Raw genomic sequence first — 72,089 nt, 5'->3', positions numbered from 1 at the left:
AACACAAACATTACACTAAACACTCAAACGCGAAACTAACTAAATGGGTCCCATCGAGTACGATGGAGGTAAGGGGTGCTAATACCTTCCCCTTGCTTAACCGACTCCCGAACCCTAATTTGGTTGCGATGACCATCTTATCCGTTTTCTTTTTATTCGTGGGTTTTATCGATATTTTCCCTTTCCTCTTTGGAATAAATAAAGTTCGGTGGCGACTCTGTTGTACTTCGAGCGCGCGAAAACGCGTCGAGTCACATTTTTACCGCTACAGCCGGCACCGAGTTTAATGGCACAACATCCAGCACAACATCCTGATCACCTACCATATTTGGTGCCCTAGAGTCAGATGCTGTTTCAGAGCGTGAAGTAGTCTTCTTTGAAGGAGAAATCTGAGACATGCTGAGAGTGAATGAAATGATGGAGAAGGGTTTGTGAATGTAGCGAATCAGAGAGGTAGAGTGAATGCCGAAAATAGGTTTTGTGGGAATGGGAACCGTTTGGAAGGAGTGAAAAGGAGGGGGAAAATACACTTTAATATGTAATGATAACAAATATTTGGAGAGTAGAATACTGTTGGCCCCACACCCAGTTAATTGCTATAATCCCTCATAAAGACAAATGCCTAGCTTACTTCTCAAATTTTCAAATTGATTAGCATCCAAAGCTTTTGTGAAAATATCAGCCAGTTGAAGGTTAGTAGCAACATGTTCCAAGGCAATTACTTTATCTTCAACAAGATCTCTTATGAAGTGATGCCTAATATCAATGTGCTTGGTCCTGCTATGCTGGATAGGACTCTTTGAGATATTAATGGCACTTAGGTTGTCACAATATAATGTCATGACATCTTGTGTGTCATTATATTCTGTTAACATTTGTTTCATCCAAACAAGCTGAGAACAACTACTTCCTGCTGCAATGTATTCTGCCTCTGCAGTAGATAGGGATACACAATTTTGTTTCTTGCTGAACCATGAGATGAGGTTATTCCCCAAGAAGAAACATCCTCCTTAAGTACTTTTTCTATCATCAGCACTTCCATCCCAGTCTACATCACAATATCCAGTGAGAATTGGTTCACACCCATGAGAGTAGAGCTTACCATACTCACAAGTACCATTCACATATTTTAGAATCCTCTTGACTTGATTTATGTGACTGATCTTGGGTTCTGCTTGATATCTAGCACACACCCCAACAGCAAAAGCAATATCAGGCCTACTAGCTGTGAGATACAGCAGGCTTCCTATCATGCTTCTATACAAGCTTTGATCAACATTTGTGCCCTTTTCATCTTTGGACAATTTTAAATGAGTAGGTGCAGGTGTTCTTTTGTGACTAGCATTCTCCATCCCAAATTTTTTGACAATGTTTTTGGCATACTTGCTCTGAGAGAGAAAAATTGAGTCTTCCATCTGTTTAACTTGCAGTCCAAGAAAGTAAGTTAATTCTCCAACTAGACTCATTTCAAATTCTGATTGCATCTGGTCAACAAAATGTTTAATCATCGTGTCTGACATCCCACCAAACACAATATCATCCACATAGATTTGAGCAATCAGGATCTTTCCTCCTTCATCTTTAACAAAGAGAGTTTTATCTATCCCTCCTTTCCTGTAACCATTACTAGTAAGAAACTCAGTTAGTCTCTCATACCAAGCTCTAGGGGCTTGTTTCAGCCCATAAAGAGCTTTTCTTAGTTTGTACACATGATCAGGATGGTTTGGATCAGCAAAGCCTTTAGGTTGTTCCACATAGACTTCCTCACTCAAGTAACCATTTAGGAAAGCACTCTTCACATCCATCTGGTATAGTTTGAATTTCAGAATACAAGCAACTCCTAACAACAATCTAATTGACTCAAGTCTAGCAACAGGAGCAAAAGTTTCATCAAAGTCAATTCCTTCAACTTGAGTGTATCCTTGAGCAACTAGCCTTGCTTTGTTTCTGATTATAGTTCCCAGTTCATCTGACTTACTCTTGTAAACCCATTTAGTTCCAATGACATTTGTATCTTTAGGTCTTGGAACCAGCTCCCATACTTCATTCCTTTCAAACTGGCCTAATTCTTCTTGCATAGCATTAATCCAAAACTCATCTGTCAGAGCTTCCTTAACATTCTTGGTTCAATTTTTGATACAAAACAGGAGTTTGAGACCTGTTCTCTTGACCTTGTAACTACTCCACTGTTGGGATCTCCTATAATAAGTTCACTAGGATGATCTTTTTGAACTCTTATAGATGGTCTTTTGTTAGAGGGTTCAGCTTCAGCTTTTGTAATAGTGGGACTGCAATCATCTTCTTTCTTAGATTCTTCAGCTGCGTGTTCCCAGAATGTTCCAACATCATATGTGACATCTGCTTGTTTGTGTTCGTCATCAACCACCACATTTATGGATTCCATGATTATCCTCGTTCTTGAGTTGAAAACTCTATAGGCTCTGCTGTTTGTAGAGTAGCCAAGAAAAATCCCTTCATCACTCTTGGAATCCATCTTCCTTCTGTGATCTCTATCAGCAAGGATGTAACACTTACTACCAAACACATGGAAGTATTTGACAGTGGGTTTTCTTCCCTTCCAGTTCTCATACAGAGTGGTAGAGGTTCCTTTCCTTAAGGTAACTCTATTATGAACATAACAGGCAGTATTCATGGCTTCAGCTCAGAAATAAATAGGGAGTTTCTTAGCATGAATCATAGCTCTGGCTGATTCTTGAATGGTTCTGTTTTTCCTTTGAACAACCCCATTTTGCTGTGGAGTAATAGGGGATGAAAACTCATGGTGTATACCTTCAGAGGAGCAAAAATCAGCAAATTTTTGATTCTCAAATTCCTTTCCATGATCACTTCTGATTCTTACAACATCATTTTCCTTTTCCCTTTGAATTCTTTGACACAGGTCTTTGAAAACATCAAACACATCTGACTTTTCTCTAATGAAGTTTATCCAAGTGTATCTGGAGTAATCGTCCACAACTACATAAGCATATTTCTTTCCTCCAAGACTTTCCATTTGCATAGGTCCCATCAAGTCCATGTGAAGCAGTTCTAGAACCCTGGAAGTAGTCAGATGTCTAACCTTTGGATGTGACATCCTGGTTTGTTTTCCTACCTGACATTCACCACAAATTCTTCCTTCATCAATTTGTAACTTGGGAATTCCTCTCACAGCTTCCATAGAAATAATCTTTTTCATACCTCTTAGATGAAGGTGACCAAGTTTTTTATGCCACAACTTTGCTTCTTCTTCTTTAGAACATACAGTTGAGTAGTTAGATTTATGAGAGACCCACAAGTAATAGTTATCTTTGGATCTGACTCCCCTCATTACTACATTCTTTCCTTTATCAGTGACCACACACTCAGTTTTAGTGAAGTTAACTTGGTATCCTTGGTCACAAAGTTGACTAATACTTATGAGATTAGCCGTCAAGCCTTTGACCAACAAGACACCTTCCAGATTTGGAACTCCTGAGCAGTCTAGTTTTCCAACCCCTTTGATTTCTCCTTTAGCTCCATCACCAAAGGTTACATAGCTAGTAGAATGGTTTTTGATATCTACTAATAGATTCTTGATTCCAGTCATGTGTCTGGAACATCCACTATCAAAATACCAATCTTCTTTGGCTGATACTCTGAGAGATGTATGAGCTATTAAGGCCATATTTTTAGGTGTCCACTGTTGCTTCTTGATGGGTATGATCTGCTTGGGTCTGTAGTATGGAGCTTGATCTGGGTGTCCATATAATCTGAAACAGAAGGGCTTAATGTGTCCAAATCTACCACAGTAATGACATCTCCATCTTTGAAATTTCTTCTTCATTCTACTTTTGTCATGATGTTGAGTCACATGTTTTGACATCGGGTTCAACATCTTGGATTCTGGTTTAGTATTACTGCTAGCTTGAGGATGTTTCATAGCACCAACAAATCCTATACCAGACATATCTCCTGAGCTCTTTCCAATCTGTAGAATCTCTTCCAACATATCAGAACTACTGTTTAACATTTTGACAGATTTTGACATATGATCAAGTTTGGATGTTAGCATGGTAACTTCACTGTTTAGACCAGATATAGTTTCACGAAGCCCTGTGTTGTCTGCCTCCAACTGAACTATGTATTTCTTCTGCTTTTCACCTTGTTGACAGACTTCAGCACTTCTGATGCATAGCTTTCTGTATGATGCTGCCAATTCTTCAAAGGTTAACTCATCTTCGCTAGAATCTTCATCAGAGACACAAACACCAGTAAGGGCTGTGACATGTTTGGCAGATTCTTCTTCACAATCACTCTCAGAGTCTTCATCAGACCAGGAGACTGACAGTCCTTTCTTTTGTTTCTTGAGATAAGTGGGACATTCAGCTCTAATATGTCCATATCCTTCACATCCATGACACTGAATTCCTTTGCTTTGATTGTACTTTTCTTCAGGTTTAACCTTTCTGCTAGAATCATAGGATCTGTTAGTGTCAAAAGGGATGTTCTTGACATTTGGTCTTGACTTCTGATCCATTCTTCGTATAATCTTGTTAAATTGTCTTCCAAGCATGGCTATAGATTCAGTTAGATTTTCTACTCTACCTTCCTCTTCTTCTTCTTGAGAGTTGGACACAAAAGCTAGGCTCTTATTTTTCTTTTCAGTATTGTCACTAATCCCTATCTCAAAGGTTTGAAGGGATCCAATTAATTCTTCTACCTTCATCTTGCTGATATCCTGTGCTTCTTCTATAGCTGTGACTTTCATATCAAATCTCCTAGGCAAGGATCTAAGGATCTTTCTCACCAGCTTTTCATCAGACATTTTTTCTCCTAAAGCTCCTGAGGTATTAGCAATTTCAAGTATATTCATGTGAAACTCTTGAATACTTTCATCATCTTTCATCCTTAGATTCTCAAACTTTGTAGTTAGCAACTGAAGTCTTGACATTTTAACTTTGGAGGTGCCTTCATGAGTAGTTCTGAGGGTATCCCAAACATCTTTGGCTAGTTCACAATGGTGTACTAGTCTGAATATATTCCTATCAATTCCATTGAATAGAGCATTTAAAGCTTTAGAGTTGCCAAGAGCCAGCTCCTCCTCATCTTTGCTCCAATTTTCCTCAGGTGTGAGGGATGACTTGCCATCCTTATCAATAGTGACAGGATGTTCCCATCCTTTGTTTGCAGCTCTCCATGCTTTACTATCCAAGGATTTCAGAAAAGCCACCATACGAGGTTTCCAATAATCATAATTAGATCCATCCAGAATGGGTGGTCTGTTCACAAATCCACCACCTTCCTTGTCCATAGTACCAGAAAATGCTGTCCCTAGATCTCACCCAGTAAGAAAAACAGGAAGGGTGCCTGCTCTGATGCCAATTGAAATTCTGGACTCAGACACGCGATGTCGAACAGGATGTCACGACATTACTATCTGAATATTCTTAAACAAACGAACAAGAAGTAAACAAGCATATAACAACACAAGAAAGTTGTTAACCCAGTTCCATGCAAACACACCTACATCTGGGGGCTACCAAGCCAGGGAGGAAGTCCACTATAAGTAATATTAATTTAGAGTAATACAGTTCAAGATTACACCTTTCACTTAATATCTACCCAATGCAACTTCAACCTAATATTACTTAGATCAGAGATTCCACTCACTCCCCCTCAATCACAACAGTGATGAATAACGCTCAATGAATATGGATAGAAGACACACTTCAAGGACACAGCTTGATCTTGCTTAAAAGCTTCAATCAAGTACAATGGTACTCTTGCTTAAAAGCTTCAAGTACTTCTTACAACTCAAACAAAAACACCTAGACCAAGACAATCATCATGATGATTGTTTGGCTTACAAGAAAGCTAGAACGTCAAAAAACTTAAACACGAAAAACTCTTAAAGCTTCTCAATTAATGTAGATGTTGTTGATTGGCTGTAGTTTTTGGTAAAACTAATTGTGGTTCTATCATGTCAAAAACAGTGTCATGACATGCTTTATGTTGTTGTGAAGTCCTTCAGTATGCAGGCCTTTACCTGATGTCAGGGCCGATGTCATGACATTCACAGCTGTTCGTTATTTTCTTTTACTACTTATGGCTGTATGATCTGATAAGACCTTATGTGCTATATTTGGTAATAATGGATTCTGATCTGTTTCAAGGACGTCTTGGATGATTACTATTATGAGTTCCTTGTGTAATGGAGATTTGTTTTAATTAGGGCAAAAACTATTTTGTGGATCTAAGGCCCAGTTGCTGTATTGTCTGAAGGCTATTTAATCCATGCAGGTGCTGCTGTTGCCGTCAGGGGTTTTTGTTGGAGAAACTGTTAGAGCTCTTTTTGATTTGGTTTTCTCGTTGTAGTTTTCTTGTAAGCCAAACAATCATCATGATGATTGTCTTGGTCTAGGTGTTTTTGTTTTGAGTTGTAAGAAGTGTTCGAAGCTTTTAAGCAAGAGTACTATTGTACTTGATCAAAGCTTTTAAGCAAGATCAAGTTGTGTTTTTGAAGAGTGCCTTCTTTTTCATTGGTTAGTTTATCATCACTGCTGTGATTGAGGGGGAGTGAGTAGGATCTCTGGTCTAAGTTGTTTAGATTGAAGTTGCATTGGGTAGATATTAAGTGAGAGGCGTAATATTGAGTTGTATTACCTTGAATTGATATTACTTATAGTGGACTTCCTCCCTGGCTTGGTAGCCCCCAGATGTAGGTGTGTTTGCACCGAACTGGGTTAACAATTTTCCTGTGTTGTTTTCTGTTTACACTTTGTTCATTTGTTTAAAAACATTCAGATAGTGATGTCGTGACATCCTGTAAGACATCGCGTGTCTGAGTCCAGAATTTCAATTGGCATCAGAGCAGGCACCCTGCCTGTTTTTACTGGGTGAGATCTAGGGAAAGTATTTTCTGGTTCGATGGACAAAGAAGGTGGTGGATTTATAATGAGACCACCCATTCTGGATGGCTCTAATTATGATTATTGGAAACCTCTCATGGTGGCTTTTCTGAAATCCGTGAACAGCAAAGCATGGAGAGCTGTGAACAAAGGATGGGAACATCCTGTTAATACTGATAAAGATGGCAACAAAACTCTTAAACCAGAGGAAGATTGGGACAAAGATGAAGAGGCATTGGCGCTTGGCAACTCTAAAGCTCTAAATGCTTTATTCAATGGAATTGACAAAAATATATTCAGACTGGTTCACCAGTGTGAACTAGCCAAAGATGTCTGGGATATCCTAAAGACTGCTCATGAGGGCACCTCCAAAGTGAAGATGTCAAGACTTCAACTGCTAACTACAAAATTTGAAAATCTAAGGATGAGGGATGATGAAAGTATTAAGGATTTTCATATGAATTTACTCGATATTGCTAATACCTCAGGAGCTTTGGGAGAAAAAATGTCTGATGAAAAGTTGGTGAGAAAAATCCTTAGATCCCTACCTAAGAGATTTGATATGAAAGTTACAGCTATAGAAGAGGCACAGGACATCAGCAAAATGAAGGTAGAAGAGTTAATTGGATCTCTTCAAACCTTTGAGATGGGAATCAGTGAAAATTCTGAAAAGAAGAACAAGAGCATAGCCTTTGTGTCCAACTCTCAAGAGGAAGTAGAGGAAAGTAGAGAAGAGAATCTATCTGAATCTATAGCTATGCTTGGCAAACAATTCAGCAAAATTATAAGAAGAATGGATCAGAAGCCAAGACCTAATGTCAAGAACATCTCATCTGACATCAGTAGATCTTATGACTCTGGCAGAGGAGTTAAACCAGAAGAAAAGTACAACCACAACAAAGGGATTCAATGTCATGGATGTGAAGGGTATGGACATATTAGAGCTGAATGCCCTACTTATCTCAAGAAACAAAAGAAAGGATTGTCAGTCTCCTGGTCTGATGAAGATTCTGAGAGTGATTTTGAAGAAGAATCAGCCAAACATGTCACAGCCCTTACTGGAGTTTGCAATTCTGATGAAGATGCTAGTGAAGATGAGCTAACCTTTGAAGAACTGGCATCCTCCTACAGAAAGCTCTGTATCAGAAGTGCTGAAGTATGTCAACAAGGTGAAAAGCAGAAGAAATACATAGCCCAGTTGGAGACTGATAACAAAGAGCTTAATGAAACTATATCTGAACTGAATGGTGAAATTATCCTGTTACAATCCAAACTTGATCATATGTCAAAATCAGTAAAAATGTTGAACAGTGGCACGGATATGTTGGAGGAGATCTTGCAGGTTGGAAAAAGTTCAAGAGATATGTCTGGTATAGGATTTGTTGGTGCAAAGAGATATGTCCAAGATAGTAGCAGAACTAAACCTGAAGCTGAGATGTCGAAGCCGATGTCAAAACATGTGACTCAACATCACGAGAAAGGTGAAATGAAGAGAAAGTTTCAAAGATGGAGATGTCATTACTGTGGAAGATTTGGACACATTAAGCCTTTCTGCTTCAGACTATATGGATATCCAGATCAAGCTCCTTCTTACAAACCTAAGCAGATCATGCCTATCCAGAAGCAAAAATGGAAACCTAAAAGTATGGCTTTAATAGCCCATACATCTCTTAGAGTTTCAACCAAAGAAGACTGGTATTTTGATAGTGGATGTTCCAGACACATGACTGGAATCAAAAATCTGCTTGTTGATATCAAGAGACATTCTACTAGTTATGTAACCTTTGGTGATGGAGCTAAAGGAGAAATCAAAGGAGTTGGAAAACTAGATTGTTCAGGAGTGCCAAACTTAGAAGGTGTTTTGTTAGTCAAAGGCCTGACTGCCAATCTCATAAGCATCAGTCAACTCTGTGACCAAGGATACCAAGTCAACTTCACTAAAGCTGAGTGTGTGGTTACTAATGAAGAAAAGGAAGTAGTAATGAGGGGTGTCAGATCCAAAAATAACTGCTACTTGTGGGTGCCTCATGAATCCAGCTATTCTACTATATGCTCTAAAGAAGAAGAAACAAAGCTATGGCACCAAAAACTTGGTCACCTTTATCTAAGAGACTGGGAAGGCAGTGCTGATGACAGAAAAAGTACTTCAGGAGGATGTTCCTTCTTGGGAAGTAGCTGTTCTCAACTTGTTTGGATGAAACAAATGTTAACAGAGTACAATGTCACACAAGATGTCATGACATTATATTGTAACAACTTAAGTGTCATCAACATTTCAAAGAATCCCATTCAGCACAGCAGGACCAAGCATATTGATATTAGACACCTCTACATTAGAGATCTTGTTGAGGACAAAATAACTGACTTGGAACATGTTGCTACAGACCTTCAACCTACTGACATTTCTACAAAAGCCTTAGAGACAAATCAATTTGGAATTCTAAGAAACAAATTAGGCACTTGTCTTTGTGAAGGATTATAGCAATTAATTGGGGGTGGGGCCAGCATTATTTCTCTCTCCAAATCTTGGATATCATTACACATTAAAGTGCATTTCCCCCCCTTTTGCAAGTTACCCAAACGGTTTTCATTCCTCCAAAACCTCTCTTCCACACTCACGCTATCTCTTTGTGTCTCTGCATTCATCACTCTTTACCCAGCCTCTCATTTTCTCTCACCATGTCTCAGAATTCTTCCTCAAAGAAATCTTCTCCTATCTCTGAAACAGCATCAGGTTCTAGGGCACCAAATGTTGTGAGCGATCAAGATGTCGTGCTGGATGTTGTGCCTTTGAACTCTGTTCCTGCCTCCGATTCTGTTCGCAGTCAACCAAGAAAGATGCATGCAAGAAAATCAACCGGAGGATCTGTTCCAGAAACTTTTTCTGTCCAGGGTAGAGAGGGCTCTTCCTATGTTCATAATGCGATTGCAAATATGGTCACCAGAATCTTGAATGAAGGGCATAAAGTTGAAGGAATTTCTGTTCCTCTAGCCCAAATGCCTGCTTCCGATGTTGATCAAGGTGTGCAAGATGATGAGACCCCTGTTGCTAAAGATGTTGAGACAGCTGTTGATAATGATGAGACATCTGCTGAGAAAAATGATGAGATTCCTGTTACTAAAGATGTTGAGACATCTGTTAATGAGACCCTGTTGCCAAAGATGTTGAAACATCTGAAGCTATCAATGTTGAAGCATCTGATTCCAAAGATGATGAGACTCTTGCTCCTAAGAAAGATGAAGAGGTTCCTGCTGTTCCTGCTAAGAAAGATGAAAACCCTAATGCGCATGATGTGGTGGATCTAGATGAACTTGATGATCTTATTGATATTGCTGATGATGACCTCATCTCCAGCATCTCCAACAGGGTCAAGGCTCGTAAGGGAAAACAAGTCTGTGAGCAACATTCTCTCAAGCAACAGGTTACTCCTCTGAAGACTGTTACTAAAGATAAGATGAAGAAAGTTCCTACTGGACCCTCAAAATCTGGAAGCAAAGTTAGTGTGAAGAAGAGGAAGGAAAGAAGCATTGCTGACTCTGAAGCTGATGTCCCAAGTGATGTCCCTGACATCCCCTCCAAGAAAAAGATTGCTGTTACTAAATCTGCTACAAAGGTTCGTGATGTTCCTTTGGATAACATATATCTGCACTATGCCTCTAATGCAATCCAGTGGAAGTTTGTGTATCAAAGAAGGCTGGCCCTTGAAAGAGAGTTAGCAAATGATGCTCTGGAGAATCAAGAGGTAATGCAGCTCATCAAAACTGCAGGTTTGATTAAGACTGTTTCTCAATTCTCTAAATGTTATGAAATGCTTGTGAAAGAGTTTATTGTCAATTTATCTCAAGACTGTGCTGATGGTAGAACAGATGATTTTCATAAAGTTTATGTTAGAAGAAAATGCATAGAGTTCTCCCCTGCTATTATCAATCACTATCTAGGTAGAAATGCTGAAGCTCAACCTGAGCTTGAAGTAACTGATAATGAGGTCTGCAACACCATCACTGGGGGTAAGGTTAAAAAGTGGCCCATCAAAAGCAAACTGTCTGCTAGTCTCTTGACTGTTAAGTATGCTCTGCTGCATAAAATTGGCTCTGCCAACTGGGTGCCCACAAATCACACCTCTACCATTGCTGTTGGCTTAGGTAGATTCATTTATGCTATAGGGACCAAAACTGTGTTTGACTATGGGACCTATATTTTTGACCAGACTATGAGACATGCAGGTACCTCTGCCACTAAGCTTCCTATTTCCTTTCCATCCCTAATATGTGGAATCATCCTGAAGCAATACCCTGGCATCTTGAAAGCTAAAGATCCTGTCTGCAAAAGGGAAAGTGCTTTGACTTTTCACTACAAGCTGCTTCAAAGGACTGATGCCTCAACATCTGCTGGGACATCTCAAACTAGCAAGTCTGTGGCCAAAGCCTCTCTTATAGCTGAGCTGAAGGAGACCTGCAAAGAGCTGGAAAATAGGAAGATGAAGCTTGAGCAGCTTATACAAAGTCTTGAGCAGTCTGCTGATAGTGATGATGATCATGCTGCTGGTGGTGATGGTGAGAAGATGGATGCTGATATGGATGCTGATAGTGAGGATGAATATAAGTCTAGTAGCTCCAGTGATGAAGAGATGAGTGAGGAGGATGATGATGATACTGCTGGCTCTGAAGATTAAATCTTCATCTGATGATTGGCTCCTTTTGTGGCTAAAAAGGGGGAGTAATATGTGTTTGTTGTTTTGATGCTGTAGGATCTGGGGGTTGATTGTAATGGTTGTATTGATTGTCTTGATTGTTCTGATGATCTTTTGTTTTTTTTCTTGGACAATGTTCTTTTTGGTTCATGTTCTTTTTGGTTCCCTTTATTTGGGTGTTCTCTGGTTCTCCCTGACAATGACAAGTGGTTTCTGCAACAATTGATTAAGTAGTTGGTGATTAATCAAGTTGAATCAAGTTGCTGCTGTTTCTTTTTACAGAATTTATTTTTCTGTTATTGGCTGCTGTATGCTCTGATATCTGTTTGCATCTATTATTGTTTTAGCCAAAAATTCGCCAAAGGGGGAGTTTGTAGATGTTGTTGATTGGCTGTAGTTTTTGGTAAAACTAATTGTGGTTCTATCATGTCAAAAACAGTGTCATGACATGCTTTATGTTGTTGTGAAGTCCTTCAGTATGCAGGCCTTTACCTGATGTCAGGGCCGATGTCATGACATTCACAGCTGTTCGTTATTTTCTTTTACTACTTATGGCTGTATGATCTGATAAGACCTTATGCGCTATATTTGGTAATAATGGATTCTGATCTGTTTCAAGGACGTCTTGGATGATTACTATTATGAGTTCCTTGTGTAATGGAGATTTGTTTTAATTAGGGCAAAAACTATTTTGTGGATCTAAGGCCCAGTTGCTGTATTGTCTGAAGGCTATTTAATCCATGCAGGTGCTGCTGTTGCCGTCAGGGGTTTTTGTTGGAGAAACTGTTAGAGCTCTTTTTGATTTGGTTTTCTCGTTGTAGTTTTCTTGTAAGCCAAACAATCATCATGATGATTGTCTTGGTCTAGGTGTTTTTGTTTTGAGTTGTAAGAAGTGTTCGAAGCTTTTAAGCAAGAGTACTATTGTACTTGATCAAAGCTTTTAAGCAAGATCAAGTTGTGTTTTTGAAGAGTGTCTTCTTTTTCATTGGTTAGTTTATCATCACTGCTGTGATTGAGGGGGAGTGAGTAGGATCTCTGGTCTAAGTTGTTTAGATTGAAGTTGCATTGGGTAGATATTAAGTGAGAGGCGTAATATTGAGTTGTATTACCTTGAATTGATATTACTTATAGTGGACTTCCTCCCTGGCTTGGTAGCCCCCAGATGTAGGTGTGTTTGCACCGAACTGGGTTAACAATTTTCCTGTGTTGTTTTCTGTTTACACTTTGTTCATTTGTTTAAAAACATTCAGATAGTGATGTCGTGACATCCTGTAAGACATCGCGTGTCTGAGTCCAGAATTTCAATTAAAAACCCTAATCCGGTCTGCAGCTTCTTCATAATATATATAGCCTTCAAAAACGCAGCAGCTGGGCCTTGGATCCAAATTAGTTTTAAACCTAATTAAACTAATTTCCACAAATCAAGGAACCTAAAATAAGAGCAATTAAAGACGTCCTTGAACAGATCATGATCCAATATTTCCAAGTAAAGCGCATAGGATATTAACAGATCACATAACCAGAATTAGTAACAGAAAGAGACGTAACAGCTACGGATGTCATGACATCGGCCTTGACATCAGGTAAAGGCCTGCATAAATAAAAACTTCACAACAGTAGAATGCATGTCATGACACCAGTGTTGACATGATAAAATCACAATGAGTTTTACCAAAAATTACAGCCAATCAACAACATCTACAACAACAACCACTTTCTGTTGTTTTTTGTTGGACTTTAGTGTTTGGTTTAATGTCCACAGTGTCCACAATTATTATTTGGTGTTTTTTTGAATATGTTTCATTGAGCATGTTGCACATTAAGCATGTCAATTGGAAAATGAGGACAATATTTTAAATGTTAATAAAGCATTTGGGTATACTACAACATGTGGAACCCACCACATAAAAAATGAAAAAAGAAATTGTGGGTGTAAACTTGAACTTTGTGGTATTGTACAATAACCCATGCATTCACACATGCAATATAGCAGGTTCATAAAATACAAACATAATATGACTATAGGAGCATAACAGACAAAACATGATTGCGAATAATTCCAAACAACTATTAAACACTTAATTGTACCCAAAATGGCAGTTATAAATACTGCATTAAACATGAAAAACACAATATGATTTGAGGAAGTTGCTTACAAAGCAACAACCTCCCAATATCCTTGCATCACATGACAAAAACCAGTCTACTACTGGTGTAAACTATTATACAACATCATGATAACATTTTTCTTCAAAGTTCAGCCACACCGTTCGACACCTTCTTCGGGGATTCACCGACCAGATTGTAAACGCCTCACCGACACCAGAATCTCTTCCTCTGGGGGATACCTAATGCAGAATTTCAAAGTGTCGCCTGCTTGGAGGTTCCTGTCTTTATGGAAGTCGGACCAACCACCGCATAAATACCTTTCAATGCCGTCTTCCCTTTTCTTCATCTCACAGAAGTATGGGACATTGGTGTTGCAGTCGACCAACTTAATCCTTGGAATGTGACCACTTTTGTAGGCACGAATCACCCCTCTGGGAATTTGCTGCATCAGTAAAGCAAATAACAGGGTTACAATACAATAAAATCAGATGCACGGTTATTCTTCCAAAGATTCACCGCTTCGTAACTTACAAAAACATTTGTTCTGAGCTTCTTTGGGTTATCGACCACCCTGGTCCACCTTATGTCACCATCACGAACAAAGTCCAGTTTTGAAGGCCTACAGAATATTAACACGAATTAAACATATATACCCTTCCATTGAGATAAGTTATACAGTCAAAGTACACGAAACAAGTGTTATTCATTGAGATTTGTTATCAATGAGCATATACCTTCCCCTGGGGCCACGGTATTCCCTATGGCGGGAAACCTCTCCTTTGCCCTTGCCTTTGACAGGAATGGTTGGCTTACCTAGACAAACCTCTGTGGCTCTCGCCTTGCCCTTAAGATTGTCTGACACTCTTTCACGTGTGGGATTCCTAAGGCGGTAAAACACATATGAAATGCAAACTGACTTTTTTTGTACATTCAACTAGCGGTAAAGATATATTATATGATGATTAAAAGATATACATTTAACTAAACCTACCATGCCGAAATCTATTGACGACACGTTCTAGGTGCACAACTCTTGCACCTGCCAGCATCGCGTCTCCTTCCAGCCTCATCATTGATGGTAATACCTACTGCCTTTCGGTTTGATTTTCCAACATTGGTATTGCCTCGCACAGGCCTACATGTTACCCAACATCATATATTATGCTTTGTTCCCATTGTAAGCATATGTGATGTTATTCAACATTTTGTAATAAGGATTAGAGAGACAACAACAATACTTGTGAGATGAAGATGAATGGAAAGATTTGCGGTAAACAGCCGCGTGATAACTTTTGTCATTCAAACCACCAGCAACACCGTCTTCATTTCGTTTCCTTGCAGTCCCTTCAGCAATTTCCTCCTCCATCATAACACGTTTTCCTTTAACTGCATTGTCCTGGTGCTCAAGCCCTGGCTCTGTCTTCACCTTTGAAGACTCGATTTCTGTGATTGCTTCTGATCTTTCCTTCTTTACACGACGTATTTCTTCAAGCATTTGTTTCAACACAAAGCTCCTGGTGTGTTTAGGAGTGTGTTTCACTTCACCTGAGGACGTGAAATGCCTGCATGACGAAAACGATAAACTAAAACTTAATATCCTCATCTTTTTATCGTTAAATGATAATATAATATAGGGCGATGTTACATCTTTGTAGTATAAACAAACCCATGGAAGCCTCATTGGATAACACACAAAAAATAACACACATATTATATCTTAAAAGCATCTTTTGAAACAAGAAAGACGACATGCAACTGAAAAACATGGTATAAATGCTTCAAAACAGAAATCTTAGTAACTTCAGATACGATCGAAAACCAAGTAGTATACGGTTAAACCAACCAGAAACTTTAACCCTAATCCCCGTAAACCCTCCGATCACCATCCCAAAACACAAATTAGTAGATATAACCAACAACGGTAACATGTTCTAACCTTGCAGATGACGTCTTCAATGCAGTAGCCGGTTGCTGTGATGAACCTCCTTCCATCGTCTTCCGTCACAGTGAACAGGGTTGGACTGAGTTGTGTTGTACTTCTTGAAACGAGACTAACCTTTCCTCTTCAACAAGCATTTGAATAAATGACACTGATTTGAAAAAATGGGTTTTACACAACTTAGGCCATGAAACAAGTGTAAGTTTAATGAAACGTTTCAGTGATTATTAAAACTTATGTCAATATTATTGTTTACTTTTTTTAATAAAACAAACATTCAACCTAATGGAGTTAAAGAATACCATAGGTTTTATTTTTACAAATGTCAAAATAACATGTCATTATTAATTTAAATGATCAAAAATTAAATATTGAATATTACCTCTAATATTTTAATTAATTCATTGTAACTACTTATTTTGCTAATGGTAATCACTTTATTTTTTTAGACTTTAATTTAAGTGTAATATACATGGTATGTGTTTTACATAGTATTTCTAACATTGTATTTGTATTATGAGATTTTTACGGTTATTTGTTAGAGTATATTAGGTCCCGTGAATTATTACAGTTTTAATTACATGCTTAATATCGGTTAGATTTTTAGTGTATTATATTTTTATTTTTTTATCATCAATTTTTTTTAGAAACTCTATGATATATCGAAATAACTATACAGTTTGTCTTTGTTATTATTTTTTTAAAAATGTCGAAACATATTATATTTTATAGCCTTATGGTCACTTATAAATATAGTCTAAGGTAACTTTTTTTTTCATCTGGCTTTTTTTCCGATCTAATATATATGTACAAGAAAAACTCGGTCCATCCCACAACAGAATCCATGCGGATGCACGGGTTTCCCACTAGTTTTTTTTATAAAATATGATGTTTTTCCACCAACGCAATTATTAGATATAATCGAATAGAAGGAAAAGATTATTTTAACCAAATAAAACAATTAAGCAATATTAAATAAATTAATTTTTGTTTTTTTCGCAGGGGTGTATAATTGAACTAAGGGTGGTAAAACCAGGGCGCAAATAGTAATTGGGTTAGGCCCAGTTAGGGTCTTGGTCCGTGTGATCGTGTGTGACGCAGGTGTATGCTCAGGTGAGGTGTAGGGCTGGGATACGTTTATGATGACATCCAAGTTCGGCATGCGTTTGATCAAGAGGGTGTATGGAATGGATGGCGCACTGAATCATGTTCAGTTGTGCAGACAAGTGGCCATGGGAGGGCCACTTGTCATCATCCGATGATGCGCGTGGGTGATTATAAAAACGATGCCTCTCCGGTCCCCTTTCTTTTTTCTCTCTCTTCCTCTCTTCGGTCTCTCTCTTCTCTCAAGCTTTCCCCCTTCTCTTCAAACAAACCCAGAAACGGCCCTCACCACCACCGTCCTCCGCCCAAATCGCCGCTGCCCAACCCAGTTTCTCGATGAATGTTCATCGAAACATTCATCCCCAACCCAGCAACCTTCAAACTCTACCCAGAATCCCAACCCAGATGAACACTTTTGAAGATCTTCATCTTCTCCGCCCTCGGCCCTTGACGATAAACCCAGAATCCCACCTAACCTTCACCCAAACTTATGAACCCTAACCCTAACCCCTTGAATGAGGAACCCTAAACCTAGATTCGAGGAACCCTAACCCTTATTTTTCCAGAAGAACCAATCCAAAACAAAACACATGCGATCAATTTAACAAACCTAAGCTAAGTTTCGATTTAAGTTACCTTTTGTTCTTGAATTCTGGATCGTGTAAGCTCCTTTTTTCTCTAATCCCTTCTTCTCTCTTTGATCGCAGGTTTTAATTGAGGGCTCGAGTTGGCAGCGACAAGCTTCAAGCCTCTTCTCCAAAAAATTTCGTCTAATCCCCTCCCTTATGATTTCTTCTTAGATTTATACTTAGGGTTTTAATTTAGATTAGGAAAACTTAGATTAGATTTACGTTTTTAGTTTGAGATTTGATTTGATTTTGATTCAATCAGTGTGTAATTGATTTGTTGTAATATTGATTGATTAACGAAAAAGATTTGATTTGATTTCGTTTGTTTTGATTTTGATTCACGTTACATTCTATGGGCTTGGGTTAATCTGGAAATTAGGGTTGTTGGTTGAAGGAGCTGGTTGCACTAGGGTTTGCTGAGGAAGATGGAGAATGAACAGGATCCAGGTCGGTTCTGACCTGGTCCACCACCTGGTACACATGTCCAGCCCAAATCCTGATCCCTGGCCCAATATCCTATTACCAGTCCATCTTGTAATCAATTAAACCAACTAATTAATAATAACTAATAATAAAAATAATTAATAGTTTAATAACCAAACCAATTTTAATAATATATTAACCCCCTAATTGACTTAATAAACAAAAGGTTAATAATAATCCTACTAATATTAATAATAATAATCCAAATAATAATTAATAATAATATTAGTTAGTAAAAATAAAAATGTAAATGATAATAAAAATGAGTAAATAATGAAAACTAAATTGTAGTAGAATATCCAAAAAAATGATAAAAAAAACCCTTAGAATGAGATAAATGGGCCCAAATGTTTGGGCCCCAAAATGTTTGCTATCCACCCCTTTATTTTATTTTTAACCCATTTATAAGAGAATGGGTTTAACAATAGTGATGTTAAACCTCGTGGCTATTATTTATTATTTTTGGAATATCCTTAGGGAATTAATTTTAACCAGGCGTAAAATGATTGGGTAAATTTTGGGGTACGACACTCGGCACATCGTGTTTTCCACTCTCCACACAGAATTCTCCAGTCTTTTATTAATGTTAACAGATATACGCTTTTCCCACAAACATCAATAGTATTACAACATACAGGGACAACATAACACTATAACAACTATATCATCAAGAATAATTATTCACCGATGGATTCGATGATTTTGTTTGTGTAAGTTATGCAAACAACTCATTAACGTTTATATCATAAAAACAAACAATCAACCCAACTACAACGCAACAACACACAAATTCAGAATTAATCATAACACAATAACAGACAAAACAACAATTTTACACAAACCAATTCCTACATACTATTCATCGTAATTCCCATTATAGAGTCAGAATTCCACCCTCACCTTTGATTGGGGACCGCTCTATTCTGCCGATTGAACCTAGTTTTTGCCCTAGCTTTCAACCCTCTTTCTTCTAAATCAGAATCAAAAGTTGAAATTTTCCCAAATATGCAGTTATAGTGCGACATTGATATCTCACAACTCATACCTTATTTTGAAGATCCGAACGGTCAAAATTTAGATACTGTTGTTGTGAACCTAACCTCAAAATATTAATATGATCCAACGGTTAAAAAACTGAGGATCGTCGATTTAGTGAGACTACTGCAAGAAAATAGGAATGAGTTTCTCTCCTCTTTTCTCTCTTCTCTGCAACTTCCCATGACCAATTCCCCAAGAATTTTTCCATTCTAATTAATGTAATCCTTATATAATTAACTTAACCTAATTTCATTAAACCTATTGGACCTAACATTCACACCTCCACTTATACATTTGCAACAGTCCTTATAATTGATTCGACGTACAAGACCAACACGTATAGGCTTCCGCTTCTAGAAATGATTGGTGTCACCTCTATAGACAAGACATTTTATGTTAAATTCGCTTTTCTGGAATCTGATAAAGAAGATAACGTTACATGGGATTTGAGAATATTTTGTTAATTGATCCACAACATATGCCGAATGTCATTGTTAACGATCGAGATAATTCCTTATGAATGCGGTTAGAACCGTGTTTCCAACATCAACCGCATTACTTTGTCAGTATCATATAACAAAAAATGTGAGATCTAAGCTCAAATTTGTAGTTGGCACCAAAGAAAAAAAATAATGAAGATGGAAACATCATCAAACCCTATGTTGTGGTCGAATATCTCGATTTTCTGAAAAACTTTGAGTCTATTATCCTTGAAAATGTGAAAGAGAAAGTTGTATGCGCTTGGACGGACCATGTTAGACATTTAGGTTGCACAACAACCAACAGAGTCAAATTTGCACATGCGGCGTTGAAGAAATGGTTGGGTGATAGCAAAAGGGATCTTTGTGGGGAATGGGACACGGTGAACCAAATTCTTTAAAATCAACATAATAAAATTCAGACAACGATTAGTCAGAGCAAGACTGTGGATGAACACCGGCTTAAGGATAACACTCTCTACTTGCAATTGATTTTCAATATATATCTGGCGGTATTGAATTTTATTTTTCTTCAAGAGAAACAGGCGGATACTACGGGACCGGATAATTCAAAGTGTGGGTGTACAATTAGAAAAACTTACGGGCTTCCATGTGCTTGTCTTATTTCTAAAAAGATAAAGTTGAATTCCCCCATACACATGGATGAAGTCCACGTTCATTAGAAAAGACTCTGATTTGATGACTACGAACTAGCAAAGGAGGGTACATCCAATGTAACCATCACATTCGAGTTGGAAGTGAATCATGAATATATTTTCTAAAGCGGGTGACACCATGAAATTTCACATAAAAGAACAATTGAGAAAATTGCTTTTCTGGAAACAACCAATTTGAAACCTCCTTTGCAACCGGTTAAAACCAAAGGTGTGCCTAAAAACGTGAAAAGTACCCAAGACGACATGTCAACTAAGCGAGCTCCTTCTTACCCTGAATTTGTTGATTCTTTGTTCCCGGATTCACCTACACCAAAATTCAAAAGTAGTGCTAACAAGGGAGCTCGCATTTCCAAACCGCCTCGTACACCTCCGATTAAAACACCATCGATGATTTAGATTGATGGGGTGCCTCTATTTATGCACAAAAACATTGAAAATATGGTTGATATGGGGACTGTAATATCCAGAATTTTTATCCAAGATATTATTGAAATTTTCATATTAAAAATGCAACTATTTTTTTTAAATGGAAAAATATAACAATAAGAGAAAAATATAATTTAGAGAAACATAGATTAAATAAAACTGTGTAATAGTTTAGAAATTCCTAGCAGAAGAAAATCCAAGTTCGCATTTCTAAATAAGTTTAGATGCTGAAATAACTGAAATAAAAATAGTGTACTGCGATGACAAAATATTAAAGAAAGTTCTAATTTTGCAAAAGACCATGTTTCCTTCATACGCGCTTCAAGCAAAACACTCAGTCATACTTTTCTCCTTGAGTACCTAATATGTTAATTGTAAGGGTCAAATTCCATATCCATATTGAATCATACTCACCATAAGAAAGTATCATAAAACAATAGCAAAAATTTCACTAATTAAAATATAATTAATAATTTCTTTTTAAATAATTACTTATAATATATGAGATGCAATGTGACTGACACTAATACATGATACACAAATAATGATCCAGATAAATAAATCCATTTCAATGGGAAACTGCCACAAAGGCCCAAAAAGCGTCAAATTTGCCAGAAAGGCTCCTGCCTCTATTTATGAAAAACACATTGAAAATATGGTTGATGTGGGACCGATGGTAACTGCGGGTATTGGGTCGTTGTCGGTTTACTCGGTAAAGGAGTGGATGTCCTTCCTTGAGATGGGTCATCTTATAGCAAGTGCGTATGAAAGGGTGTGTGTCGATCTGACGAGATTTATATTTTCAAAAACATTTTTCCTCTTCATAGTTGCCCACCTATAGGCCTGTCAGGTTGCATCATTTGTATCGTTTATCTATGATAGCTCTAATTTGTACACGTTTATTTGAAAGCGGAGTGTCCTATTCCGGATACAACATGTCAATGGATGGCACATCATACAAAAGAGGCGGGCACTTGGCTGGATCACTTTTTTGAAAGGATGGTGGAAGTCGGAGAATTTAGTGATTTTAGATTTAACCGGTGAGGATTCGTTCGGTGCATTTTAGAATGTCATCAAATCAATTTTTGTCTGTATTTTCGTGAAGAATGTAAAACCAATACGATTCAAAACATATATAATATGTCAATATTTAATGTAGTCAATGTTTATTCCTATCGATTTTATTCTTTCTATGTTGAATATGTTGATTTGCTGTTGATTCTGCTATAACCGAATGGTCCTCTAGTTCCGCATAATTCGGATATACACATCCGAAGAACCTTCAATTTTTTTTTTAAAAAGCATCAGGCCTTATTTCGGAAGCGTATATCCAAAATATTCAAAGATAGCAAAATAAGATTTCTTGGGTCCATATTACTCCAAAAAGTAACATCACAAGCCACAATAAAAACTGACTCAAACCTATCCTCACCTTGCTTTTGTCTACTTCAGTAGTGGTTACACGATGCCACTTCAATTTAGGTTGTCGCACGACACCTCGTTTGCTGAGCTGATTTCGATACTGATTTCTCTTGTAATATCCTGAAAATCGGAAGGTGGTCAAGCTTGTGTATCGTTCACCTTCACTTGACATCGAAGGAAAATTAAAGTTCACCCCATTTGAACTCAAGAACGACGATGAATTAGAGGTTATGTGGACAATATTCATCAAAAGGTACGATTGAGTTGGATACGAAGCTTCAAAGATCGGGAGAAGATGTTATCAAAATGTTGCGACGTCCTCAACTACCAATTTATAACAATATGTAATGCTAAATTTTTGTTGAACTATCTATGTAATTTCAATTGTTTATGATGACTTTAAGCTTTGTTGCTTTGGTGATAAGGATTCTGTCTCAGACACCTTTTCGGATATGCAGATCAGAAATCACATTTATTTCCAAAAAAAATGTGTCTTCGGAAGTGCAAATGCGAAAGCACTTTCATTGGAAAAAAAGGTTCTTTCAAATGTGCATATGCGAAGTCACTTTTTTTCTGAAAAAAAGGTGACTTCTGACATGCATTTGCGAAGATACCTTTTTTTTAGAAAAAAATGTGCGTTCGAATATCCACATGCGAAGTCTAGGAGTATTTTGAGATTTTCACCAGAAATTCCTAAGAAAATATATGAATGTGTTAAAATATTCCCTTCACTTAGTGGGGCGCACTCCCTTGAATTTACCTAGGCCTTGTACCTCAAAATTTGGGGAGACAGCCCTCTTAAGGCCTATGGCCTCTTCTTAAGTTTTTGTTTCTTTTTTAAATTTATGTTATTATTCAAAAAAACAAGACTAAAAAGTATATTTTAGATGTATGCATAGTTGTTATTTCTTTCTATTAAGATATATAATATTAAAAAGAACAAAAATTTATTTCTTTGGATGTATCTTTAGGATTTCTTTCAAAACATTTAAAAAAACAAAAAGTTTTTTTAGTTACTTATTTTTAAAAATAAAAGGTGCTTTTGTATGAGTTGAGTGTTATCTCGTGTATGCTTTGTGTGTTTTGATCTTATGCTTGATCTTTATTCTCTCTTTCCATTCATCTTTAGACCATACTCTTTTTTAATCAAGATAAAATTAATGCATAACAAAATCAATTTTTCAAGATAAGTTTAAACGATTAATCAACATCAAATTGTTTTTTCATTACACTTCATACTCAAGCCCACCTCTCAAACTATTTCACTTTAAATCTTGGTCGACACCAAACCTCTTTTTCAAACCTGTTTTTCATAGTTAAATCCTTTTCAAATAAACTTCAAATAAGTCAAATGCTTGGTCAACATCAAGCCCCTTTTCAAAACCTAATCAAGACATTTTACAAAATCTTTTTGCAATAAACGCGTGAGTGTGTTGGAGGGCTTAATGCATACTTTGTTTGAACCAAATACTCACTCCCACAAAGAGCGATTCATACATTGTTCATTAAAATCAACCAATACACAATCATTTGATACCCCGAGGTACGAAGTTCTGATTTCTTCATTACACTACGAAGATACGTAAGTACAAGATTTTGAAATCTTGGCGAGTACAATAATAAAAAATTCAAAAACCCTTTTCTTTCTCCTTGTATAATAAGTAAAAGATAGCAAGTAAACCTCACGCTAACACTTGATCCCAAGACTAACTAAATGGGTATCATTGAGTACAATGGATGTGAGGGACGCTAATACATTCCCCTTGCATAACTGACTCCCGAACCCTAATTTGGTTGTGATGACCATCTTATCCTTTTTTTCGTGGGTTTTATCCATATTTTCTCTTTCCTTTTGGAATAAATAAAATTCGGTGGCGACTTTGTTGTATTTCGAGCGTGTGATGTGCTTGAGTATTTTTCGGGCCGTGACACTCAGTTCCTTCTAAATTTGAGGGGTAAACATATTTTACCTCGTTAAAAAAACGAAGGGATAATTTTGGCGTGATTATTGAGGATATTGATCATTGTCCTTAAATAAATTTGTGTCGTCTATTTCATGAGTATCAACACTCAAGACAATATCATTAGTGATTCGCGTGAAACATAAAAAACCGCCATTATAAAAGTATGCTGAATATAAAAAAGTAAGTGAAACATCATGAAGCGCTTGAAACTATCTACATTCACCACTTCAATTTGTAAGAGTATTTGCCATAAAAATATCTCAACGATGGATTGCAAGAGAAGAAAATTATTTGGATTTAAGATTTGTGTTCTTATATATTTATTTGAGCAGAAAATCATTCATTTATCTAACCTCTTTTTCAGAAATAAATGCATACAAAAGCAATTGAAAATATCTTACACCCAATATTTTCTCTCCCCTAAAATTTTATTATTCGTAGATCTAAAATCTAGATATTCAGAAAAATTAATTTTTACTTTAATATTCTATATAAACAATGTAATATTTTGGGTAAATAATATAGTTTGTAAACAAATTAATTTATTAATATTTTGTGTAAAAAATGTAACGAGTTTAAAACAATTTTATCTTATCCCTCGGTTTTATCTATAAACTGAGAGGTATGATGTACTAGTTTTGAAAATAATTAAAATGCAGATGATGAGGTTCGAACCCATGACAGCTTTTCATGACGCTCTTCATTACTCCGTTTCTATAACCGAAATTAAATACATATCGCGTCTGACGTAAAACGTATTATTTATAATAATGAGGTAGGACTGTGACAAATACTAAATGTAACTATGTGTAGTACCCTCACGGATGCACTACACATGCGTCTCCAATCATATGCTCGACAAATCGATGTATGCCTAAATCAATGACTATTAAAGACTTGGTATGAGAGGTTTTAGTAGATGGGGATCCCTCCAAACTACCTCACTCCTCAGTATACACTCTAACAATACATGAAGTGAGTGCTACACCTGATCTATTATGAACACCAACATCAACATGTATCTTTCTACAAGAGTGTATGACGCTGATCAATGGATAGAAAATTGCTGTTTAGCTGGGTGACTTTGCCAGGTGACATACACCTTGCAAATTATTGCAGTTGCGGGGTGCAAACAACCTCTCAACCTAGTTTTTTTTTTTAAAATATATATATAAGTGTATTTCCATCCCGCAACGAAGGGAGAAAAGTTTGAAATTTTGTGAAAAACTTTTGCTGGGTGTTAATCACCTCGCAAATATATTTTTAAAAAATTAATGGAAAATCAAATATTACATTTATTAAAAAGTCAGGGTGGCAGGTGACCGTTTAGGGATTTTACTGACAAAAAAGTTGTGAAGTGTAAAACACCCCGCAAGTCTCAAGGCGTTTATGCTTTGCGGGGTGCCTACCACAACGCAAGTTTTCTAAAAAATTGGGGGGAAAATAAATCTGAAAATTAATGATGGTACAAAATAGTGGGGACATGTGTCAGACACGGAGGTTGCGGGGTGGTTAACACGCCGCAAGGTTCAACGTCAAAAATATTTACAGGGTTAATTTCACCTCGCAAACTTTCTTCAATAATAACTTTTCATTTTTGTTTCTCACACTCAGTGAACACCCAGAAAAACCCTACAGCCATCCTCTTCACCTCAGGGCACCGCGGTCTTCAGCCCAACACCATCCTCTTCACCCCAACGCCACCACCGTCTCAGCCTCTCTCTTTTTTCTGCAAATCAACACATCAAAACAACTTCTATTGGCTTGTTGGATTTGTCTATCGCCGTCTTCGCTCATCTTTCGAAGCAATACACAAATCAATGTAAGCTATTGCACTTAATTTTAGGGTTTTTTTGAAAATAGTTTAACTGTATTTTATTGTCTAATTGAATTTTAGATTTGTATGGTTGTTGCTTTAAAACTTGCTGATGCTACTAACTAATTGAAGAAGATTGTGTTGTTATGTCTATAGTGGAGAGAAACTTAAGCCTTAGGTCTAAGACAAAAATGAGAGAATATAAAGTTCCATGCTGAAAAGGATAGAAACCCAGCGAAAATACACTAATCGATTCATAAAAAGAGGAATATGGAATCTATTAATAAGATGCACATCATGTTGAATATTAAAATGCCAAAAATTTAAAGTCGTTTTAGCTTGAAAGGAAAGTGGTCTTGCATCATTGAGATTCATTGCAAAATGTTCTCCTTCATTTTGTTTTAATTATGTATGTTTGTATTTGCAAGTTGGGAAGATATATTTAATTGATCACATCTAGTGAGGATGATTCAATGTGCCTCTATATATGCCAACAAAACAAATAAATAACTTACTGCACCTATGTTTTCTCCCTTTAATTAAGTGGGGATGCTTTCTAGCTTGCTGCAAGTTTATATGATTTACAATTTCCTATAGCAATAATTACTATAACTAAGAATTTTGGCATATCTAAAGCATTTTATATGATTCATAGCCTTGTTGTATTTATATAGCTGATGAAAAAGTATTTATATTATAGCTGATGAAAACAAGAGTTTTCCTCATCTTGTCATAAATTGATTTATGTCTTCCTGTAGCTTTCCAAAATCCAGCCATGGTAGCTCTGTTAGTTCTTGTACCTGTTGGATACTTGTAGCATCTGTGAAAAGGATTCTAGAAAGACAAGTGAGTTTTTGATATTTGCTCTCTATTTGATTTTGATGATTTGATGCTTCCATCATCTAATTCCTGTGGTCATTGATAAATTGTTCAAGGTGTTTTGCCAATTTTATATGGTTAGGTAGTTGAAACGAGATAAATGGGATAAGGATGCATTATTTTAAGTGTGGATGTTCTCATGAATGATTATTTATTAGCATTGATTTATAAATATCACAAACTGAGGTTTTATAGCAATCAGTGTTTAGTGACTTATAATTCTTACATTTGAATTTGCTTTTCATATGCTTACTCCCTCAAAGGCTGTCATTCTATTTTGAATAAAAAGACTAAATGATTTGAGTTTAGTGTTTAAGTTAATCTAAGTACTTAGTTTATAAACACAGCAGTGTCCACAAACTGTTTGCAAACTTCATGATTTGAGTTTAGTGTATAAGTTAATCTAAGTACAATGTTTAGAAATTTCCTTTACCATATAACATAAGTTAATCAAAGAGTGTTTCTAGAAAGTATAACTCAGTTTTAATCGCAATACCTCAATATAGAGAGGACAAATATGAGAAAAAGATGTGCAACTTTGAAGAGACGTTTCTTTTTCTCAAAATTCAGTTTTAATCGCAAGCCTATATTCATGCATGTTCCAATCAGATTTCTGTCCATTAGGTGCTCTTCCTTTGTAGAAAACAAGAGTTTTCCTCATTCCAATAAGTTTCATCTTGTCATAAACTGAATCAGGTTTTTTTCCAGCATAAGTATTTGATTTATTACTTCAAAATTCATACTGTGATCTATCTTGTATGAGGCTGGAGGTAGCCACTTCTATTTTTCTGCAGGAACTGAGCGAATTTCAAAATGGTTTGAGCACCAAAGTAATGGACCTTACAATTTATTGGTTTTGATTCAATTGTGCATGTATGTTTTAATTTTAAGTCAAAAGAAAAGGATTTAGAAAATTCAATGCCATACTTAAAATTAATCAGATATATATACTTAAAGTCTGCATTGTGGAATCTTGTTGATTTTATCCAATTCCTCTTTGTTCAGTTCCCAATCAAATATTTCAAGGTTTTGTTTCATTCTCTCCTTGTTGAAGCTTTTCACAATTACACTTGTCCCTTGCTCATGGATCCATCTTAGTACTATCTGCATGATATCCAACTTAGAGATTAACTTAGATCATATAAATTGCATGCTTGGTTGCTTAATTAGTTTCTACAAACTAAAATGTCTGGAATTTTGCTGTGTGTGAAAAAATAAGGTGAGGGAAGATAGAATGGAGAGGAAGAGAGAGTGTATTTATAGGAAGGAAAAAACAAGGTTGTAGGAAAAGCATTAGGTGGAGCAGCAAGCAAACATAAAGAGTTGATCAATCTATATTAAAACACTTCACCATGTAACTTTTATGGTTAATGCATTTTAAATAGTATGTATCTGTTCCAAATTCAAATTTTGTCTTGAATATGAAACAATGTCAAATATTTTGAAATATTTTGAAAGAGAGTTTTACAATCTATTGGAGTCTAATGAGCACATTAGTCATTGTCTTCTATATAGTCGGCAGTGAAATGAACAAGTGTTGCTATAATATTATAGTCTAATATCTTTACTATGTTTTAACATAGAATTATATGATTGACCAAAATTCCCGAATTGGTCAATTGATTAAAGTCATTTCTTTTATTATAATGGGTACAATATTGTAAACGTGCAGTATGAAAAATTACAAGCGCTATCATAGTTGGATGTACGATCGTATGTATGCTGGGAGACGTGGACTTATTTCAACAAGTGCAACAACATGTGCAACAACAAATACAACAACAAATGCAACAACAAATGCAACAAATGCAACAATTATTTCAACAACAATATGGTGGTGGTGGATTTAGAGCGGTTGGTAACCAAGGAGTGGTAGACGAGAATGATGAAGAAAACAAAATAACGCAGACGAAACAAATCTCGAGTGAATATTATTTTGAATTTAAATATTTTAGATTAATTATGAATTTCTTTATATTAAATATGAATTTATTTATATTAAATATGAATTTAAATTTTTAGAATTAATTATAAATTTAATATTTTAAAAATTTTTTGAATTTTAATTATTTATTATATTTATATTATTCTAAATATTAATTTTAATATTTAGAATAATATAAATATATATTTTTTTGTTATCCATGCTACTATTTGCGATGTGAAAGTGTAATGGTGTTTCAAAACATTTGCCAGGTGAAGGTTACCTTGCAAGTGTTTGGATATTCAAATATTGCTTGGTAAAAAGCACCCCGCAAGTCAACTGTACCAGTTACTCTAACACAGCTGTGCACATGGAACGAAGTTGTCTGCAACTCTAGGAAAACATGTTTGCGGGGTGAGAATCACATGACAAAGTTGCGGGGTGAGAATCACATGGCAAAGTTGCGGGGTGCAATTCTCCTTGCAAAATGTTGCGACTAACGTTTTTGCAGGGTGAGCGTGTCACCTCGCAAATGTTACGTTGCAGGGTGGTATTTAGCTTTGCGGGGTGATTTGCACCTGGCAAAATTGAGTTTTTTTTGTAGTGAAGAATATAAATGGCTTAACAAGTTTGAAATTTAGTACATAGATAGAAGAATATAAATGGCTTAACAAGTTAACAGCATAATATGACTCTATAAAAAAAATAAAAAACAACATAGCATCATACTCTCTTCACGAGTTCCCTCCGTCTCTTATGGCTACACCAGACTTAGCGGTGTGTCAATAACATGTATATGTTGCCTTTCCAATACAAGCACTCAATAGTCCTTTGCCCCTCTTCAAAGGCACATAGGTCAACTATCAGTTTCTCAATACTAGAATTAAATTATACAAGAAACAAGATAAAAAAACATTAATGCACTTGTTTAGTATAAATATATGGTAGGGTGACGGAGTAGGGAAAAGAGAAAACATCATAGGAAAGTTTATTTCTTTGTATTATTAGAGGAAGCTAGTAGTGATGGGTGTCTCAAAGAGAAATTGCTTAATATTTTTTGTGTTGCTTTCTTTGGCAATGAATATGGAAACAATTGCAGGAGCAGTAACAGACAACCTGAGCTGCAACTTTCTGAGCAGTCCGTGCTTTGGAAAGAAAATAAAATGCCCTATTCAGTGCCCTCTTAAATCACCCTCTGACCCAAATGCCAAAGTTTGCTCTCTTGACTGTGCTTCTCCCATATGCAAAACTCAATGCAAACGTAAGTTCTTTATATTCTATCTTCATATCTATATCTATATATATATATATATATATATATATATATATATATATATATATATATATATATATATATATATATATATATATATATATATATATATATATATCTATATCTATATATATATATATATATATATATATATATATATATATATATATATATATATATATATATATATATATATATATATATATATATATATATATATATATATATATATATATATATATATATAGATATATATATATATATATATATATATATATATATATATATATATATATATATATATATATATTACCATTTTGTGTACAAGTTTTAATTTCTCTGTTTCAAAATTCAATAACAACAGATCGCAAACCAAACTGCAATGGTCGTGGATCAGCATGCTTAGACCCGCGCTTTGTTGGAGCAGATGGAATAGTTTTCTACTTCCATGGAAGATCCAATCAACATTTCGCCTTAGTATCTGATCAAAATCTCCAAATCAATGCACGTTTCATTGGCCTAAGACCCAAAGGTAGAGCAAGAGATTATACATGGATTCAAGCACTTGGAATCCTCTTTGAATCTCACAACTTCATTGTGGAAGCAACCAAACCAACAAAATGGGATCATGAAATTGATCATTTGAAATTCTCTTACAATGGAGAGGAACTTCATGTTCCTCGAGGTTACCTCTCTAAATGGGAGTTTCAAGAAAAGAAAATTAGTGTAGAGAGAACATCAAACACCAACAGTGCTGTTGTTAATGTTCATGGAATTGTGGAGATATATGTGAATGTTGTGCCTGTAACTAAGGAAGATAGTAGAATTCATAACTATCAAATTCCTGATAATGATTGTTTTGCTCATTTGGAGGTTCAGTTTAAATTTTATGATCTGTCTTCCAAAGTTGAAGGTGTTCTTGGGAGGACTTATCAGCCGGATTTTGAAAATCCAGCGGCTAAGTTAGGTGTGGCAATGCCGGTGGTTGGAGGTGAAGATAGATATAGAACTACATCACTTCTTTCTTCTGATTGTGGTGCTTGTTTATTTGTTCCTGGTGATAATTCCAGAAACAACAACAATGTGATTGTGCAAGTGTTGCCAACAGTGGGAATGGTGTAGTTTGCAACAAAAAATTATTGATGTTGTTTGTGATAATATTATTGTTTTCTGTTGTGTTATATAAAAAGACAAGTGTTTGTCATGGATTTACCTTGAATAAAAAGTTCAATGTTTTATTGGCTACTGTGAAAAACTTTAACACCTTGATTTTAATACTGGTGGCATGTAACACACCAATAAAACTGGAAAAATTGATCTCATTGTTACAAAAAAATACTATAATTAAAATTTCTCTCAACGCACACCAATATTTCTTACAATGTCATATTTGATTGGTATCAAAAACAATTTTTTAAAGAGTTTTTATTATGAAAATATTATGGCAACGAAAAAAGGATGGCTATCATTCAGTATCTACACGTGACTCTATGGACGATTCTGTTGGATAAATGTATACTCTTCTTCTTTTTCATTTTCTGGATATTATAGGATTACTGGTATATTCAGTTAAATATTAATTTCCTATTATCAATATGCTAAAAAATGAGCTATTAAATGAATACAAAAACTCTGGAGTGAGCAAAAAAGCCTCATAAATTTGAGGAGTCCCAGCTAGCATAAACAGCATCAATCAATTTTTCATGCAATGTGACACCAGAACATGCAATTATGCCACGGTCAAGACCCTCTAAGTGTGTTCCCTTTGAAAAGTCCAGAGGGCAGCCTCCAGCATCGGTCACCACACCACCTGCCTCTTCAACAATCACAACACCGGCAGCATGATCCCATATCTTCTCCTTGTAACCGGACTTTGCAAATTTCATGAATATCTCGGCATCTCCCCTTGCTATTGCTGCATACTTTACCATGCTGTGGACGCGTAAGGGCTGTTTTCTGTACCAGATTTTGAGATTAGAGCATTTCAATCCCAAAGATCGTGTTAACAGAAGAAAGAAATATAGTAACAATTATCCCTAACTCCCCAATCATGACTCAGGTAGTCACAATTATGACAGAGAGGATATGAAACACAAGTTGCAAATAATGCATTTTCAAAAACAATGAAACGTGTTTTGACAATTTTCAAATTTTCAGGAAATGCTAGGTTTGTTTGCAAACGTTGTAAAAGAAAATGGTGAAAATGAAAACATGAAACATTGAAAGTAAACGGGCCCTAAGGTGTTTGATCTATAATTCCTTTCTTTCATAGCTTTCTTTCTAGGAAATGCTTTCAATCAGAATATGAATATAGTAACTTATTCTCATAGTCAATTAAGAAATTCCGTTATAACTTTCCAATGTTTGGTGAGAAATTAAATAAACCAAAAATCGATTCCTACGTGGTTGTCCAAGATTTTTCATTTGAAGTACCTTATGGTTTCCTTTGAAAATACAAAGAATTAAAATGTCTGGCATTCTATTATACTGTCTTAATCAATTCTTATATATATTCTTAGAATTTGGATTTTGGAGTGAGCTTAATTCAACCTTAGAAAACTAGTTTGTTAGGTAATACTTGTCCAAGCTTTATAAATACTACATAGACCATATCTCTAGTTAATACCAGACTCTCAAAACACCTCTCACACTCAAGACAAGGTATATCAAGAGTGGATCAATGTGGGTGGAATAACATGGATCACAGCACAAACCCTCTAGCATAACTAGAGCCCAATAAGAATACTAGGATGCGCTTTGGTATCATCTTAAAATTTGGGCTTGTCCTAACTTAACCATACTATACTAACTTGTAAGACTCAGATGCCTCTCACTTATTAACACATTTTAAGGTCATATCTCATGTAATGTGGGACTCTCAAAATATATAGTTGCTAGTGACCCTGTTGTTACCTAGTCTAGAAATGATTTCTGTCATGGCACTTAAATCTTTAAATATAATACAGTTTAAATACAGTCTGCATTGCTATTATATGGATGTAATTTCTGCCAATTAAATGTGTGAAATTTGTCAAGATGCAGAGCATTTGAAAGAAAAGTTGAGAAATATTATACCTAAGTCCCACACTGTGAGCAAGGCCAGCTGTGAAGGAATGATTTGAGTTTGCCCTTTCGACTGGTTCACAGAGAGTTGCTAATGCTGGATCATCCACTGAAGAAACTTGAACAAGTCTCGCACAATTTGGCCATTCTAGCGTCTTATCTGTAGGAATCAACGACTGCAACCACGCCTCACCACTGCCTCTCTTAGCATACAACACACATCCTTTTCCCCACGCATCGGTAGTTGTTGGAGATGATTGTGATGTTGTTTCATGATGCTGGTAGTGATAACTTAGCCATTCTGTCTTCACTGGGTAATTGGGGCATCCAAGAACTCCAAGAACAACTTTTCCATTCTCAATCAAAGCTAGAGCAACCGCATACTGATCACCACGTACAAATCCTAATGTGCCGTCAACAGGGTCAAGTACCCAATGCCTTCCACTGGGGCCTCCTGTTGAGCTGCAGCGGCCAATGGCCTCAAGAACTTCTGTTGTCCCAAGAGTTGTCTCTGGACTTTGAAGACCATACATGGCTGCAAAAGATAAAGACTCATTGACTGTATCCACAACAGCTTCCAGTAAGGCTGCTGAATTGTCCTTGGAGAAAATTTCTACGTCTTCTTCCGCAACAATTGACAAATTTTGAACCCCGAATGTTTTTGCTAGGAACCAACTAGTGATTGCTTGAACACTCAAGTCTTCTCATGCAGAGATATGAAACAAAAATGTTGACAGACTGTAAATTACAGTATTTACAGCTTTTAACTGGCAGAAAATAATTCTATCCGTAAATAATTATTTTGTTCCTTTTCTATATAGTTTATTTTAGGTAGTTTCTTATTATGATTTATTCTTTCTTTAATTTAGGATTTCCTTCCTAAACTATAGTCAATCACCTGTTGTAATTCCCTCTATATAAAGGAGGAATCCTTGTACAGTTATCATATAATATTATAAAATATTTCAACTTGGCATCAGAGCAACGATCTCTGCGCCTCTGATTTGCAGCCATGGTTGACAGTTCCTCAACCACCAGCAATTATCAGAATAAAGAGGAGATTGTCGCCCCCAAAGACTTTCAGCGAGTTTTTTTCGGCGAATCTCATTCTGTCCAAATCACCACCTTTCGACTGAGTCGAACTACTTCCGGTGGCACCAATCTGTCCAGTTGTATATTCGTGGCAGAGGAAAAGTCGGATACCTCAATGGTGAGCGACCCAAGCCAGATACTGATGATCCACAGTATGCTGTTTGGGATGCTGAAAACTCCATGGTCATGACTTGGCTGGTAAACTCCATGGAGGAGGACATTAGCAGCAATTACATGTGCTATTCCACAGCCAAAGAGCTATGGGATAGTGTCACAGAAATGTATTCTGACCTTGGAAATAAATCTCAGATTTATGAACTCACCTTGCAAGCCAGAGAAATTCGACAAGGAGGTAATAACGTGACAAAATACTTCCACTCTTTGAAGCGGGTTTGGCAGGACCTTGATCTCTTCAACACTTACAAGTGGAACTCTGCAGAGGATGCCAAACACCATCAACAGACAGTGGAAGAAGGTAGAATATTTCAATTTCTTGCAGGTCTGAATGAGGAACTAGATGAAGTTCGTGGCAGGATCATTGGGAGAGAAACCTTACCTTCATTGGGTGAGGTCTTTGCTGAAGTCAGAAGAGAGGAAACTAGGAGAAGTATGATGATGGGAAAGATCAAAATTGTTCCACCTCCTCCCGAAACCAACACTCTTGCCGCAGAAACTACTGCCCTTAAAAGTTCAACTAACCAGAAGAATTTTTCAAACCTCTGGTGTGACCACTGCAACAAACCACGTCATACACGGGAAACTTGCTGGAAAATTCACGGGAGACCAGCTCATTTAAAGGGCAACAAATCAGGTCCTAAAGTTCACAGACCCTTTCCTACAGCTCATGAGGCAGAAAAGACTTCTTTGAGAAAGGAACAAGTTGAGGAACTCATAAGGTTGTTAAATTCTAATTTTTTATCTGGTACCCCTAGTGGTTCTGTGGCACAAACAGGTAATTCGAGTATCCCTAGCTCCCTTAATTGTACCTCAAATATGTGTGTACCTTGGATCATTGATTCAGGTGCCTCGGATCATATGACCAGTCTTTATTCAAAAATATTGATTGTTCTTCTCTTGAATGTGAAAGTTGTGTTCTTGCTAAAAATCAGAGAGCTCCTTATTACTCTCAACCTTATCATGCATCTAGACCTTTCTATTTAATCCATAGCGATGTTTGGGGTCCTTCAAAAATTACAACACAATTTGGAAAAAGGTGGTTTGTAACATTTATTGATGATCACACCCGATTATGTTGGGTCTACCTTATGCATGAAAAATCTGAAGTTCCTAATATATTTAAACTTTATTCACAAATGGTAGAAACTCAATTTGACACAAAAATCTCCATTTTGAGAAGTGACAATGGAACTGAATATTTTAACAAAAATCTCAATGAGTTTTTGAAAAATAAAGGCATTCAGCATCAATCGACATGTCCAAATACTCCTCAACAAAATGGCACTGCTGAGAGAAAAAATAAACATCTCCTTGAAGTGGCTCGTGCCATCATGTTTGAGAGTAATGTTCCAAAATATTTGTGGGGGGATGCTGTCCTAACAGCAACCTATCTTATAAATAGAATGCCCACTCGTGTGTTAAATTACCGCACACCTTTGGACACTTTCAAAACAATTTTTCCAGCATGTCGATTACATACTGAAATACCTTTAAAAGTGTTTGGTTGTACTGTTTTCATGCATACACCCTCCATATCTCGGTCTAAATTGGACCCAAGGGCAGAAAAGCACATTTTTGTTGGATATTCTCCAAAACAAAAAGGGTACAGGGTATTTAATCCTATTACAAAAAAGCTTTGTGTTAGCATGGATGTTACCTTTCTAGAACATCAACCTTTTTTTCAAAAAAATTCCCTTCAGGGGGAGAATGATAATTTGAGTGAAGACAATTTTTTACATGTGCATGAACCATTGCCTATCCCTGTTGTGCATACTGAAAATACAAATTTTATTGATCAAAGAAATGAACACAACAAGGAAGACCATGTGGAAACAAGTCCTGAATTTTCCAAAGGAAATCCTATGCCAGGCTTAGGTGGAGCCCAAACAGGGAAAGAAATACCACAGTCAAATAAAGAGTGTCGTGTTTATATTCGGAAATATCCTAAAAGGATCAAAGAGCAGTCCATCATCTCAGCAACAAACCAAGCAGAATTTCCGGAGGAGGGCCAAGGAGAAATACCAAGAGAAAGTCGAGGTAACACTGAAATTCCCACTTCTACTATTGAACTGCCCATAGCTATTAGGAAAGGAACCAGAACCTGCACTCAAAACTCAAAAAAGACTACCACAAACCATCCCATTTCTCAATATGTTTCTTATAAAAAATTTTCCCAAAATCACAGAGCCTTTACCTCTAAAATAACAAATCTGTTTGTGCCTAGAAACATTGAGGAAGCACTAGATGATCCAAATTGGAATTTAGCAGTCTTAGAAGAGTTGAATGCACTGAAAAAGACTGGGACTTGGGAACTTGTTGACCTACCACGTGACAAAAAACAGGTGGGCTGTAAGTGGGTCTTTACTATTAAGTGCAAGGCTGATGAGAGTGTAGAAAGGTACAAGGCGAGATTAGTAGCAAAGAGATTCACCCAAACTTACGGAGTAGACTATCAGGAGACTTTTGCTCCAGTCGCTAAACTTCACTCTGTTCGAATTCTTCTATCCCTTGCTGCAAATTCCAACTGCCTTTACATCAATTGGATGTAAAGAATGCTTTCTTGAATGGGGAACTAGAGGAAGAAGTGTTTATGAGCCTTCCCCCGGGCTTTGAAGAAGAACTTGGAAGAAATAAGGTGTGTAGACTAAAGAAGTCATTATATGGCCTAAAACAATCTCCAAGAGCATGGTTCGAAAGGTTTGGAACAGTGGTAAAAGGGCTTGGATATATCCAAAGCCAAGCTGATCACACATTATTCTATAAACATTCAACAAATAATAAGATTGCTATCTTGATTGTTTATGTTGATGATATTATTCTAACAGGTGATGATAGTTTGGAACTCAAAAATTTGAGGGAGAAACTTGCTAAAGTTTTTGAAATCAAGGAACTTGGCCCCTTGAAATACTTCCTTGGAATTGAATTTGCAAGATCAAAGGAAGGTATATTTATGAACCAGCGAAAGTATATTCTGGATCTTTTAAAAGAAACAGGATTACTTGGATGCAAGGTTGCAGAAACACCTATGGAGCCCAACTTAAAACTACAACCAGCTGAAACAGAAAATATGGTGGACAAAGGAAGGTATCAGCGACTAGTGGGAAGGCTAATATATCTATCTCACACGCGTCCAGACATAGCCTTTGCTGTAAGCATGGTAAGTCAGTTTATGCATGCACCAGGTCATGAACACTTGGAGGCAGTTTTGAGAATCCTAAGATATTTGAAGGGATCACCTTGAAGGGGACTTCTTTATAAAAATCATGGACATCTTCAGGTAGAAGGCTACACTGATGCTGACTGGGCTGGGAGTGTGACAGACCGAAGATCAACATCAGGCTATTGCACCTTTGTTGGAGGAAACTTAGTTAGTTGGAGAAGCAAAAAACAGAATGTTGTAGCAAGGAGTAGTGCAGAAGCGGAATTTAGAGCACTTGCTCATGGAATTTGTGAGTCATTATGGGTGAAAAAACTTCTACAAGAGTTAAAGGTTCATAGTTCTCCTCCAATAAAACTATATTGCGACAACAAGTCAGCAATATCTACTGCACATAACCCGGTCCTACATGATAGGACCAAGCATGTCGAAGTTGATAAACACTTCATCAAAGAGAAGATAGAAAGGGGGAAGATCTGTATTACATATATTCCCACTACAGAACAATCAGCAGACATCCTAACCAAAGGATTACCGAAAAAATCATTTGACAACATCACTAGCAAGCTGTCTATAGAGGATATCTTTAAGCCAGCTAGAGGGGGAGTGTTGACAGACTGTAAATTACAGTATTTGCAGCTCTTAACTGGCAGAAAATAATTTTGTCTGTAAATAATTATTTTGTTCCTTTTCTATATAGTTTATTTTAGGTAGTTTCTTATTATGATTTATTCATTCTTTAATTTAGGATTTCCTTCCTAAACTATAGTCAATCACCTGTTGTAATTCCCTCTATATAAAGGAGGAATCCTTGTATAGTTATCATATAATATTATCAAATATTTCAACTAAAAATAACTAGTCAAATAACTTCAAACAATACTACCACCAAAAACAAAAATATTAAGTACCAAAAAAACAAGGTTAAGGGACAAAAATAATATATCTCCATTTCCGATATTAAAACGATTGTTTACAGTGGTATATATAAACAAGCTAGTTTGTTCTGAGTGCAAAATTGTGAAATCTAATAATGTGAACTCCTAGTCCGTAGAAGCAAAAATGTGATGCAAATTGGTGTTTGGATCTTTGGACTGTCACTAAATAACAAAAATAAAAAATGTATCCATCTTTATGAAGTGTCAGAAAAAATGTTACGAAAACTAAGGATAATCACAACTTGAAAATGATATGTTGACATTCAAATATTCATAAGCCGTATACTCGATAGAAATGAAAATATAAAAACTCTACAGGATGATAGAGCCAATTTCATATCGACCTAAAAGATAACAAATTATTGAAAGTCTATAGGAGCACTGTAAACATGATTTAGAAAATATTAACGGATTGCCAAAAAGAGACACTATTACCATAAATGCGATACCAAGATAAGTAAGAAAAGATACGGCAAGACTACCACATCCCAAAATAGAATAAAACCATTGTCATCTAAATAATTTTCCTTTGCGAAACTAACATACCAAATTCTAACGTTAAATGAATTCTCTAACATTTTATATGTCATTAGTACATTGATTGCACCAGTACAACTATCCGTGATAGTTTATGAACTGCAATACCCAAATCCTTATTATATTAAGTAGGGCCTGCTAATCAAATGTGACCATCCTAGTGTCTCATCATGAATCATGTCTAACAATAAACTGTTTATTAAATCAAAATAATACTCAATGGTCTGGTTTATAGACTATCCTCTATCTGGTCAATCATCCCCACAGGTGTGTATAAGTCTTCTCCACAATGTGACCTTCCATGTTTTCTACTACAGGTGTTAACTTGAATCATTCATCATCCTACCTCGTCTAGGAAGTATTGGGTGTAGTTTCTTGATGACTCTTTACCATATATCAATTAATCCTATACAATTTTGTAGATGTTATAGTTGTGCTGTAGTTTTTTTATACCTCTATCTCAAATAACACAAGAAAGTATTCTTCCATTTCTATTTGATCCTGTTTGAATGAATTCTTTGATTGACTTCTCTTTCTATCTCCTTGTTATTTATCATGATGAATCTGATATACTTAAACCCAAATGACAGTTTTTGTACTATAATATAAAAATTCAAAGTACTTCAATAAGCCAGCCATCTAGAAACATTCAGCTACTGGTTGAACAACTTCTACAATTTATTGCATCATGAATTCAATGTTTTGTAAGCCTATAGACTAGGTGCATGTTTTTATTACGATCAAGGAAATCTAATCCCGGAATGCAAGAATTCCATCATACAACTAGGTGCAAGATTATATTAGATGTATAAAACTTGAACATCATTTTGATTTTCAACCACCATTCCACAATCACAGATGAATAACTTGTGAGTTCATCTGCAGATATGCTACATTTATATCTCAAGCAAATGAAATCACAGCTTAAGAATCATCTTATGAAACCCATTCATACATATTTGCCTAATAGCATGAGCTTTTAAGATTATTATTTGTTGACATTGTATCATAACCTCTACAATGAAGTAGTCAGGAGTAAGACTCGTTCTACCCTAATTGTTTGAATTGGATCACATCATCACAAGGAATGTGAGCCCGCGCACAGGTCTCTCTTCAAGCCGAAAGAGATCCTGTGTGAAGGGATGTGTTAAGCATAAAACCGTTTTGATCCTTCCCCGAATAGCTTAACACGGCTAAATAAGGTTCACAAACGCTTTGAGGTAAAGGAATGAATACTCCAGTTCCAATGAACATATTACTTTCATCTAACAAATTATAGTTCCTAACCATGGCACATGAGCATCTACACAGTTTTATAGAATAACCCATAAGAGAATTAAGTGGGTGCACAAGCCAAAATCATACATGCTATGCAAAAAAATTGACAATATTTTTTTCCGCATTGCATATGTCTTGATTAGACTTGGTATTTATAATACATGCAGTCCAATTATGATAACAGCATTATGATTCAAATATGAAACCAATCTATAATAAGTATTATGGAACACCATAAATGTATGTGTGAGAGAATCTACCTAAGATTCAACCTAACAATACTGCCCAATCAGAGGTCCAGCTAACCCAATTTCACTAGATTCATTTCGAAAGTGACCCATCATAATAAATGCTCAGAGTCCAATTATTTCAATATTGAGATTTTAGGTAAAAACACGTGATCGATTCTGATAGGGACGCCTAAGTCCACAATTTTTGCAATGCTATATGAATCTATTAGCTCCATCGTTACATATTACACATTTCAATTTTACTAATCATCCTAGTAACATCGATTAGAATGCAAGTTTCCCACAGAGCACAATCAGAAACAAAAACAAAAAGTTAAAAACCAATAATATATGAAATTATCTACTATCACGCCAATAAAGATTAGGACTGAATTGAAATTAAAAAGAAATAGAAAATGCAAATACCTGCAACAGTAACAGGAGAATCATCATCTTTGGACACAACCTCCGTGGCAAGGAGTTTCTCCTGCACCCTCCCACAGAGAGCACATGCGACGTGGACAATCCTCACAGCTATCTCCAATTCGTTGGCGTAATTTTGATCCTCCATGTGCTCCAAAACGACTCAAAATTACAGAACGATATTGTTTGGTTTTGGAAGCGACATTGCTAACGTTTGCCCAAGATAAACGAAAAGAATGCGAAAGTGAGAGAGACGAAAAGATTACAGTACGAAAGTATTGCGGTTTCAGTTTCACACCAAAAAAACGCTTTTCTTTACACACTTTTACATTACAGTTATGCAATTTGATGTTTGCTTCTTCTATACAGCCGTCACGATTTCGCCACGTCACCAATTCGCATTTTTATACTCACTCGCCTTAACTCAGATTACCAATTAAGGACACCACCCCACATAACACTCACATTTAAAATTATGCTTCAATTAATTTAATTATTTATTTTAAAAGTAATGTTATTTAAATACTACATGTGATACCGTGAGATTCAAAAATAAAAAATGAAAGGCAAATGTGCCTAGACTACAATGTGGGTGACATTCATTGGAATCTCTTATACATTGTTTATTTTGAAAAATAAAGTAAGGAAAAAAAGAGAGGAGGTTTTATTTGTTTCATGTAAAAAGATATTCAAGAGATGAAAAAATTAAAAATTTCTTATTTTAAATAAAAAGTGTGAGGAAAAACTATCTAGGGCGCGATGGCCCGAAACGGGCGGCCCATGAACTGTTAGGTCATGCATGTCTAGAAGTCTAATATACATTTGTGTTGTTTCTTGGGCCGACCGAGTTATGGTCAATCCTCTCTTAGGGCTCAATCGAAGTTATTTCATTTTACAGTCTCTCAAACATGAGGTTTTGAAAGGGCGGAATGATTTAAGTCTAGTAGAGAACGATTTCTTTCTAAAGAAACAAGTCCATTAAACGTGTTGGTTTGAATATGTGGTTAATTATTTAGAAGGGGTTAAATAAACAAAAATTCATTCTAATATTTTAAAAATAAAATAAAAACTTATATAATTTTTGTATGGTGAAATATATTTGAAAACACCTCTATGCCATTCGAAGGTTTGATAGTAGAGATATACACATCAATGAAATGGAATCAAACGAGAAGCAATATGATAATTTACCTTTAATATATCAAATAAGCAATTTGATACAATTATTGATTAGTCATTCTTAAAAAATCTCTAATCACAACTTGACAATATATCAGCAATAAGATTCTTTGGAAAATCCAATCTAATCAGACCTAAGCTTACAAAATTAATCTCTACGAAAACAAGAAATCTAACAGACATGCAATTCAAATCAAAGGAAGAAAACCTATTGCATGTAAATCTAAACAAGAAATCCAAAAAGATAGGTTGAAAAAGTGCTCTAGAATTTATAATGGTTTAGTTTTTTCGTCCTTGCATGCATTTAATACAGTTTATGATTCAGAAATTCAATCTTCCACTATATTACTTTATTTAGGTTTTAGGTTACAACAATTCAATGAAACAAATAAGATAAAACCTCTTAAACCATATTATCTTTACAACAATTCAATGCAACTTAGCTAACCACGGTTACCACCTTGATCTTCAACTTGATCTCAATCTTCAATTTTTGGTGGACTTCAATCTAAACACCATAACAATCTTCACTTAATCATGTTGACAAGCCTTGATTCCTTGATTCCTTGATTCCTTTGTTCAATAGGTTGATAGACACGAAAAACTCCAAATCATTGGAGAAAAACTCTATCTTTTTATTCAAAAGAATTTCACTCTTTAATTCCACCAACTATTAAATCTTCTAGAAAACTACAGACTTCGATGATAATTAGAACTCTAATGCTTGAGAGTTAACAACACTTATGAATTTTCCTTTCCTTTCATGTTGAAGGACCATTAAAAAATCTCGTTCATGGGTCGTAAAGGATCCATGAGCAAGATTTGTGACTTAACTACAGCAAAATTCACATTTAAGCCAGTTAGAATTCCTATTGCATATAATATAAGCTATGGTTCTTTCTTTCTTACCACATAGCTTCACGAGAACGTCGAATACGACATGTACAATTGAGATTTGGCATATAAATCTCTAATTCTTCCTAAAGAACTTCCAAAGTTGAATAGAATTTGGTGACTGTTTTGGAATCAACTTCAGAACATAGATTTCCTTCTAATACTCGAATAAGATCTCCTTGAGAAAACCATTCTCTTAGATCAGTCCAAACATCAATCTCATTTTCCAAAAACACAATAAATTGTGCAATCGATTCAAAAATTGAATTGAGTAACCAAGAGTGAACTGACATATTACATCAGTTCCATGCACGAAATGAAGAATCAAAATGATCATCTGGAGCTGTTATGGATACATCCACAAACTCAAGCTTCATTTTACCACCTAGAGTTCGACGCATGAATCTGACCCAAGAATGAAAATTGAACCCTTCAATAATCGATGTAACTTTGATAGATGAAGGTCCATCACTATGATGAAATTAATATAGGGAGTGTTTTGATCTAATTGTGGATCAATATGAGCTAAACGAAGAGGCATGATTACAAGTAAATTGTACAGAATCAAGATACCATGTTAGAAAATAAAAATTTCCATGTTATTGAAGAGAAGAAGAGAGAAGAAGGAAGAACAAGGTAGAGAAGACATAAAGCTAGAATCTCCAAAATAGATTGATTGAGCTAGAATGAAATCATACAAGAATATCCTTATATATTCAAAGGATAGTATGCAAACTATCTGTTAGTGCTTTTGAGGATTGGCTTTATGTTTGGCAAAACTAATTTAGTAGTAATAGGTTAAATAGAATTATAACTTGTAAGAAAAAGCAAGTTGAAGGTTTATTTAATGGAGAAACATGTTGTGTTGAAATGTTTCAACATCTGGAACAACATGTCGAAGAAGATGTCATGACATCGTATTTAAGCTGACAGTTTGGATTTTGTTATGACAAAAATAGAATATTCCTAAAACATTGAATCCTATGTGGAGCTATATCTAAGGAGATCAAGGAGAACATTTAGGAAACTAAATATGGAAAGATTTTATAGGAAAATCTGTTGCAAAAGTGTAACAACTTATTGTTGTTACTTGGATCATATTTTATGGAGATATTTGTGGAGAATATCTTGGAGCTTATATTGTGGAGCAACTTCAGCAACAGTTTGTTATGTCAGTTTGTTAAGATTTAAAGGTCAAAAGAATCAAGACAGAATATTGAAGATCATATAGTTTATAATTATGGAGACAATTTAGGAAACTTGTGATTAAAGACCTTTCTTTTAGCAGAAGAATTCTGCTGATTTGTAACAGCAAATAAAGCTGTAATTGAAGGCCCAAGTCTAATTGGGAATAGGTTATAAATAGGAAGCTTTGTAACCTATTTTAGTAAGCTAGCCGAGTATTGACAAGATGTAGTTTTTAGGTTTAGCCGTGTAAGTGAACCACCCGGATTATGGGATGGTCAGTGATCTCTACCTCGAAGCCTGTAGGTAAGAGGTTTATTTTCCTCACTCAGAAGCTGTGAAGCAATGAGTGCAGGATTTTTTGTGGAGGAAGCTTTGAAGCAACTCTAAGTTGTATTTATTTCAGTGCTTAGAATGTTGGAAATTAGGCCGTCGATGCAGTGGCTGGGGTGTTGACTGTTAGACATCATTGCTATGATCTAGGGAGGACCTAGGTAGAAGGATCATTGGGTAGTGATTAAGTGAGAAGTTGTAAACGGGGGAGGTTAACTTTGAATTGATACTGCTAATAGTGGACTTCATCCCTGCCTTGATAGCCCCTAGAGTAGGTATTGTTGTATATCGAACTGGGTGAACAATTTTGTGTGTTATTTATTTTCTGCACTGTTATTTGTATTCCTATCTTGTCTATTTTTATAATGTCAGATCAAATGTCATGACATCCATATATGACATTTGAGTTCTGTCTTACTAGAATTTAAATTGGTATTGGAGCAGGCATCCTGTTTGTGGCTGGATGAGATCCATGGGGATACTTTCTAGTTGTGTACAAGGTAGAAGATTGTTTGAACAAGAAGTGTTCATATTGTATGGTCCTTTGAAGTGGGGGATAGACCTATTTGTGGAAGACCTAGACAACCTGATCAGCATGTGAAAAAGAGATGAAGATGCTTGGACAAGAGGGTTAAATTCAGAAACTTCATGCGGGAGTGAGGATTTTGGATTGGATTGTTCAATCATTATACACAGAGAAGAGTATTATCAAAAGCTTCACGCGGGAGTGAAGAATCTGATAAGGTAACCTCTGTAATTAAGGTTTATGATCATGACTTGATGTTTGGAGTAGGGTCTAGTCTGTTGCTTGGTGCAGAAGAAAGCTTTTTTTAGGGTTGAGGTACATTCAATCCTTGGATGTCATGCTTACTATTGGTTCATGGAGTAAGCATTGTGTAAGTTCTGTTGATATATGGCTATTTTCCGCTGCATAGCCTCTGGTGCAACCCCTATTGTAAAAGAAAGATCTAGGATTATCTATATTCAACAAAATGTATGGCAGAACCTTACAGCTATAATTAAAGTGTCAAAGATACTTGAGTAATCTCTCAAGTCCACTCATAATGGCATGGCTTATTAGAGCTGATGAATGTCAATTGATCAATGATATTCATAATCATATGCAAGTGTGAACCTTGAAGAGTTTCAAGGCTGGAATGTTCCTAGAAGGAGGAACAGATGTCCTACCGGATGTTGGGACATTAGTACTAGTGTGCAGCTACCAGCTTAAGAATAGAAGTTCTGATGCTAAACTAGTGTTGTGTGAGAACATTGGTTTGAAACCTACTTCTGGTCTGGAAGAGGAGACATCTGATTATAAGTTGATCAGGACACGATCAACATGTACTTCGACTCCAAATATTATTTTATGGGAGGTTTGAAGTAAAAGCTCAATGCTAAAGAAGACTCGTGAAGGTATTCTTTTCTGATCCTTTATGTTTAAATCAAGATGAGCTTATATCTAGTATCTTCTTTTGATCAAAGGAACCAGATATGTGGATTTTCATTCATAACCATAGAGCAGTTATTGGAGCTGAATACTGTGTCTCAACCACAGTGAAATATGGTCACATATGGTGACCGCCCTAGTTATTATCCAAAAAGGGTAGAGTTTTTTTGGAATCAAGGAAGTCAGATGGCTCAGAAGAATCTTACTAATTCAGTGTTATGCTATAACTAAGTTTGTTCCAGAAACCTAAATGAGGGAATCTCATCTATAGGTACGCACTATGGCATCCATCATCTCAAAATCAGAATGAAAGTCTGAAGAAAATCTTATTGAGATGTTGGCTATTCTATTCCTTGATAGGTCTGGATGTTACTGATAATTACACTCTGTTGTTTCCACCCCAAGTTCTATAAATTAGATGTTAAAGATGTTAACCAAGAACCATGAAGGATGATGTCATATCAGATGTTACAACATCATCTTAAGATCTTCAGTTTCCTTTTGTTTTTTCTTGCCAAGAGGAAAATATTTGAGTGTGAAGAGGTAATCAGTCGGAATGATCTAGTGTGAGTAGTAAATTCTAACTGACTAACTGATAAGTACTTTGACAGGAGACTTAGTACTTATTAGGTGTAGAACCTGGATGCAAGATTGTGAAGAAGAAATCAGTCAAGATGAACTAGTGTGAGTAGTAAATCCTACTGAGTAACTAATAAGTACCTTGACGGGAGACTTAGTACTTATTAGATGAGAAGCCGTTCCAGTTGTGTATTCAAGGACTAGTGTGAACTAAATGTTAATGTTCACTATTATCTTCACAAGCTTAGAAAGTGTGGCAGTGGTATCTGGTGAAGCATACTAATTCTGTTAAATATCTTGATGGGAACTGGATATTTGCAATATATGTATGAAGAGAAGAAGTATGTGATGAAGAAAAAGATCTACATGAAAATATATCATCACTACTGTTGAATACACCAGAGAGATAAGGTTCATACTTATCTGTTGAAGATTGATTTATGGTTATACAATTATAATTTTTCTACTTCAAGTTGCAGAGTGTGGCAATCTGAATCTTGTGTAGCAAGCAAACTGAAGATTCTAAATTTGGAAACTATGACAATTCCAAATGAAGGTTGCTTCAAGGACGAACATCAAAGATGTCCTCAATTTGTATATCTCAGGGGGAGTAAGAGAGTATGAAGATCAGCAGGACAATGTTATTCTTCTTCTAATCAAATGGAAAGTCTCTCAAAGACTAATCTTTAAGCCAGAAGAACAATGTCATACAAGATGTCAGAACATAACTCAAGACACGTTTTGTCCTTGAAAACCAGCAAGGATCATTCTTTGGATTATCATCAAAAACATGTATTAATGGTATATATCACTTGTTCTGATTTAGTGCATGTTCCAACCATTGCACAAGTCCATCTGATGTAGTTCTTTTTCAAATAACATCTCTTGATTAAGACATTTGTTAAAGTCCAGTTATGTTGTTTAAATTGCTCAGGTTTCTAGAGTCTTTTATGTTTCATACTTTTAAGTCTTGTTTGAGTCTCTCATGTCCTTATTTCGGGTATGGGTAAGTCTAGAGTCTATATAGATTATGTTTGTCAAATTGTGACAAGCATAGGGTATAAGGGTAGTGTTCAGACATTGTTAAGTCTGAGGTCATTCTTTGTAGTTGTTTTGTAAAGATATTTTTCAATTTTAGAGTCTTGTTTTGAGTCATGAACACAAATTGTTTCTTGTATTCTAAGTCATTCTATAGAGGTCTGTTGTCTCTATGGATAGGCTAAGTTATTGAATCATTCTAAAGTCATGAACACTGGCTGTCTTATGTTTTGAATTATCTAATATTGAGTTCTGGTTCTCTATGTGCTTAAATTTCAAAGTGAGTATCCTCTTATGCTCTAAAAAGAGGATGTTGTGTCAATTTGTGTAGTAGCATAGTTCTCAGTTCGAGTGGGAGCATTTAGTATTTTCTTCCTCATGTGCATCATGGCCTCAGTTTTCTCCTTCTCTATGAAGATGATATCTGTGATGTTATGTTTCCTATGCTATAGTGAGTTCTCCTTCAACAAAGCTTTTGTCTTATTATGGATAAAAAGGGGGAGAAGTGGTTATGTTATGTTATCTCTGAAGAGCAACTTTTAAGGGGGGGAAACTCTGTGTGGTCTGTGGGATCCTTAAAAGAAAGAGAAAATGTTGGAGTTGGACCTGCCAGAAAGATGTCCTAGTATGATGTTTTAACATCATAAAAGAAGACTGAAGACTGTAACACCCGTATATTTTAATTTTTAATTTAAATGGAAATTTAATTAATAATTAGAATTATTGGTGATTTGTAGAATTTAATTGGAAAAGGATGGTTATGGTGTTGGGCCATGTGTGATGTTAAGGGATGAGGGGGTGTTACGTTAGTAAAGGCCCTATTCTAATTAAAAGGTTATTTTATAAAATAATAAGGAATTGGGAATAAGAGAAAGGAATGTGAAAAGAAGTTTGGAACACAAAGAACGTGAAAGAGGAGCAATGGAGGGAGAGACCAATCAAGAACTCTTGGCTAAGGTAAGGGGGGACTCTTCCGGTTAATTTCTATTATGTGATTATGGGTAATAGGATAGATTAACGTATGATTCGATTCGATTGGGCATATTGGGATTTGATATTGTTAGGTATGTTATGATTTGGGATAATTGATGAATTTGTATAGATTGTTGGTTATTGATGTGTTGTTTTGATGTATAATGATGTGTGATGAGAAATTCGATGATTATATGCCTGTCTGCTATGTCTGGAATCGTTTTTGGGTGAAAAGGATGTGAAATCGCAGAGTCTAACGCAGACCCGTAATTCTGCAAAATCGCCAGGTCGCGCCGCGTCCATGTGTTGGCGCCGCGAAGGCGTACTTATTTTCTCGTATCCCGCCGCGTGCATGAGTTGGCGCCGCGAACGTGTTTGTGTGGTTCAGGTCGCGCCGCGAACGTTGGTTGCGCCGCGTGCTGTAGCGTTAGTTATTTCTTGGGAAAGTTAAATGATGTGTAACTTTCGAACCGTAGGTCTGTTTTTAGTGTCGTTTCGAGTACGATGAATCTTATGAGATAGCCTACGTGTTTAAATGATGAAATGAGGTGTAAATCCAATTGTTTTTAAATATGATTTTATTTCTTGGTGAATGATGTATTGTACATATATGTGATGAGATGTGTTAAATACATGCTATGTTGAAATATTAATCATGTGACGATTTGTGTAAATGGGATGATGTATTGTTGACATGTATGATGAAATGTGACAATATAAGATGTTGTTTGAAAACATTATGATGTGATGATTGTTGAGAATTATATGATGATGATTGATGATTTGTGAATATTAATATGTTGTTAATATTAATATGTTGATTGTGGTGAATGTATGTGAATGATTGAATGATGCTGGGACATGTACATACTTGTTTGTGATGATATTGGTGAGATGAAATGAGACGATGTTAAGCATCGGATCGGTGATGATATAAGTATGTGATATGTGTGCATTCCTTCATAAATCATTTACATTGGATCCCGTTGATGAGTGGATCGTTGGTGGCTAATTCCCATTGTGCGGAGATTAGTAAGCAGTCATCGTGTGCCCATGGGGGTGTGAGCGATGAGGTTAGTCGTGTGCCCATGTGGGGTGTAAGCGACTTGAAGGGCAGTATCGCAGAGAGAAGTCCTGTGAATGTGATTCACGAATTTTGGTACCACATGCATAGTGTCAGTTGTGTCATATGCGTTTTGTCATAACATGATTGTATGGATTTCTGTGTTGTGTTGTAATCTATTATTGTGTGAATTGATGAATAATAGATGTGAATCTGAATATATGACAAATTGGGTGAATGATATATTATGATGTTTTGTTGCTTATGAATGCATAACATTGATTAATTGAGAATGAGACTCACCCTTACTTGTTGACAATTTTCAGATTGAGGATAGCTGCTTTCGACTTGGTGAGGATTAGCTCATAAGTCGGTTTAGTTGTTGTGTCGGTGTCATGCTCTGATAGATGTAACACTGGGGACGCGATGTTTTGAGTTTCGAATTATAACTCTATTGTTTATTTTATTTGAAGTCTGATACATTAATGATATAATGTTGACTTGATGATTTGATTCCGTTGTGTAAACATGATTTTTATCTATGAGTTATAATTTCAGATGTTTCAGTGAATGCATGACATATGTCGAACGTGTGTTTTCTTTTATTTTTGAATTGTGACACCTTTTGCATGTTTACTCTGATTTAATTTTGTTAATTGCCATGGGGTATTAGAGGGGTGTTACAATAGTGGTATCAGAGCAGGTCGGTCCGTCCGGCCAATTGTTGAGTCAGTTGAGTTGCGCGATAGTTGTATATTGTCGGCATTTTATTCCTTGGTACGCGACATGTGAGTGAATCACTGTCGGTACTTGGTTGTTTGTTGCAGGTGTTGGATTGAAACAAGTGGGGGAGAAGCTTCGCTTCTCGGTTATGTTTCAGTTGTAAGAAGATTGATTCGGTAGGCGGTTGTTGGCAACAGTGCGAGCGTTGTTGGAGTTTGTTGTTTCCCGAGTTGAAGGTGACATGGAATTAAGACTTCACTGGAAATTTAGTTGGAACATCTTGAAGGAAGATGATTAGAGGTAATTTACAGTTATTATAAGAGAAGGAAATTGGAAAGTTGCGATGTGTCAGCCCTACTGGTGTACTGCGAAGATGTCAGTTGAGTAGCTTTACGTCTCGGAAGAGATTCAGCTGCAAGTTTGCAAAGAGGATTGCTGTCGTAATGTTCCGGAAATCGCACTTCGGCGATAGGATGTGTTGCTCAAGTCATAAGGATGTTTGCAAGTGAAGAGATACGATAAGGGGCTGTTTGGAATGTGATAGAGTTGAAGAGAATGAGTTTTGGAGAGAGATTTTCGTAAGAAAAACGCAGGAAAATTGCTGAATAGTTGCGGAACTTCGAAAATTCATAACTGGAGTTCTGGACATCCGAATTGAGTTCCGTTTAAAGCGTCAGAAAGCTAACGAGATGAACTTTGTTATAAAAATGGTTGCAGCAGCTGTAACATAATTAATTCTGACGGGATGACGTTGGAAGGAGGCGAAGTTACGGTTACTCTTGTTCTTATAACTAGACTTGTTTATTGGTACTGCACGGGATGTCAGTGTCAGTGTTGAATGGATCGAAGGAATAATTAGAAGTTTTATTGAGGAGTAATTTTAAGAATTGAATTTACCAATTGAGGAGTTTTGGATATATCGTATAGAGTGTCGCTGCATGATATTAGTGTTGCATTTTCGGGCAATGATTGGAAAATTCATATCTTGAGTTCCGAGTGTCGGATTAATGTGCCGTTTGAACCTACAAGGAGGAGGGATTGTGTTCTAATTTATGGAAGAGTTATAAATACAGTAGAGTGACCCTATGAGGAAAGGTTCTGAAGTCGGTTATGGAAGCGTGAAACTTGTTGAATAAGAATGCCTACTACCGCGATTATTTGAAACGACGTGGAGTAGAACCCTTGGAACCGTATTTGTGATGGCAAAAGTAACGATAAGTATGAAAGAAGCATCGTAGGGAAATTCTAACATTTGTTGACGTGAGGAAGACTTTGTTGAGATTCCGAGTGGGATGATATTTGGATGTGAAGGATGTAATAGAATTTGGATTAAAACCACGAGTTATGAATGTTGTGCTATTGTGTTGCGTAAGAAGTCATTAAAATGTCGGTGCTAATGATGAATGAGTTGGATTTAATTGGACAATTTAGAGACTCGAGTTAGTATGTGAAGACACTCCTAATAGTGTTAGATTGAGTATGCTAGAGATGACTAGTGGTATTCTTGACGAGATTAGAAAAGGTCAGGAAGATGACGTTGAGTTGATCGATAGGTTGACTTTGAATTACCAAGGTAAAGGCGGCGAATTCAGAATCGACGAGAACGGTGTAATGAGGTTGAGTGATTGGATTTGTGTAACTGATGTTTTGAGCTTCGGAAGAATATTCTAGAAGAAGGACATTATAGTGAATTATTGAACTATGACGATGTTAATGAGTTTGGGCGCAAACCCGGAAAGGACACTGTTATGTAGTAACGACGGTTTATGCTTAAATATGATTTTTTAACTATCTATTGACAAATTGAGGACTTGATCACCCTTAATCTCTTGTTGGTAGTAGACAGAAATCATATAAATGAGATGAACTTGTTCTGTTACCTTAATGGTATAAGATGTGATGAATACTAAGCCGTGAGAATAATCACTCACTATGTTGTGTGAACTTATGAAGAAGTGAATATGAAAGAGTGCAATATAGTGGATGATGACTTAAGACGGGTAATCAGAGTCGCGCAGCGAAAGTGTGATGTAGAGTAGTGTTATGAGTACTACTTGTGGCAAGTGAGGAATTAATACGTCGGAAGCCTACATAGAGAATATGTCTTGATCTATATGTTGGATTTAAATTCCAGTGGATGTAAGGATGTCGTGTCGAAGAATTATAACTCTTTTGAATAATTGCCGAGATGATGAATATGTTAATACGGTTGTACGTAGTTAACGAGTATGTATTTGGAAAAGTTAAGATGACGAGTTGATACTATATGATGCTATAATAATTTTGTTCGTTGTTAAGGTGATATTGTGGATTCCATATATAAATAGGAATTATACTCTATGAATGACGAAGTTGATTTAATTCTTAAAGAAGAGTGGGAGTCAGTTTGAACTATTATGTAAGCAACGGTATATCGAGGCTGATGAGTGCGATTATAACTACTTGTGTGCACTCATTCCGATAGTTGGAATGTTTAATAGATGAAGTAAATCAGGAATTTTTTTTTGAGTGCGAGTAAGTATTACTGAGTGGTAAATTGGTACCATGAATGATGAAGGATGATTCTTGGACGAATGAGTAAAGAGAGTCGGAATCAGGTGAAACTCAGAAATCTATTTGGTATAGATGATTGTGATCAGTAATCAGAGTAGTGCGGAAAAACGGAATGTAAAGTGTTGGATAATCGATGGCTTGACTTAAGAGGAGTCAGATAATTGGAATTCAATGGTATAGGAATATGAGTATTGAGTTTCTTGAAGGAAGCGGTTGGTGAAAAGTGTAAGTATTATTTTATCGCTCAGATGGAAGAGTATGTCTAAGGTTGGTATGTTGGTAGATGGTATGCATTACTGCAGTGTTGATCAGTGTGATCATACTATAGATCGTGTAATTGTATTACTCGGCTGTTAAGCGTATTGTATAGGTTGTACCTCAATGTTCCGTTGTTGTTAACCTTTTGGAGCTATAGCGAGTGGTATACTTTTGGATAGTCAAAGGCGACGTAAGAACGGGGATTTGAATGTATGAAACATGTTTCCTGTTGGTTATGTCAGATGGATCTTTGGGGATTGACTAATGGTAATGTTAACTGGGAGCTGGAGAGTCAGGTGAAAGACTCTTATACGAGCTGGTTACTTGAGGTATGTTTTCGAGGACGAAAACTCTTTTAGTGGGGGAGAGTTGTAACACCCGTATATTTTAATTTTTAATTTAAATGGAAATTTAATTAATAATTAGAATTATTGGTGATTTGTAGAATTTAATTGGAAAAGGATGGTTATGGTGTTGGGCCATGTGTGATGTTAAGGGATGAGGGGGTGTTATGTTAGTAAAGGCCCTATTCTAATTAAAAGGTTATTTTATAAAATAATAAGGAATTGGGAATAAGAGAAAGGAATGTGAAAAGAGTTTGGAACACGAAGAACGTGAAAGAGGAGCAATGGAGGGAGAGACCAATCAAGAACTCTTGGCTAAGGTAAGAGGGGACTCTTCCGGTTAATTTCTATTATGTGATTATGGGTAATAGGATGGATTAACGTATGATTCGATTCGATTGGGCATATTGGGATTTGATATTGTTAGGTATGTTATGAATTGGGATAATTGATGAATTTGTATAGATTGTTGGTTATTGATGTGTTGTTTTGATGTATAATGATGTGTGATGAGAAATTCGATGATTATATGCCTGTCTGCTATGTCTAGAATCGTTTTTGGGTGAAAAGGATGTGAAATCGCAGAGTCTAACGCAGACCCGTAATTCTGCAAAATCGCCAGGTCGCGCCGCGTCCATGTGTTGGCGCCGCGAAGGCGTACTTATTTTCTCGTATCGCGCCGCGTGCATGAGTTGGCGCCGCGAACGTGTTTTTGTGGTTCAGGTCGCGCCGCGAACGTTGGTTGCGCCGCGTGCTGTAGCGTTAGTTATTTCTTGGGAAAGTTAAATGATGTGTAACTTTCGAACCGTAGGTCTGTTTTTAGTGTCGTTTCGAGTACGATGAATCTTATGAGATAGCCTACGTGTTTAAATGATGAAATGAGGTGTAAATCCAATTTTTTTTTAAATATGATTTTATTTCTTGGTGAATGATGTATTGTACATATATGTGATGAGATGTGTTAAATACATGCTATGTTGAAATATTAATAATGTGACGATTTGTGTAAATGGGATGATGTATTGTTGACATGTATGATGAAATGTGACAATATAAGATGTTGTTTGAAAACATTATGATGTGATGATTGTTGAGAATTATATGATGATGATTGATGATTTGTGAATATTAATATGCTGTTAATATTAATATGTTGATTGTGGTGAATGTATGTGAATGATTGAATGATGCTGGGACATGTACATACTTGTTTGTGATGATATTGGTGAGATGAAATGAGACGATGTTAAGCATCAGATCGGTGATGATATAAGTATGTGATATGTGTGCATTCATTCATAAATCATTTACATTGGATCCCGTTGATGAGTGGATTGTTGGTGGCTAATTCCCATTGTGCGGAGATTAGTAAGCAATCATCGTGTGCCCATGGGGGTGTGAGCGATGAGGTTAGTCGTGTGCCCATGTGGGGTGTAAGCGACTTGAAGGGCAGTATCGCAGAGAGAAGTCCTCGGAATGTGATTCACGAATTTTGGTACCACATGCATAGTGTCAGTTGTGTCATATGCGTTTTGTCATAACATGATTGTATGTATTTTTGTGTTGTGTTGTAATCTATTATTGTGTGAATTGATGAATAATAGATGTGAATCTGAATATATGACAAATTGGGTGAATGATATATTATGATGTTTTGTTGCTTATGAATGCATAACATTGATTAATTGAGAATGAGACTCACCCTTACTTGTTGACAATTTTCAGATTGAGGATAGCTGCTTTCGACTTGGTGAGGATTAGCTCATAAGTCGGTTTAGTTGTTGTGTCGGTGTCATGCTCTGATAGATGTAACACTGGGGACGCGATGTTTTGAGTTTCGAATTATAACTCTATTGTTTATTTTATTTGAAGTCTGATACATTAATGATGTAATGTTGACTTGATGATTTGATTCCGCTGTGTAAACATGATTTTTATCTATGAGTTATAATTTCAGATGTTTCAGTGAATGCATGGCATATGCCGAACGTGTGTTTTCTTTTATTTTTGAATTGTGACACCTTTTGCATGTTTACTCTGATTTAATTTTGTTAATTGCCGTGGGGTATTAGAGGGGTGTTACAAAGACTGTCACTTGTAAAGTCTGAAATATCATAAACAGTGACTACTGAAGACTTCTAAATTACTGCTTCTGAATTGTAATTTTTAAACCCTTATATTTTTTATGCTTTTGTAATACAAAGGTTATGTAAATTAGTTTTAGCCAAAATAAGCCAAAGAGGGAGATTGTTAGTGCTTTTGAGGATTGGATTTATGTTTGGTAAAACAAATTTAGAAGCAATAGGTTAAATAGAATTATAACTTGTAAGAGAAAGCAAGTTGAAGGTCTATTTAATGGAGAAACGTGTTGTGTTGAAATGTTTCAACATCTGGAACAACATGTCGAAGAAGATGTCATGGCATCGTATTTGAGCTGACAGTTTGGATTCTGTTATAATAGAAACAGAATATTCCTAAAACATTGAATCCTATGTGGAGCTATATCAAGGGAGATCAAGGAGAACATTTAGGAAACTAAATGTGGAAAGATTTTATAGGAGAATCTGTTGCAAAAGTGTAAGAACTTATTGTTGTTACTTGGAGCATACTTTATGGAGATATTTGTGGAGAATATCTTGGAGCTTATATTGTGGAGCAATTTCAGCAACAGTTTGTTATGCCAGTTTGTTACGATTTAAAGGTCAAAAGAATCAAGACAGGATATTGAAGATCATATAGTTTCTAATTATGGAGACAGTTTAGGAAACTTATGATTAAAGACCTTTCTTTTAGCAGAAGAATTCTGTAGATTTGTAACAGCAAATAAAGCTATGATTGAAGGCCCAAGTCCAGTTGGGAATAGGTTATAAATAGGAAGCTTTGTAACCTATTTTAGTAAGCTAGCCGAGTATTGACAAGATGTGATTTTTAGGGTTAGCCGTGTAAGTGAACCAACCCGATTGTGGGATGGTCACTGATCTATGCCTCGAAGACTGTAGGCAAGAGGTTTATTTTACTCACACAGAAGTTGTGAAGCAATGAGTGCAGGATTGTTTGTGGAGGAAACTTTGAAGCAACTCCAAGTTGTATTTATTTGAGTGCTTAGAATGTTGGAAATTAGACCGTTGATGCAGTGGCTAAGGTGTTGGCTGTTAGACATCATTAATATGATTGAGAGTGGAATGGACATATTCTATATCTAGGGAGGACCTAGGTAGATGGGTCATTGGGTAGTGATTAAGTGAGAAGTTGTAAACGGGGGAGGACCTTGCCATTTCACTCCAAAACTCATCCTCTTCAAATCAATTACATTCCAAATAGTCCTTTATCATATCTCTTTGTTCCCAAACTTCTTATAAATTGAGCGACACATTCCTTCGCCAATGTTTGATTTCTGAAGCATCATGACAACAATCCTCTTTGCAAACTTGCAACTGTACCTCTTCCGAGAAGCAAAGCTTCTCCCCCACTTCGCTCAAGCCAACTCCTGCAACAAAACAAACAAGTATCGACAGTGATTCACTCACATGTCGCGTACCAAGGGTTAATACGCCGATGATATTCAACTGCCGTGTAACTCAACTGACTCGACAATTGGTCGGACGGACCGACCTGCTCTGATACCACTATTGTAACACCCTTCTGAACCCCGCGGCATTTATATAAAAATTCAGAGTTAAACATAAAAACAAAGGTGCCATAATTCAATTTAAATGAATTTATCATAAGTCATTTGTCATGCTACACTTAGGAGCAAATCATCACATTATCATAATCATGTTTCTACACTGCGGAACATACTTTAAGGATAAGCATAACATCATTTATGCAAAATACCACAAAATAAATCCAAAACAAATAAATAAAGTTATAACCAAAGCTCTATACTAGCGTCCCCCCAGTGTTACAATATCAGAGCATGACACCGACTCAAACTAATGAACTAACTTATCAGCTATCCTCACCAAAATCAGGCCGCTACTCCTCAATCTGAAAATGTCAACAGTAAGGGTGAGTCTCATTCAAATTAACAAATGTTATAGAGTCACAAACAATAACACATCATAGTCACATTATTCACCCAATTGTATCATATACAGATATTCAGACAAGTTTCATCATCACAACAACCAACACATCTTCAATATTCATAACATTGGAAAACATCCAATCTTGTTATAAAATCATGCATATGAATGACTGACACTATGCATGTGGTACCAACACCATCAATGGGAATAACCAACCTACCGATCCAACATTATCAAGATACGGCCCTGCCAGCACAAATTCCACACAATGGGAATTATGCTCTTACTGAATCCACAACATCATCTGGATTCAGCCCTCAACATATGATTATGAATGGATGCAAACATATATGAAACATACTTATACCATCGTCAAGTCTATGAGTAACATCATCTAATACTCAATCCATCCTTATCATCATCATCAAAGCATGTTTATATATATATTAACATAATTCAAATACCATCCAATCGTCATCATCATACAATCAATAAATCATCACATGATTATTGCTTCAAACATAACATGTATTATCACATCTCATCACATACATGCACAATACATCATTCATCAAGCAATAAAATCACGATTCAAAATAATTGAAAGTTATAATACCTTATTTCATCATTTGAACACATGGGTTATTTCATAAGGTTCATCATACTCAAAACGGAACTCAAAACAGGCCAACGGTTCAAAAGTTACGCATCATTAAACTTTTCAAAATCACAAAACAGAATAATTATGCACTCACGCTGGTCATACGCGTACCAACAGAGACTGATTTACACACAAAACGTGCCATACGCGTATCACATCATCATACATGTATCACCACCTTCTCATACACGTATCATACGCTTACAGGCAGAGGAGTGTAATTTTGGACGGGACAGGGCGCGTACCATACGCGTACGACCCCTAGGAATTCCCTCATACGTGTACCATACGCGTATCATATGCAAAACGCCAGAGACTTTCCAAAACCTGCAACTCGCACCAGTTCATCTTCCTCTCGTTTTACACCATTACAGTCTGCGATTTTGGGTCTAAAAAAGAATTTTTTGCACATTTTAACATACAGGATTCATCTAATTCAACAACCTATCATCCTATATCAATTTTACACATTAAAAACCTAACTTTTACTCATTTAGTTAGGGATTCATACTCATATATCCAGTTTCATGGAAGAACACAATAACACATCAACAACACCGTATTTATACAAAAACATATATTCACACACACAAATATACACAGAAATTAACACAGGTAACATCGAATTATATGTTCTATTAAAAAATTATCCCAAAACCCAAAATCTATCATACGACTCAGTTGACATGAAATAATTTACCTATATCATTCCTGTTATCCATAACCCGATAATAGATATTAATCGGAAGAGTCCCCCCTTACCGTAGCCAAGAATCTGGACTTTTCCCCTTCTTCTCCATCAAACCCGTAAGCCCTCTTTCTTCAAATTCAGCAAGAATCTTCAATCTTCAAACTCGCTTATGTCTCTCATCAAGAACTTCCCTGACACGATTTAATATATCAAATCGAAGGAAATTTTGTGTAGAATCCGAATCTCTTTCTTCAAATTCAGCAAGAATATCCAATCTTCAAACTCGCATATCTCCCTCATCAAGAACTTCCCTGACTCGATTTAATACATCAAATCGAAGGAAACTTCATGTAGAATTCGAATCTTCAAGAATTACCTGATTTGGAGCTACGAGCAGAAAGTTATGATTCATTTTGTGAGGGTTGCACCATGAATACGAAAATGGGGCTTGTCCATGAGTTCGTCTTCTCCCCCTCTTAGGTTTTCCTCTTCTATTTCTCAATTTCCTCTTATTTCCTTATTTTATGAAAACATAGCATAATTTAGTAATGGGCTCAACAACTTAACACCCCCTCATTACTAATACCACACTTGGCCCAAAGACCAATATTCAATAATTCTTCCAAATAGTTCAACGAAAATACTAAATAATTCTAAATAATAATTTAATTTCTGATTAAATTAAAATTAGAAAATATATGGTGTTATAACTCTCCCCCACTGAAAGAGTTTTCGTCCTCGAAAACACACCTCAATCAAAGAGTTTCGGATAGGAGTCATTCATTTGACTCTCTAGTTCCCAAGTAACATTTCCATCAGCCGGTCATCCCCAAGCTACTCTGACTGATGCTATCTCTTTTCCACGTAATTGCTTCAACTTCTGATCCTCAAATTCATCTGATATAGCCAACAGAAAGTATGTCTCATACATTCAAATCTCAACTCTTACATCACATTTGACCATCCAAAGGTGTACCACTCGTTATATCTCCAAAAGGTTAACAACAATAGAATATTGAGGTACAACCCATACAATGCGTCTAATAACTGAATAATATAATTACACAACTATGGTATGACCACACCTGATCAACACTATAGTAATGCATTCCATCTACCAAACGTACCGACCTTAAATATACTTTCCCATCTGAGCGATAAAATAATACTTACACTTTTTACCAACTGCTTCCTTCAAGAAACTCAATAATCATATTCCTATACCATTGAGTTTCAACTATCTGACTCCTCTCAAGTCACGCCATCAATTATCCAACCCGTTACATTTCGCTTTTGCTGCACTACTCTGGTTACTCATTACAACCATCATTACCAATTAGATTTTCGAGTTTGACCCAATTATGGCTCTCTTTACTCATTCGTTCAAGAATCATTCTTTATCATACATGGTACTAATCTACCACTTAGCAATACTTATTCGCACTCAAAAACAAATTCCTGATTTACTTCCTCTATTTAAATATTCTAACCATCAGAACGAGTACACACAGGTAATTATAATCACACTCATCAGCCTCAATATACCATTGCTTACAAAATAGCTCAAACCGAGTCCCGCTCTTCTCTAAGAATTAAATAAACTTTGTCCTTCATAGAGTATAATTCCTCGTTATATCTGGAAATCTACAATAACACCTTACAACAACACAAAATTATTATAGCATCATATAGTATCAACTCATCGTCTTAACTTCGCCGAATACATACTCGTTAACTACGTACAACCACAATAACACATTCATCATCTCGACAATTATTCAAAAGAGTTCTAATTCTTCGGCACGACATCCTTACATCCACTAGAATCTAAATCCAACATATAGATCAATACATATTCTCTACGTATGCTCCTGACATTTAAATCTCTCACTGCCCACGAGTAGTACTCATAACACTACCTCACATCACACTCTCGTTGTGCGACTCTGATTACCCGCCTTAAGTCATTGTCCATTATGTTGCACTCTTTCATATTCACTTCTTCGTAAGTTCACATGATATGGTGAGTGATTATTCTCACGGTTTAATATCCATCACAACTTATACCATTAAGGTAACAAAACAAGTTCATCCCATTTATATGATTCCATCTACTACCAACAAGAGATTTAGGGTGATCTAGTCCTAAATCTTTCAATAGATAGTCGATAACCATATTTAAGCATAAACCATCGTTACTACATAATAGTGTCCCTTTCCGAGTTTGCACTCCAACTCATTAACATCGTCATAGCCCAATAATTCACCTTGAGTCTTTACAACTCGCACACTTCCCTCTCATTGGATCTTGTTGGTGAGACACCAACATCAAACATTTTACATAATCCGCTTCATAGTCACTTAGCATCACACACTTGTTAAGTACTTCCAAACTTCATAATCACTAATATACTTGATTAGTGCATTTTTATGCACGTTCTTCCATGTTTGTACTCAAGCATTTCCTTGGTTTGTTTTGATTATTTTTATTTCTTAATGTGTTTTCATAATTTATTTTATTTTTACCTTTATTTGTTTTTCGTACTTATTTTTCAGCATTAGCAGTCTGCACTAAAATGATCATAATTGGAGCTCTGGGAAACCGATTGAGGCGTTCTAATAATTGCCGGAAAGCTAAGAGGAAGAGCTACAACTTTTGTGTTGGAGTAAAAATCAGATTCGGAGCGCATATTTTCCAGAATTTCGTTTGAAGCTGCAACATTAGTTTTATTTAGTTTTGGATCGTTAGTTTTGGGCCTGGGTTATGTTTGTTTGACCTAGTTAGGTTATGACCCGACTTATTGTTTCTCCTATTTACCTAGGGTTGGTCACTAATGCTCATTGTTACGTTTTTATTATTCACGAAATTATGAGGCAAGCTTGTACGAATTCCATGGAGAACTAATTCCTTTGAGACAATTTGTTGTATTCAAGTTCCGACCTTGAGGTTATTATAATTATAAGTCAGTTCTATTCCTTTCAATATTAATCTATGTCTCTTGTTTGCTTAATTTGATTTGCATAGACTATATTGATTTAATTCGATTGGTTGTATGATCCTAACTATAGTCACGTTATCGTTTGCTTAATTCGTTATCGTGTCCGTTTAATTTATGTTTGCTTAATTCATGAAACTTAATCCCGTTTGCTTAATTCTGATAATTCAGTTTTTGGAAAAATTGGGTTCGATTGTAAAACTTTTTTTCCTACTGGGAGCAAAAACATTTGTGTAATCAATACTCCTTTACTCTAGAAGAGTAAGGGAATTCAGCCCCAAATCGCCAAATTCGTCTTTTTTTCTATTTTTAATTAATTTTTTACTATTTTTTCTTTTTCGAAAAAATCCAAAAAAAAATTCATAATTTTTATTTTGTTTAATTAGATGAAATTCTGTGTTTTTATATTTTTCTGAATTTAATTAAATCGTTTTGCTTCTTTCTATTTGTTTCTGCCTGTTTGGGACACAGTTGGTATTTCTGTGTTTGTTGATAACATGGCTGAACAAAGAACATTAAGGCAGTTGGCTGCCCCTTATGCGAACTTATGCATTAAGTATCCTGATGTTGATGTACATTTTGAATTGAAATCTGGTTTAATACATTTGTTGCCTAGGTTTAATGGTTTTCAAGGCGAGGATCCGCATAAGCATCTGAATGAATTTCAGGTTATGTGCTGGGCACCTTCCGAACCTTCACTAGAGGATATTGTCAAACAAATGGCTGCAAATAATCTTCAGTATCAACAACAAATATATTCTACTCTTCAAACTTTGCCAACACAAATTGGACAACTTGTCACTTTGATGAATGCCATGCAGCAAGCTCAAGGATCAAACCAATAACCCTTGGAAGAACAATCTATTTTTCAAATAGAGTTGCTTCCTGAAACTGCCGATGATACTTGTACTGATTTGTTTGCAGATGATTTTCCATCACTGTCTGGTTTTGATTATGTTTACTCTTGTGATGTTTGTACTGACACTAAAATTTGCTCTGTTTGTGCCGAAATTGAGATTGCCTTGCAAAATGATATTCTTACTACATATGAGGTTGCAAATGAAGTTGTTCATGTAGATGAAGCTCTCGACACCCCGGCTTTCTGGAAAAAATCATTCGTAGAATAACCACATTCCCAAGAGCTGAAACCAATTCCTGAAAATCTTAAATATGCTTATTTAGAGATGGATGAAAAGCTACCGGTTATAATTTCTTCTAACCTTGATTTTGATCAAGAAAATAAATTTTTGCAGGTTTTGAAGAAGCAAAAGAAGGCAATTGGGTGGACATTGGCCGACATTTTCGATATTAGCCCGTCCATGATTTTACATAGGGTCTCAATTAAAGGGGAAGATGAAACAAAAGTAATGGGGCAGCCCCTCAATCTTTTGATCTCTGATGTTGTGGAAAAGAAGATCACGTGCTCATTTGACACTTTTACTTATCTAAGATTCTTCTTTGATCCTGGAATAAAAGGCGAAGGCACTAATAAAAATTTCAAGTTCAATGGACATTACCCAAAGCTACTCCATGAGAGCCCCACTTTGGAAGAAGAAAATATAGAAGATATCTCTTTGAGAAAGGATGACTATGTGATCACCTATCCTCCTTGACTACTCGGGTGTGTTTCCTCTCTCTCCTCTCTTTTATTTGATGTTTGTTTCTTTCATTGAGGACAATGCATGTTTTAAGTGTGGGGGAGGGAATCATTTATTTTTCTTTGTTTTTGTTCTTAGTTTTGTTTTGTTTTTAGTTATTATATTAAAAAATGCATCTTTTTGAAAGTTCTAGGCTATAGACTAATTTGAGATTAGTTTGCGGAGACTTGGGAAAAATTCATAAGATTGTTATTGTCTTAACACTGCAAGTCTCCTGCATATGGAAATTGATTTGAATTCTTTATTATGTTTTAGCCTTAAATTCTAATTCTCTGACATCTCTTGAGTAGTTTATTTCAGCAGTCAACACCATCTCACACGCACTTTACGCAGGGAAGTCGATGAAAATAAGTGAGTGATCCAGTTTTTTATTTGAAAAAAAAAGAAAAGAAATAGGAATACACCTTCTAAGTTTGGTGACTCTCACCCAGCCACTTAACCCAATGGTTGTGGAACCTTCAAAAGAAAAAGTTGAAAATAAGACTTTTTGTTAGTTGGTTCAGCGGTTTCTGGTGCTAAACTTGGTAGGGCGGATTACGGTCCGATCCCCCGCATCTACAACTGAGTAAGCAAAGGGTTATTTCATGTAAGTACTAGAACCCCGTGCAAAAAAGGATCAGAGTCACTAACCGGTCGTCTTGCTATAAGTGTGTGGAGATAACGGGCTTAATGTGATTGCGCCTGAATGAAAAAGAGCAAAAAAGATGAGTAAGTTAGGCTATGGTATAATAATATGATTTGAATTGGTTTGTGTATTTAGGAGGCTTATGTCTGTATAATTGTGGTTAGTGTTCTTACGAAGTCCTTAGTGTGCAATATTAGTACCTATCGATGCAAACTTAACCGAAGATGAGTTGTAGCCTAGGATGAGTAACTAATGATGTATTTGTACGTTCTTTGTTTTGTTGTTCATTTTGCTCGGAGTGCAAAAGTTCAAGTATGGGAGAATTTGATCAGTGCATTTTTATGTACGTTCTTCCATGTTTGTACTCAAGTATTTCCTTGGTTTGTTTTGATTACTTTTATGTTTTAATGTGTTTTCATAATTTATTTTATTTTTACCTTTATTTGTTTTTCGTACTTATTTTTCAACATTAGCAGTCTATACTAAAATGATCATAACTGGAGCTCCGGGAATCCGATTGAGGCGTTCTAATAATCACCAGAAAGCTAAGAGGAAGAGCTACAACTTTTGTGTTGGAGTCAAAGTTATATTTGGAGCGCATAGTTTCCAAAATTTCATTTGAAGCTGCAACATTAGTTTTGGATCGTTAGTTTTGGGCCTGGGTTATGTTTGTTTGACTCAGTTGGGTTATGACCCGAATTATTGTTTCTCCCATTTACACAGGGATGGCCACTAATGTTCATTGTTACGTTTTTATTATTCACGTTATTATGAGTCAAGCTTGTACGAATTCTATGGAGAACTAATTCCTTTGAGACAATTTGCTGTATTTAGGTTCCGGGCTTGAGGTTACTATAATTATAATTCAGTTCTATTTCTATTAATATTAATCTATGTCTCTTGTTTTCTTAATTCGATTTGCATAGACTATATTGATTTAATTCGATTGTTTGTATGATCCTAACTATAGTCACGTTATCGTTTGCTTAATTCGTTATCGTGTCCGTTTAATTCATGTTTGATTAATTCATGAAACTTAATCCTGTTTGCTTAATTCGGATAATAGGAACATACAACTTATACTATCAATTGCACTTGTTAATGGATATTATGGTCGAATAGGAATAGATAATCCTCTTAGGAGGTTGGAATTACAATAATCAATGATAGATAGGAACCGAATCAGCAAATTGTCGTTTTAGCTTATTTTATAATCACTTATTTTAATCACTTATTTTCTCTATTGTTTATAAATCGATCTAAAACCATAAACCCCCCAATTAGATTTCTATTAGTTAATATCAAAACAAGAATTCTTGCGATACGATATTCGAGTCACTTGTCACTATCTACGGTCTTTTCAAAAATACTCGTTTTTTATCCGTGCGTGACAGCGGATCAATACTCGTACATTACTATTCATCTGGTTCTAAATCAAAATCCTCATCTTATCAAAAGACTGCGACAACATTCATAACTCGTGGTTTTACTCTACATCCCATGACATCTTTCGCGTCCAAGTATCATTCCACTCGGAATCTCAACAAGTCTTCCTCACATCAAAAGGTGTCAGAAATCCTCTACGATTCTTCTTTTATACATGTCATTGCTTTGGCATCACAAATACGACTTCAACCGTTCTAAAGTTTATTTCACCTTTACTACTAATTCACTCCTTACTAAAATCTATCGGCACTCAAATTATCTTTATTATCGAACATCTCATCAACTTATTCATCAACAACATGTTCTATTCAACTTCGTTTTAAACAATCGCGGTAGTAGGAATTCCTATTCAACAAGTTTCACGCTTCCTTAACCGACTTCATAATATCTCCTCATAGGATCACTCTACTATATTTATAACTCTCCCATAAGGTAGAACATAATCTCTCTTCTTCGTAGGTTCAAACGATACATTAATCCGACACTCGGAACTCAAGATATGAATTTTCCAACGTCATCCGAAATGCAACATCGACATCATGCAGCGACACTATACGATATCTCTAAAATTCCTCAAATGGTACATTTAATCCTAAAATTGCTTCTCAATAAACCTTTTAATTATTCCTTCAATCCGTACTCTGACACTAACATCCCGTGCGGTACCAACGAACGAGTCTAGTTCTAAGGACAAGTGTAACCGTAACTTCACCTCTTTCCAACATCATCTTGTCACAATTAAATATGTTACATCTGTTGCAACCATTTTTATAATGAATTTCATCTCGTTAGCTTTCCGACACTTCAAAGGAAACTCAAATTGGATGTCCAGAACTCCAATTATGAATTTTCGAAGTTTCGTAATGATTCAACAATTTTCATGCGTTTTGCTTACGGAAATTTTGCTCCAAAACTCATCCTCTTCAAATCAATCACATTCCAAACAGCCCTTTATCATATCTCTTTGTTCCCAAACTTCTTATAACTTGAGCGACACATTCCTTCGCCAAAGTTCGATTTCTGAAGCATCACGACAGCAATCCTCTTTGCAAACTTGCAACTGTACCTCTTCCGAGAAGCAAAGCTTCTCCTGTAACACCCCTCTAATAACCCGCGGTAATTAAACAAATATTAATCAGAGTAACATGTAAGAGACGTCACAATTCATAAATAAAGAAACACAAGTTTGACACATGTCATGCATCCACTGAAAACAGTTGAAATTATAACTCATTAAATAAAATCATGTTTACACAGCGGAATTAAAATCGTCGAGTCAATATTCATCATTAATATATCAGACTTCAAACAACTTAAACCAATAGAGTTATAATCAAAACTCAAACATTGCGTTCCCAGTGTTACATCTACCAGAGCATGACACCGACATGACAACTAAACTGACTTATGAGCTAATCCTCACCAAGTCACGCCGCTATCCTCAATCTAAAAATGACAACAAGTAAGGGTGAGTCTCATCACAGTTAACCAATGTTATTGCATCATAAATAACAATATATCATAGTTATATCATTCACCCAATTGTTTCATATTCAGACACATCATCATCACACATCCACAGACATCAAGTCATCACATAACATATATAATCCTGTTATAAAATCATGCACATGTATGAAAACTGACACTATGCATGTGGTACCAAACATCACCAGTGGGAAGACCCACCGACCGATCTATCATCATCCAGATACGGCCCTGCTAGCACAGATTCCATACAATGGGAATCTTGCCCTTCACTGAATCCTCTCATCTTTAGGATACAACCCTCATCAATGATTATGAATGCATGCAACAATATATACAACATACTATCATCATCATCATACTATGAGTAGCATCATCTATACTCATTCATCACCATCATCCATCATCATCATCATTAACAAGTATGTTCAATATATATATATATATATATATATATATATATATATATATATAATTGCATCATTCAATAAAATCATGTATCAATTAATCATACGAATTATCTCATTCTAATCATCACCATTCAATCGTCGTCCCAAACAGATCAGCATTTGAAAGTTACTCATCATCAAACTTTCAAAATCACAAAACAGCAAAAATCTGCAAGTCACGCTGGCCATACGCGTACCAACAGAGCCAATTTTCACAAAACACAAGCCATACGCGTATCATACGCGTACGAACAGAATCAAAAAGCCACACAAAACAGACACATACGTGTATCAGCCAAGCATACGCGTACCATCCAAGCCCCATACGCGTATCATACGCGTACGAGCTGGAAGTGCATTCTGATGCACATTTAGGGAGCGTATTATACGCGTATCATCCCATCCATACGCGTACCGTACGCGTATCATACGCAAATGAGCAGCAGTTCTCAGAACCTGCGACTTACCCGTTCGTCTTCCTCGCGATTACACCTACATAGTCTGCAATTTGGGTCTCAAAACCAGAAAATTCACACTCTAACAGCACAAGAATTCACCCAATATCGACAATATATGATTCTATAATCGATCTTATTCATCATCTAGTTGGATCACATGGGACGGATCTGAAATGTATTTCCTCAACTGAGACACGTGAAATACATCATGCAGGTTTGCAAGCATCGGCGATAAAGCGATACGATATGCCACTTCTCCCACTCTTTCAAAAATTTGGAAAGGTCCAATAAAATGCGGAGTCAACTTCTTTGACTTCAATGCTCGACCAATACCCGTCATAGGAGTAACTCTCATAAACACATGATCTCCCTCTTGAAACTCAAGTGTTTTCCTCCTCTTGACATGATAACTCTTCTTACGGCTCTGAGAAGCTTTCATCTTCTCTTGAATCATCTTAATCTTCTCATTTGTTTGTTGTACAATTTCTGGACCAATCACAGCACTCTCACCAGATTCGTACCAACACAACGGTGTCCTACATCTCCTACCATACAGAGCCTCAAATGGAGCCTTACCAATACTCGAATGATAACTGTTGTTGTAGGTAAACTCAATCAAAGGCAGATAACTATCCCAAGTACCTCCTTTTTCCAACACACAAGCCCTCAACAGATCTTCTAACGACTGAATCGTCCTCTCAGTCTGTCCATCAGTCTGCGGATGATAAGCAGAACTCAATCTCAACTTAGTACCCAAAGCTTTCTGCAAACCTTCCTAGAACTTAGACGTAAACCTCGGATCTCTGTCTGACACGATACTTGAAGGAATACCATGCAGACTAACTATCTTCTCAATATATAACTGAGCCAGCTTCTCCATCGGATAATCCATTCTTACTGGTATATAGTGTGCAGACTTCGTCAAACTGTCCACCACGACCCAGATGGCTTCACAATTCTTAACAGTTCTCGGTAACCCCGAAACAAAATCCATCGATATGCTATCCCATTTCCACTCAGGAATAAACATCGGTTGCATAAACCCAGATGGTTTCTGATGCTTAATTTTTGACTTCTGACACGTCAGACAAGAATATACAAACTCAGCAATTTCTTTCTTCATTCCAGGCCACCAAAACAACTTTTTCAAATCATGATACATCTTGGTAGCACCAGGATGAATGCTTAACCCACTACGATGTCCTTCTTCCAAAATACGTTTTCGAAGTTCAGCAATATCAGGAACACAAACTCGGTCACCAAACCTCAGTACACCGTTCTCGTCAATTCTGAATTCACCACTCTTGCCTTGATTAATCAAAGTCAACTTATCGATCAATTCGACATCAGCTTTCTGACCTTCTCTGACTTCTTCAAGAATACCACTAGTCAGCTTTAGCATACCCAGTTTAACACTAGTAGGAGTACCTTCACACACCAAACTCAAGTTTCTGAATTGTTCAATCAAATCCAATTCCCTCACTATGAGCATAGACATATGCAAAGTCTTTCTACTCAGCCACGACGTTTGCCTTACCAGGATGGTAATTCAAACCAAAATCATAGTCTTTAAGGAATTCTAACCACCTTCTCTGCCTCATATTCAGCTCTTTCGGATCAAAGAGATACTTCAGACTCTTATGATCACTGAACACCTCAAACCTCGAACCATACAAATAATGCCGCCACAACTTCAAAACAAAAACCACAGCTGCCAACTCTAAGTCATGAGTCGGATAATTCCTTTCATGCACTTTGAGTTGTCTTGATGCATACGCGACCACTTGTTGATTCTACATCAATACACCACGTATACCCATCAGCGATGCATCACAATAAAAAACAAAGGATTTTGTCGGATTTGTCAAAATCAAAATAGGAGCACTAGTCAACCTCCTCTTCATCTCTTGAAATCCTTCTTCGCATTTTGCATCCCAAATAAAAGCCTAACCCTTCCTGGTCAACTTAGTTAAAGGCAATGCTAACTTTGAAAAGCCTTCTATAAACTTCCTGTAATAACCTGCCAAACCGAGGAAACTACGAATCTCTGACACTGACTTCGGCGCTTCCCACTGAGATACAACCTCTATCTTTGTAGGATCAACAGCAATACCATTCTTTGAAATCACATGTCCAAGAAAACTGACCTCTTCCAACCAAAATTCACACTTCGATAGTTTGGCAAAAAGTTGCTTCTCTTTCAACAGCTCTAACACAATTCTAAGATGTTCTGCATGTTCCTCCTCATTCTTAGAATATATCAGAATATCATCTATAAACACCACCACGAACTTATCGAGATAAGGACGAAAGATCCTGTTCATATACTCCATAAAAACTCCAGGTGCATTAGTAACTCCAAACGGCATTACCGAATACTCATAATGTCCATACCTTGTTCTAAAAGCAGTCTTCTGAATGTCGTCATCTTTCACACGAATTTGATGATACCCATACCTCAGATCAATCTTACTAAATACACATGCTCCAACTAGTTGATCCATCAAATCATCAATCCTCGGCATTGGATACCGATTCTTGATAGTAACCTTGTTCAATTGTCTGTAATCCACGCACAGTCTCATCGAACCCTTTTTCTTCTTCACTAGCAACACAGGCGCACCCCACGGACAAACACTAGGACGAATGAATTTCTTCTAAAGAAATTCTTCCAACTGCTTCTTTAGTTCAGCCAACTCAGACGGCGACATACGATACGGTGCCATCGACACTGGACTAGTTCCCAGAACCAAATCAATAGAAAATTCTACTTCTCTTTCTGGTGGTAATTCATTCACCTCTTCCGGAAAAACTTCTGGGAACTCACATACCACTGGTAGTTCGCCACTCGCCACTTTCTCTTTCAAATCCATCAATGCAAACAACATAAACACTGTTGCACCATCCCCGATAGCCTCATTCACCTGTCTAGCTGTCATTTCCAGATTACCAGAATTAACCTCTTCAGAAAAAATTACCGTCTTCGCAAAACAATTGATATGAACACGGTTGAACTCCAACCAGTTCATTCCCAGGATTACATCGAGTTGTTTCAACGGAAGGCACACTAAGTCCATCCCGAATTCTCTACCAAAAATGTCAACTGGACAATTCAAACACTCAGATGAAGTAGTTACTGAACCCGACGCAGGAGTGTCAATAATCATACTTCCATTTATGTCAGATATCTCTAGATTCAGCTCTGGTGGCCAACCACCAGTCATCAGCTTCCTCAGACAACATATGTGTGCCATACCTAACCTTGAGATTCTCAACACAATCGATGACTCTGAAAATTCTCTCGATCTCTTTCAGCCATTTCTGAGCACCTTCAGGATCATGCGTGCCTTTGAACAATGGAGGATTGTTCCTCTGAAAATTCCCCAATTGCCTTTCAGCACCAATCCCTGCTCCTACAGCATTTCCTCCAAGCACACCAGCAATCATGCCCAGAGCCTCAGCGATAGCATCATCATTTCTTCCTCCTCTTCCAGCCGTTGTTCTGCTTAACCACAAACAACCAGTCAGAACAAAATTATCGCCAAATAACTCGTATTAGTCGCATACACAGGAAAGACTGACACTAAGACTCTGGTCACAACGATTGACTATGCTCTGATACCACTATTGTAACACTCCTCTAATAACCCGCGACAATTAAACAAATATTAATCAGAGTAACATGTAAGAGGCGTCACAGTTCATAAATAAAGAAACACACGTTCGGCACATGTCATGCATCCACTGAAAACAGCTGAAATTACAACTCATTAAATAAAATCATGTTTACACAGCGGAATTAAAATCGTCGAGTCAACATTCATCATTAATATATCAGACTTCAAACAACTTTAACCAATAGAGTTATAATCAAAACTCAAACATCGCGTTCCCAGTGTTACATCTACGAGAGCATGACACCAACACAACAACTAAACTGACTTATGAGCTAATCCTCACCAAGTCACGCCGCTATCCTCAATCTGAAAATGACAACAAGTAAGGGTGAGTCTCATCACAGTTAACCAATGTTATTGCATCATAAATAACAATATATCATAGTTATATCATTCACCCAATTGTTTCATATTCAGACACATCATCATCACACATCCACAGACATCAAGTCATCACATAACATAAAATCATGCACATGTATGAAAACTGACACTATGCATGTGGTACCAAACATCACCAGTGGGAAGACCCACCGACCGATCTATCATCATCCAGATACGGCCCTACCAGCACAGATTCCACACAATGGGAATCTTGCCCTTCACTGAATCCTCTCATCTTTAGGATACAACCCTCATCAATGATTATGAATGCATGCAACAATATATACAACATACTATCATCATCATCATACTATGAGTA

General features: G+C 36.2%; 2 protein-coding genes across 5 annotated transcripts; one reads left to right on the top strand and one right to left on the bottom strand.

The window, feature by feature from the left end:
- The first annotated feature begins 25,342 nt into the window (after window positions 1-25,342).
- LOC131627626 (uncharacterized) lies at window positions 25,343-31,009 on the top strand. 4 transcript variants are annotated; one of them, XM_058898464.1, is made up of 5 exons: window positions 25,345-25,670; window positions 26,423-26,510; window positions 28,216-28,467; window positions 29,567-29,728; window positions 30,105-31,001. In XM_058898464.1, exons 3-5 carry the CDS (start codon window positions 28,263-28,265, stop codon window positions 30,860-30,862), a joined length of 1,125 nt encoding a protein of 374 aa, XP_058754447.1. In that variant the 5' UTR covers window positions 25,345-25,670; window positions 26,423-26,510; window positions 28,216-28,262; the 3' UTR covers window positions 30,863-31,001. The 4 variants fall into 4 exon arrangements, with proteins under 4 accessions (XP_058754448.1, XP_058754447.1, XP_058754450.1 ...); XM_058898465.1 differs by lacking the exon at window positions 26,423-26,510 and having other exon boundaries at window positions 25,343-25,670; window positions 30,105-31,003; XM_058898467.1 differs by lacking the exons at window positions 25,345-25,670; window positions 26,423-26,510 and adding an exon at window positions 28,740-28,908 and having other exon boundaries at window positions 28,339-28,467; window positions 30,105-31,009.
- Window positions 31,010-31,089: 80 nt separating this feature from the next.
- On the bottom strand, window positions 31,090-40,973 carry LOC131627624 (PAP-specific phosphatase HAL2-like). The gene is made up of 3 exons (XM_058898463.1): window positions 40,639-40,973; window positions 32,816-33,503; window positions 31,090-31,696 (listed from the first exon to the last, which is right to left on the bottom strand). Exons 1-3 carry the CDS (start codon window positions 40,781-40,783, stop codon window positions 31,393-31,395), a joined length of 1,137 nt encoding a protein of 378 aa, XP_058754446.1. The 5' UTR covers window positions 40,784-40,973; the 3' UTR covers window positions 31,090-31,392.
- Between the last annotated feature and the right edge of the window lie 31,116 nt (window positions 40,974-72,089).

This window comes from Vicia villosa, unplaced genomic scaffold (assembly GCF_029867415.1).
Source record: "Vicia villosa cultivar HV-30 ecotype Madison, WI unplaced genomic scaffold, Vvil1.0 ctg.000374F_1_1, whole genome shotgun sequence".
NCBI classification, from domain to species: Eukaryota; Viridiplantae; Streptophyta; class Magnoliopsida; order Fabales; family Fabaceae; genus Vicia; species Vicia villosa.
This window is presented reverse-complemented; position numbering and strand designations above follow the sequence as displayed.

Bases quoted from the DNA above. Each gene is read 5' to 3' on its own strand.
- LOC131627626 (XM_058898465.1), top strand. From the start codon at position 28,263: ATGCTGGGAGACGTGGACTTATTTCAACAAGTGCAACAACATGTGCAA. The intron at 28,468-29,566 runs GTGAATATTATT...AAACAATTGCAG, and splicing joins GCAGACGAAACAAATCTCGA to GAGCAGTAACAGACAACCTG. The intron at 29,729-30,104 runs GTAAGTTCTTTA...CAATAACAACAG, and splicing joins ATGCAAAACTCAATGCAAAC to ATCGCAAACCAAACTGCAAT.
- LOC131627624 (XM_058898463.1), bottom strand. From the start codon at position 40,783: ATGGAGGATCAAAATTACGCCAACGAATTGGAGATAGCTGTGAGGATT. The intron at 33,504-40,638 runs GTATTTGCATTT...CTGCATGAGAAG, and splicing joins TTCTCCTGTTACTGTTGCAG to ACTTGAGTGTTCAAGCAATC. The intron at 31,697-32,815 runs GTATAATATTTC...AATCTGGTACAG, and splicing joins GCTCACAGTGTGGGACTTAG to AAAACAGCCCTTACGCGTCC.